At 41.2% G+C, this 60,948-nt stretch overlaps 2 protein-coding genes across 2 annotated transcripts; one reads left to right on the top strand and one right to left on the bottom strand.

Annotated features, from left to right (window-relative positions):
• Positions 1-250: 250 nt before the first annotated feature.
• LOC306959932 (hyaluronidase PH-20-like) lies at positions 251-11,797 on the top strand (the record flags this gene model as incomplete). Its single annotated transcript, XM_079552187.1, has 8 exons — positions 251-263; positions 810-913; positions 2,427-2,593; positions 4,747-4,915; positions 4,987-5,205; positions 7,054-7,212; positions 9,167-9,256; positions 11,372-11,797. The coding sequence occupies 8 exons, from the start codon at positions 251-253 to the stop codon at positions 11,795-11,797; spliced, it is 1,347 nt and encodes a 448-aa protein (XP_079408313.1).
• A 6,957-nt stretch (positions 11,798-18,754) lies between these two features.
• On the bottom strand, positions 18,755-20,349 carry tmem229a (transmembrane protein 229A). Its single transcript, XM_079551617.1, has 2 exons — positions 19,879-20,349; positions 18,755-19,665 (listed from the first exon to the last, which is right to left on the bottom strand). Exons 1-2 carry the CDS (start codon positions 20,272-20,274, stop codon positions 18,991-18,993), a joined length of 1,071 nt encoding a protein of 356 aa, XP_079407743.1. The 5' UTR covers positions 20,275-20,349; the 3' UTR covers positions 18,755-18,990.
• Positions 20,350-60,948: the final 40,599 nt, after the last annotated feature.

The raw sequence follows: 60,948 nt of genomic DNA, 5'->3' as shown, positions 1-60,948 counted from the left end.
TTTATCCCAGGTGGAGACAGGTGCCCGTGAACAGTCTCCCCATGTCAGCCTCCTTGGTGCACGCTGCCTAACCTCACACCCAAGTGTTCCTCTTCACTTGGCTCCAAGACAAACTTGGCTTAGCGTCACAAACTTTTTTTTTTCTCCCAAACTAATATCGCGAGCAGTGTTTTCCTGCAGCACCACTGTATCTTGTCCTCTTTAAGACACTGGATCTCATGTGTTCAGCAGTGCATTTGACTTCCCAGTAATGGCATGTAAAGGTAAGTTTGTTCATTGTTTTATTATAATATAAAAGAGGATATTTTGCTTGTTTACTCAACTGTAGATGTGATTCTGTTTGTGTTTGTCTTAGGGAGCAGGTGAAAGGATGGTTCAAGTATCGCATAATCGAGGCTGCCCAATTATTAACGCATCTTTCCCACCTTCCTCTTTGTCTTTATACACGTCCCTAACTTTGTATTTCTTCCCTGTGCTTGCATTGACGGCTCTGAAATCTCCCCAAAGCATGTCCCCACAACGGGTCAACCTCTCTTCCTCGGTTCTTCCTCAATTTCCATTTACTTTTAAGAAACTCCCAGCTTTTTCAGAATTTACAAACCACGATCCTCATTCATACCCGGCTTTTCCCGTGCCCTCTTTCAATGAAATCGTCCCAGGAGATTCCAAAGCTTTAAAACATGTACACACATCCGCTTCATCTTCATCTCCCTCTAATAAGCTTAAATCACCAATTTCGGCATCATATTATAGTTATTTTCCCCAGCAAGCCTCACGTCCCCCCCGCACTAAAAGCCCTCTGTTTGAAGACCAGCCTTTCATTGTCACCTGGAACATCCCAGATCTGGTTTGCAGAAGGCACAACATCCTACTGGACACATCGCCGTTTAGAGGAGTGGCTACCCCAGCTAAGGTAAGAAGAACAAAGGCAATAAGGCATTTAAAAACAAGAACAATTTAAGAACAATTAAACTTGTGCCATTGAACAAAATCAGCAGGGTTAATACTGTGATTTCCCCATTGCACATCATTGTTTTCGATGGACAAATCTATTTCAATTAAAGTATGCATTATGTGGTATGATAATAAATTATTCCACTACAATAACTTAAAGTGTATGACAGGTTTTAATGCTTTTGAAAACATGACTTGTTTATATGGATAACATCAGTTGCCAAAACGTTATTATTATTTATTTGAATTTTTAAGACAGGAAGTGATACAGACGGCATCTCGTCATAGAAGGGGGCGTGGCTTCACCAAGGGGGAAAATAGAATCTTCCGCCATTTTCTGGTGGAATATGAACTTATTCAGGGTTAGGGTTGGTTTAAAATGCCATACAAATAAAGTCAAGTGTAAATCGGGCCCATATGGATATTTTCTCACAGCAGATTGTTCAGTAGAAGTGAAAAAACAGCAGTCATAGCAGGCGCTAGCTGGCGTTAGCATTAGCACGATGCTAACATGTAGGATCATTTGTTAAAGTAGTTTTTGAATAATTAGAGAACGTTTTGTTTTTTGTTTTTTCAAAATTGTTTTCCCCCTTAACTGTTTTCAAACATAACCATATAAGGGCCATTCCAGAGATGCCGTCTGTATCTACACAATCGCCCTTATATGAAAACAGTTAAGAGAAAAATCTAAACTTTCTCTAGTTATTCAAAAACTACTTAAACAAACGCTGAATTATGAATATAGTTTTCTACTAAATAAAAAAATAGACCTGGAGAGGAGCAAAGTGGTTCAACAGCCCATAAATACATAAAAAACATAGAATGATGCTTCATGTTAGCATCATGCTAAAGCTAACACTAGCTAGCGCTGGCTATGACTGCCGTTTTTTCACTTCTACTGAACAATCTGCTGTGAATTAACAACCATATGGACCCAACTTGACTTTATTTGTATGTGATAAGTAAGTTCATATTGCACCAGAAAATGGATAAAATGAGTGAAAAAATTAGGCTAGTGAAAAAAAAAATCTGTTTTCCCCTTCGATGAGGCCACGCCCCCTTCTATGACACAATGCCGTCTGTATAGAAGAAGGTAACATTCCATAAAGTGTACACACAAACAAACAAAACAAACTCATTCATTTCCCATTGATTTAACATGGTCGGCACGGCAACAGTTTAAAATGGTTTACCTTCTTCTATGTCACTTCCTGTCAGTGTCCAATAAGGAAGTGACACCATGAACATCACAAAAATGGTCAAACTGAAGAAAACTGGATACAAATCTTCAGCAAAATCTTAAATATAATTGCGTTACCTATGCTTTAGCAAAACATGTGCCACATGCACTTCAATAGTTGTAGTTTATGGCAAAGTCTCCAGTCACCCATTTCACAAGAGACAAAAGCAGATGAATAAATGTTACCGAGACAATAATACAAATTGTAATACTGTTTCTGCTTTGGCTGTAGGTCCCCGGTCAGTTCCTGTCTCTGTTTTACAGGGACAGATTGGGCCTTTATCCTCATGTGGATGTAAACAAAGGACAACAGCACAATGGAGGCATTCCTCAAAGGGGGGACCTCAAAGCCAGCATGAAGAAAGCCCAAGCAGACATCAGCTACTACATCCCTTCAAAGTAACTAGATTTAATCAATCAACGCTTTATTGTCATTGCCATTTAAACAACACAATGTTGGAGGATACAACAGTACATGGTTGTATGATTGCATTCATGTAATCTTAAAGGGACATAGGGCCTCATTTCCTAGTGCTCCAGAGTGTTGCTGATTTCTGGAGGTATATATTTTTTATTTATTTCATGCAGTTCTTATATTTGAAGAGTTTAGTGGTGCTAGGCTAGTGCTAGGCTAGTGCATGTCTATGGTAACTAGTAGCTTGCATTAAAACCCTCTTCAAAATCATGGGGTCGTCCTCCAAACGTTGCCATATCTGATTTGTAGAAAGCTCCTTTGTGAATTCCACGTGTAGTAATGGCGGCCGCAAACTACTGTAGATCCGGTAACCAAGCAGATCACTCCGCCGCTGCGTAGCTACAACCAGGAAGCTGATGCTGCTCAAATATAAGTTCTTTTAAATGCAAAATGGTTATATCTCAAAAACGATTCAGTCAACACAGACATGTATATCAGTAGTCTGGTGTTATAAGTGATTTGCCTCAAGTGCACTGTGCTTGGGTCAGACTGTTTTTAATGCAGGCTACTAGTTACCATAGACATGCACTAGCCTAGCACTAGCCTAGCACCACTAAACTCTTCAAATTTAAGGACTGCATAAATTAAAAATACATATATCTCCAGATATCAACAACACTCTGGAAAACTAGGAAATGAGGCCCTTTGTCAAAAATCCTGAAATATTCCTTTAATAACACAGGAAGTCCATCTTTGTTATAATTTCACCTAAGAAAACACTGTACTGGGCTCTGTTTTATACAGCAGTGGTTCCCAACCTTTTTTTTTTTATTTTCTCGCGTACCCCTTGCGTACTTCATTCATCTGCCAAACTCAATGTTATTGTTTTTTTTTATCTGTATAGTGTGTTTTTACTTTTTTTTAAACCTCTTAACCCTCGCCTGAACTGAGTACATTTTCTCCAGTTTGGCATTACTCAAATCTAAAAGCTTCTTGAACAGAGCGTCAAAAATAACGATAAAAACAAGAATAAAACATGGAAGACACAACACAGCGATGGAAGTGCTTCACATTTAATGAACATGTTGACTGCATTTACAAGAAAGCACAGTGAAGGCTTTTCCTGCTGCGTCAGCTGAGAGGTCTTGAAGTCAGTGACCACATCTTAACAAGGGTTTATAAGAGCTTAATTGAGAGTGCTCTGATATTAGTCTCTCGGTTTGGCCATTAACTGTCAAGAACAAAGCTAAACTTGGCAGAGTTGTTAAACAGGGCAGTAAAACCAAACAAACCAATTTGTCTGAGCATTATGCAAGATCACAGATGACAATAGTCGTCCACTGCCCCATCACTTCGAGCTCCTTCCATCACGGCAGATTTACAGACTTCCTTTTGCCTAGAAAATACAGAAAGTCTTTTTTGCCCTTTGCCATGAGCTGAATAAGTTATCGCCTAATGTCGCTCAGTCTGTTCCGTTTCCTTTTTCTTTCGATGAGGTTAATCTGCTACTGCTGTGTCTATGATCAGATTTTATATTGTACTTATTATGTATTTTATTATATTTGCTGCGGGCAAATGTACCTGAATGTGTGAGCGTGAAAGTTTCTGCCATCACATCATGGTAGACAATAAAGTTTTTATATTCTATTAAAAATGTCTAAAAAAAAAAGGCAATAAAGGAGCAACAAAAATGTGACGAAAATGCAATGACAAAGCCACAATAAATGAGGTGAAAAAGAATGTGAAAAAAGTGACAATGCGGCAACGCAAGGAAAAGGATACGTTTAGATCAGTTTTATGGGTCTTAGCTTTCAAATGAGACGCTACACTGGCCTATAGGCTGTAATCTCCAGTCAAGAAGCTTTTAGATTTGGGTAAAGCTGAACTGAAGAAAATTTTGTGTAAGCTATCAGTCATCAAGGTGTGTGCCACATTTGGTCTCATCTTGGAAGCAGCGAAATATGCTCACCCCAAACAAACAACCCGGACTAGATGACTGCTTTGTGATCTTTTTTTCTTTATTGCCTAAGAAACGGGGAGAAAAAATAGTCATAAATTAGATGCTGGACTACTAATCTATCATTTAAGTAAGTATTAAGTAAGTATTGTTTATTTGCTACTTTCTTTGTACATTCAGGGAAACAAAAGGCCTGGCTGTGATCGACTGGGAGTCATGGCGCCCCCTGTGGGAGAGAAACTGGGGAACCAAGAAAATTTACCAGACTTTATCTTTGGCTCACGTACTGAAGACAAACCACTACCTGACGCAGCGACAGGCCACTGACAAAGCAAAGCATCAATTTCAGGCACGGCAGGTTTATCTACGAGTTTCAGGTTCGCCCCCAACAGACGCTTTAATATATTTCGTCTCCAGCAGGTGGCAGCCAAGAGTTGGATGTCAGAGATGTTGGCCATGGGGAAAGCAATGAGGCCCAATTACTTGTGGGGATTCTATCTGTTTCCAAACTGCTACAACTATAACTGGCATGACTCACAGTTCACAGGGACATGCTCTGAGGAGGTCAGGAGGCAGAATGATCAGCTGCAGTGGCTGTGGGACTCCAGCACGGCCCTGTTTCCTTCTGTCTATCTGCAGGTAACACACACACACATACGATCTTGTACTTCTATCTTAGTGACGACACTCATAGACATAATGTATTACCCAACCCTGAACCATAAGCCCAAACCCCAAACCTAACCTTAATCCTTACCCTAACCCTCATCTTAACCCAATTCTAATCCGAAAACCATATCTTGACCCTCAAACAGTCCTTCAAATAAGTGAGAATGTCCTTACTTTACAAAAATGTCCTCACTCTGTTGGTTAAAAACTCAAACTGATCCTCACAATGTCGTAAGTACAAGAACACACACACACCCACACACACAATCTTGTACTTCTATCTTAGTGAGGACACTCATAGGCAAATGTATTACCCAGACGCTAACCCTAAGGTTAGAGCCCCGAACCTTAACCCTAACCTTGACCCTAGCCCTAAACCTAACCTAAACCCAATTCTAACTCTATGTGTGTTCTTGTAATTACGATATTGTGAGGACCAAACACACACACAATCATAATAGTCGTTTCCCCTTAGAGTAACTTACATTTGCATATTACATTTGCATTGAAAATGTGTACACTAATACACACCAGCTATTTCTAATGCTGGGCGTCTAGACTATGATCACTAGCCATAATTTTACATACAGTATATTTCTATTTTTGTTAAAAAGGAACCCCTGGGTCATAATAATTAACAATTCTAACACTAATATCATATCTTGACCCTCAAGTCCTTCAAATAAGTGAGAATCGCCCAAAATGTCCTCACTTTACAAAAATGTCCTCTGTTGGTTAAAAACTCAAACTGATCCTCACAATGTCATAAGTACAAGAACACACACACACACAGAATCTTGTACTTCTATCTTAGTGAGGACACTCATAGGCATAATGTATTACCGACCCTAACCCTAAGGTTAGAGCCCCGAACCTTAACCCTAACCTTGACCCAAGCCTTAAACCTAACCTACACCCAATTCTAACCCTAACCCTAAAACCACATCGTGACCCTCAAACAGTCCTTCAAATAAGTGAGGACCACCCAAAATGTCCTCACTTTACAAAAATGTCCTCATTCTGTTGGTTAAAAACGCAAACGGGTCCTCACAAAGAAGTAAGTACGAGGACACACATACACACACACACACACACACACACAATCTTGTACTGCTATCTTAGTGAGGACACTCATAGACATAATGTATTACCCAGACCCTAACCCTGAACCCTAAACCCCTAGTCCTAATCCTATCCTCAACCCTAATCTTAACCCAATTCTAACCCTAACCCTAAAACCCCATCTTGACCCTCAAACAGCGCTTCAAATAAGTGAGCACCATCCAAAATGTCCCCACTTTACAAAAATGTTCTCACTCTGTTAGTGAAAAACTCAAACTGTGTGTGTTCTTGTAATTACGATATTGTGAGGACCAAACACACACACAATCATAATAGTTGTTTCCCCTTAGAGCAACTTACATTTGCATATTACATTTGCATTGAAAATGTGTACACTAATACACACCAGCTATTTCGAATGCTGGCCGTCTAGACTATGATCACTAGCCATAATTTTACATACAGTATATACCTATTTTTATTAAAAAGGAACCCCGCGGTCATGATAATTAACAATGATTATGCCAAAACGCACTTGGTTAAGGCGGGGCTTAAGATGTTGATGCTCCTGTAGTCCTTTCTCAGTCATATTTGATTATTTTTAACCATTTGCTCAAATAATATCACTTATAACCTGACTAAATACATGTGTGCATTACATTCATACAACATAATACACTCCTTGAGGCCTAAAATCTTTTTGATCTCCAATACGTTTTCCATATTCAGTGTTTATTTTCCCCTCCCACCCCTCAGTCATCCCTGGCGGACAGCCCTAAAGCGGCCCTGATGGTGAGGGGTCGTGTGCTGGAGGCGCTCAGAGTGTCTGCCCCGTCCCGCGATGGCCCAGCTGCACCTGTGTTTGCGTACACCCGCCCCGTCTACGTGGACCAGAGCAGACGCTTCCTCAGTCAGGTAAATGAGGCCAAAGCTATTTAAATGCTGATTTGCTTGTGCGTCATGGCCACAGGCGTTCATCTGATATGTGCCACATGGACTGGCTCTATATCATGAAACAGACTGACATTATCTACTGTACAAATACATCTGATGCTTCCATTTTGAATTGAAATACTGGAATAGACTTTTGTGTGGAGGCCCAGTGCATCTCAAAGAATGAATTAGTCATAGACCCCACTCTTGAGTGATTGGATGGGTCTCTCTTTCTGCCCCGGGGCCTAAATTTTGGAGGAGTTTGGTTTCTCGGTGAAACAACAGCTCGCTCTGGGTCACCTTAGAGTGTAATGGTTATCCGCTCTTCTCACCTCACTCAGGTTCAGAATCACCTACTTTTTAAGGGAGACAATGAATGAGTTTTATTCGTTTATTTGAGCAGCAAACAAAAATGCTCTCCTTTTCCTGTGAAAACATACACGTATGTTTTAACAGGAAAAGGAGAGCATTTGCGCACTCAAAAGGAGTAGGTTGAAGTTCACAGAACTTATGTAAAACCTACCCCTGACTTATCAAACATGAAGCTGCAGTTTGAAGAAGATCTTTATTTATATAGCACCTTTCACAGACGTAGTCACAAAGCGCTTTACATGAGACAATTGTACATTCATTCCATACTCGGTGGTGGGAAACTACGTTTGTAGCTTCAGTTTCCCCTGGGGGTGACTGACAGAAGCGCTGTCGCGACTGCACACGTCTGCACCAACAGTCCCTCTGACCACCTCCATACATTCACTCACACACAACATTCATCCTGGCCTATTGTGCATGTTTTTAGTGGTAGGGGAAACCGGAGTACCCGGAGGAAACCTACGCAGACACAGGGAGAACATGCAAACTCCACACAGAAAGGCCCCGTCCTGGTGGGAAACGAACCCTGGACCTTCTAGCTGTGAAGCGAGAGCACTAACCGCTGTGCTACCGTGCTGCAGTTTGTGATATTTTCACTTTACAAAAGTTGTTTACAGTTTAACTTTTCTTCTACCATAGATACAGACGGCATCTCGTCATAGAAGGGGGCGTAGCTTCACCGAGGGGGAAAATAGAATCTTTTGGGAAACACAATTTTCACTCTTTATAGCCATTTTCTGGTGGAATTTGAACTTATTTATCACATACAAATAAAGTCAAGTGTAAATCGGGCCCATATGGATATTTTCTCAAAGCAGATTGTTCTGTAGAAGTGAAAAAACGGCAGTAGTAGCTAGCGCTAGCTAACCGAATATAGTTTTCTACTAAATAAAGATACAAAGACATGAAGAGGAGCAAAGTGGTTCAACAGACCATAAATACATAAATAACGGAGAATGCTAACATGATGCTACATGTTAGCATCTGGCTAATGCTAACGGTTAGCTGGTCTGGGTGAATACTCGATTCTGATTGGCTGGAAGGTTTCCATTAAAAGTGACTATGTACACCTTGTTTTTTCCATAGTAAAGATAAACAACTGAGCTGGAACTACTTTCATGTAAAACTCAACAAAAAAATATCAAACAGGCCCCAATGCACAGTTTCAGTTGGCGGGACCATGGTATCAGAATAACTGGACTCCGCGGAAGCAACCGTCCTCCGTCCAGTTATTTCTGATAATGGACACCTCATCGTTCATTATCCCTTACACAGGCACCGGTAAACTCTTGACACCAGGTACAAATAGATGGAGGATCTATTTGTACTCTTTTATGAACGTACAAATTTTATATTTAGGAAAGTTGAAGGGAATACAAAAACATTTACCAAGCATTTTCTCAGCCCTTTGGTAGGTTTGTAATACCACCTGTTTTATCGTTTATGATCGAGCAGATGATACAAATAGAAAAAGTGTGTGGCTTTCTTCTCCCTCATTCATGTTGATCTGCATCCTCCAGGGCAGTGTGTTTACATACAGACAGTCCTATACATTTGCCCACAGGGGGATTTGGTGCGGACCATCGGAGAGAGCGCCTCCGTCGGGGCGTCCGGGGCAGTCCTGTGGGGGGCCAGCGCGGACTACAGCGACCAGGTAACCGAGCACCGCGCAAACCCCCCGTGGAGCGATGCGACATGTGACGCGGGTCACACTCATTAGGGATGATACAGAGTCTGTCAGTGGCTTACAAAGGCTCAGAGCCGGGGATTATGTTTGCTGCTACAGGCCTGCATTAGTTAAGCAGACGAGATGAGCGTGTTGATAGGGACTTTCACAAACGGCTTACGGAGATAGAAGTGAGTGATAAAGCAGCATCATGCTCACAATAAGACTACATTTATTTTACACAGTGGTGGAAGAAGTACTCGATACTTAAGTAGAAGTACAGATACAAGATCAACATGTGCTTAAGTAAAAGTAAATGTATCTGTATTTTTTTTACTTAAAGCTGCAGCATGCAACTTTTAAAAGTGAAAAAAAAATAACGGTAATACTCTATAATAATGGTACATGAGCTCATGCATGACTTCATGATGCATTCATGCATTACTAAATCATGACTTCTCAAACATGATCACATATACGAGCGATTGCAATGTCGTCACGTTCTTTGGCTTGGTAGGCATTTTACGTTTTCATATTTGATAAAAAGTTTATTAAAATCCTATGATCAAAACAATGCCCATAAACGGGCCATTTTATAAAACCAAGTTAGAGGCCTGGATGCATCAGCTGTTACCTACCATTCACCAAAACATCCGGCGAAAATTGCGGATGTTTTGGTTCATGGAGGACTTCATCCCTGAATTAAACATCTAAATACTTTAATGAATGTTTAATGAATGTTCATGAATGTTCACTTTAATGAAAGAAAATGTGCCGTGCTGCACTCATAAAGCCACTGAGTCACTACAAGGTCAAATATACACAAATATTGACATTTTTATTTTTTGTTTGCTTCAAAAGTTGCATAGTACTAAAGTAAAAGTACAATTGCAATACAAAAGTGAAAAAACAACAACAAAACGTGACAAAACACAACAAAGCACGACGAAAACGCTACAAAAACATGACGAAAACGCAAATATACCCCGTAAAAGAACGACAATGTGACAAAATGTAACAAAAACTAGACGAAAGCGAAATGCGATAAAAATGCGACACAAAAGTAAAAAAAAAAAAAAAAGCAACAAAAACAGAAAGAAAAAAAACATGACAAAAACGTGACAAAAAAAAGTTCCGAAAATGTGACAAAAATGCGGCGACAACGTGAAAGAAAAGTTTGTGGTCAGACCACCTTCTCTCTGCCCGAGCCTGGTCGGTACTTGGATGGGAAACCTTTTGGGAACACCAGGAAGCCTGGGTGAATGTAGTGAGCAAGTGAGTGGTTGGTGGTGGTCGGACGGGCAGATGGCGCAGAGTCGTTGCCTCGCTTCCATCACTCTACCCCAGGGCAGCTGTGGCTATAATAGTAGCTTACCAACACCAAGTATGGAGTGAATGAATAATGCCTATTAAAGCGTCTTTGAGTGTCCAAAAAAACGCTATATAAAACCAATATATAACCATATATTATTATTATTGTTAAAAGTTACTATCATTGTTGTAGGTCTTCGCTTTAAAATGAGGTGTTACACTGTCGCTCTCCAGACAAGCTTTTAGATTTGGGTAAATGCTGGGTTGCAGGTGACATCACATCATTCTAAAGGCCTATACTATTAAATAGAGGAAAAATTGTTTTTGAGGAAATTTTTGGTCTTGTACACAGAGATCATGGACCCAGTGACTGATATTAATGATATTTTTTAAATTCATATATTTTCTTTTTAGCTACGACTTGTGAAGTGTAATGCTGTTAATAGGAAAAACTGGCTCCTGCCCCCGTTGGGTCCAATGACATCATCATATTCTAGAACCTGCAGCCCAGCAATACCGAACTGGAGAAAATTAGCTTGGTTCAGGTGGGGGTTAAGAGCCATTGTCACTATACCAAAAACTTATCAATATGACATCCCTCACAGAACTGTATACAAGTAACACAAATCAGAAAATCTCTAGGATGTAACTCTTAGGTTTAGAAATGCACTGTGCAGCTTTAGTCTTTGAGCTTACGCTGATGACTCTATTGACAGAACCGGAGTGAAATGAACACAAGGTGCCACCGACATCTCAACATTGCCATTCCTTTTCCCTCTGTTAAACTTTTAGGCGTCTTGTGGGGCCCTCTCTGCCTACCTCAAATCCACTCTCAACCCGTACATCACCAACGTCACCACGGCGGCCCAGATGTGCAGCCTCTTCCTCTGTCGAGGGAATGGACGCTGCGTGCGCAAAAACTACAACTCCCAGCTGTACCTCCACCTCAGCCCGGACTCGTTCAGGATCCTGCGTCTCCAAACGGGATACATTGCGCTGGGGAAACCGACTTTGTCAGATCTGAAGGCTCTCAGCAGGGGCTTTACCTGCCAGTGTTATGAAGGCTTGAACTGCACGCCCAGGAACTGCAAGGAAATGGCCAAGGCTTTGATGTTCCATTTGAAGCCGCACAACAAGTCTCGCACTTTGAAGGAGAATGTAGTAGATGAAAGATTGAGCTCGGCGAAGGGCAGTCTGAAGAAGCAGTTGGAAGTATAAGTCATTGTTTCTCAAACTGTGGCACGGGTACCTCTGAGCCACTACATGAGTTTACCCAGGTCAAAGGTTATCACAATAAATAAAGCATTTGGAAGATTATCTAATGCGTTGTAAGCTGGTACTGATATATATATATATATATATATATATATATATATATATATATATATATATATATATATATATTATATATTTATATATATTATATATATTTTTTTATATATGTTAGGGGTGGACCAAATCGTATCGCATATCATTATCGCGATATAATTTTTTTATATTGTTGTAATTTTTATATCGTTTTGGACACGTGTACTTTATGTTATGCTCAGCTCCATCAGAGCAGCATAGATACAGACGGCATCTCGAATCTTTTGGGAAGCACAATTTTTCACTCTTTTTAGTCATTTTCTGGTGGAATATGAACTTATTTATCACACATAGAAAAAGTCAAGTCTAAATCGGGTCCAAATGGATACTTTTTCACAGCAGATTGTTCAGTAGAAGCGAAAAAACGGCAGTCATAGCTAGCGGTAGCGAGTGTTAGCATTAGCACGATGCTAACATGAAGCATCATGTTAGCATTCACCGTTATTTATGTATTTATGGTATCTGTTGAACCACTTCTCCTCTCCATGTCTTTGTATCTTTATTTAGTAGAAAACTATGTTCATGTTTCAGCATTTGTTTTTGAATAATTAGAGAAAGTTTACATTGTTTTCCCCCTTAACTGTTTCAAACATGACCACATATCTATTGCTGAGTTGCAGGTTCTAGAATATGATGATGTCATCGGACCCAGCGGGGGCGGGAGCCAGTTTTTCCCATTAACAGCATTACACGTTCACCAGTCGTAGCTAAAAAGAAAATGTATGAATTAAAAAATATATCATTGATATCAGTCACTGGGTCCATGATCTATCTGTGCAAGACCAACAATTTCCTCAAAAACAGAATAACTTTTCCTCTATATAATAGTATAGGCCTTTAGAATGCTGTGATGTCACCTGCAACCCAGCAATAAACACTGACTGTAGAACACGGTAAAAGGTGCTTAAAAAGTAAAATAAAATGAAAGATGTAAACTGCTTGAGTAGATCATATTTGTGAGGAAACTAGTATGAAAAAAAATCAGTGAATTAGTCTTCCCAATAAGGCGTAAGGCTGGGATTTTGAAGTAATTTGTCCACTGTCAATTATGGTGATTTTTTTTTCTTTTTTACATCGTGATGTAGATTTTATTTTATTTTTCCGCTTTTTTTATTTTTTATTAACCTGCTTACAGTGTCTCCAGTGTTCAAAAATAACAGCACCAAAAAACTACTTCTGTGATGACTAACTTGTGTGAATTGCCTTGACTCATCCTACCAATACTTCCCACTGTGAAGTTACAGCAACATTTAATTACAAATGAGAACTGTGAGCATGTTTGTGCGGCTCTCACTGTCTTTTTTTTTTTTTTTCAGTGTCCAAACATAACAGTGCGTAATGTTATACAGCAAAGTACACACAGTTTCCATGGTATTGCACTGCACGTATTGCTTCACATGACTTTTTATGAAGGTGCTAATATGAGTTTATGGTTCTTGCAGATAGCGAGGCAAAGGTCACACAATGGGTGTCGCGCACATGAGCATTACCTGTTTGTTTTAAAAGTGGCATCCAAGCAATTACCTCACAACAAATACATAACACATATATATATATTTACATAACAAGACAATGCAACAGTATATAAATGTACACTATGTGAAACCCCCATTGGTTGAGTGTCTGTTGAATCATATTGCAATAAGGAAGCAAAAGGTAATAGCTGAGTTCAACCTGCTGCAGTCAGTCACAGTGTTTGTTTTACAGATAACCTGCCGTTATTTATGACTTTTTACTGCTCTAACAAAGTCTACGATCCATGAAGAAAGATGGTGGTAGAATTTATGTCGTTTGTGGCAAATAATGTAGACATAAATCACAAAACAATACCCATTTATCGGTGTACTATTGCATATAATTATAACAGCCATGACTGTGCTTTGTTTTACTTTGTTTTCAAGTCATCCTTTTTGCCTATTTTGTTTTTGTTTTTCAAAATTTAATTACATTTTTTTTTAAGTCTATTCTTGTTTGTCATGTTTGTGATGCATTTTTTTCCGAGAGGCTCTTGGATCCGGGTGATGCCGTGCTGGGGGCGGTTGTGGTCGGTCCTGTGGGGTTAGGTTTGCTTGAAGAATAAACCATATGTGGATAAACAATGCCTATTTGTATCTGGATTCTTCCCCTGATGGAGGGAATAAATAAGATAATAGTTATTTTGAAGAGGTAGTTCTATTATTTTAATTTTATCAACTTTTTTTTTGTATTATAATTTGTTTTTCTTTTTTTTTCTTTTTTTTTTAAAAACTTATTATTACTTTATTTATGTATTTATTTGATCTTTTTTGTTAACCTTTCTCTGTTTTATGTATATTAATGGATTTATTTACTCGACTACTTATTATTTTTTTGTCTTTGTGGTTCTGCATGTTTTTTTTTTGTTTTCTCATTGTTAGTTTTGATTGTTTACAACTTTTGGAAACATTTTAGGTTGATATGGGTATGGATGTGCGCCTGTGAATGTGTGTGTGTGTGTGTGTGTGCATTGTATTTGTGTTACTGTTTTTCCCCTGCCCCCCTTCCCCCTTTTGTTTTTTGGAAATCCACTCTAAAAAGAAAAAATAATGTAAGAAGAAAAGTTAAATAAAAATTTGAGTCTCAAAACAATTCAAGTCATGCCCTTGTACGCTCAGATCAAGTTAGCGCACACAGGAGTCTGGAGTTTGGTTCCAGCTTTGGTCCAGGAAATGCAAATGAACGGTCCGTATCTGCCAACGCAAAATCAACATCCACACGTTCAAATGGAAAACAGTGCAAATGTCGCTCCCGCATTATTTCACTTTGTTGCCAAACTCGATTCAGCCCCTCCCAAAGCAAAGCAGCAACTATTTTAATATGATGGTAGTAAAGCACCATGGTACACAGCGTTTACTCTACTCCCAGTGTGAGCTACAGCAGTCTGGGGTATAGTGTTGTTGTTCCACACTCCATTAAATGATATCATGAAGCGAATGTGCTCACTGTGAGTCTTATCTTCACTGTGGGTGGTATGTTTTTTTGGTCATGTCCTTTTTTGGGAGGGTATTGTGTTTACAACTGACTCCCCTTAAATTTCTCCCACGGAAGGAAGCAAAGAGAAACCTGAACCTGAAAAGTACAGCCTGATAAGTGTTGAGTACATAAAACAAAAGCCTGAATAACAAAATCTGATTGTTGTGCCGATAAACTCGTCCCCGTGAAGAATTGTGATGCTACAAATATGTTCGGAAAGTTAGGAATGAGTTTGGACCAAAACTAGCATTGTAATTTTGTGGCTTCCTCTATAATTGTTTGTCGTAAAAATACATCAGGGCCTTTTAAGGAACAGGCCACCATTTTTACATACCGAGATCCAGTATGTTCTTTCCTGAGCTTAGACGAGTTGATGCGTACCTGTCTGCTCTTTGTGTGTGCCCTCAGTCACGCAGAAAGACCAAAGATGTTGTTAGCATTTGGCCTCTCCCAGCATATTCCTATAGCTCCAGGTATGGATCAACTCGTCTAAGCTCAGGTAAGAACATATCTCAATGTGGAAAAAACGGTGGCCTGTCCCTTTAAGAATTTCTGTTATTGAACACTTTTAGATTTTACAGTTTTGTGAGTGTTATAGGACATAGTTTGCCTTATTTTTCCAAAAGTACCTAAAATAGCTATTTTACCGAACTACTTTTCCAACAATCTTGCTATGTTTAAAATAATAATAATTATGTCACTGGCTTAAACTTAAAGGTGCACTATGCAACTTTTCAGCGCGTATTTGACCTTCCAGTGACCTAGTGGCTGCTTGGGTGGTTAGCTTAGCGCCTTTACTTAGCATCTCTGTGGCCCCTCAAACGCTCCATGATCAGTTGTTTTAGGACTTCTGGTAGATTTACACAGCTCATTGGGCCGTCTCCATGGCTACGTATACATTTAATACTAAAAAACATACCAGAAATGCTAAAAAACGTGAAATAAAATTAATCCTGAAGCACCATAGGGGCCACCAGGATGGAAAGTAAAGTCACTAATATCATTTTTTTTTTTTTACATAAAAGTTGCATTGTGCACCTTTAACCACTTTGTTAGCTTTGGAAAAATAACGACCAAAGCTCAACTTTATGGGTTTTGAGGTTTCGAAGGTGACAAAATGTGAATATTTTGTGAAGTTTATTTTGTTCTCCACTATGTCTCTATTTGGATAGTTCGGCGATGCACTCTCGACCAAGTTCCTGGCTCTGATCATAGAGAAAGGTGCCAAAGTGTTGCACTTTATAAGTCTCCCAAAGTTAAGCATCTCATCATATAAGGGGGCGTGGCCTCGCCGAGGGGGGAAATAGAATCTTTTGGAAAACACAATTTTTCACTCTTTTTAGCCATTTTCTGGTGGAAAATGAACTTATTTATCCCATACAAATAAAGTCAAGTCTAAATCGGGTCCATATGGATGTTAAGTTACAGCAGATTGTTCAGTAGAAGTGAAAAAAACCGCAGTCATAGCAAGCGCTATCTAGCATTAGCATTAGCACGATGCTAACATGTAGCATCACGTTAGCATTCTCCGTTTTTTTTAATGTATTTATGGGCTGTTGAACCACTTTGCTCCTCTCCATGTCTTCGTATCTTTATTTAGTAGAAAACCATTCATAATTCTGCATTTTTTAAAGTCGTTTTTGAATAATTAGATTTTTCCTTAACTTCCCTTAACTGTTTTCAAACATGACCATATATGGGCGATCCCAGAGATGCCGTCTGTATCTAATAGTCCGTCTGTTTGAATAGTAAAACTGTCGGGCATGTTTTGTTGACTTCAGACGAGAACAGAACAGAAATCTCCACTTTTTTTTAATTTTATTTTGAAGGGTATTAAAAACATTGAGATGCCAAGTGCCACATTATCATCAATGCTCTTTTCTCTCTGTGCCCCACATTTCACAAAAATAAAAACAAGCATATAACAATTCTGTCCAAGAATGTGGTTGAAATCCGGAGCAGGTGAAATCCACTCGTCTGGCGGCAGCACTGGCGGAGTTTAGTAGAAAAGAAGCCGGACAGAGTCAGCTTACAGGGGAAGGCACTCTGCGTTCATCAAAGATTCACAGTACGACCAAGTAACACTGCCCACCGCCGCTACAGTAAGTCCTATATATTAGAGTGGTCATCATTCTGACAAAACTATACATGAGACATTAACAATCCCATAACATCATAACAGTCTTTCTCTCAATAAGGACAAGACAAAGGAGGTGTGGGCTTTTACGCTAAAAGAGTCTTAGACCAGGCTCTCCTGATAGTCACCAGTGCTGCTGTGGAAATAGTGACCAGCACCAAGTTCCTGGGTGTGCACATCACCTACAGAACCTATCCTGGTCCACAAACACTGAACAATCAAAGAAACAGGTTTGAGTAATATTATTAACAGTACTTTTTTTTATAGTACAAATTTGGACTTGACTAACAACGAAATCAGTAACAGAAATATAAGTTGTAGAAAGCAGGGGAAAGAAAAGTTAATTAAGGCATTTAGAGTAACAATATCAAGTTACAATATGTCTAAGTATTGAAAAGTTAAGGGAGAGATGTGCAAATAACTCACAGTGCGTTAAAGCTAGGTGGCAGTACTAGTTAACTCTTGTTTGGGGAAAAGGTGGCGTTCACGATTTAGAATGTGAGGATGTCATAATGTCAGGTGGAGGGCAGGGGCCAATACAAGGCTATGGGAGAAATACAGTTTTTGTAAGAAATCTCCAAAACAAAAAGTGACAAATGTTTTTCCTCATCAGTATTTGGCAGTGATTGGATTCACAAACCTGACATGTCTGAGAGTCCAACATCATGCTCATGTTTTCAAATATTGTCGCCACTTTTGGACGCCTTTCAGAGAAAATAATTGGACATTAGTTCATATGTGCTGACGGAGGAGACCATGAACTTTGAGACAGTTTTTGTTTCATGTGGATTCTTCCAGTGATGACTGAGATATTAACCAAAAAAAGACAAACAAAATCTGCTGTTTGCCAGTTACCACAGTTATAGTCAGAATATTCAGCTGCTCCACCTCAGTTTTAAACTATAGATACAGACGGCATCTCGTCATAGAAGAGGGCGTGGCCTCACCGAGGGGGAAAACAGAATCTTCACTCTTTTTAGCCATTTTCTGGCAAAATATAAACTTATTTATCACATACAAATAAAGTCAAGTCTAAATCGGGTCCATATGGATGTTCACTCACGGTAGTGGTAGCTAGTGCTAGCTAGCGTTAGCATTAGCACGATGCTAACATGAAGCATCATGTTAGCATTTTCCGTTATTTATGTATTTATGGGCTGTTGAACCACTTTGCTCCTCACCATGTCTTTGTATCTTTATTTAGTAGAAAACTATGACTAACTAATGACCATATATGGAAGATTCTCTGGAATCGCCCATATATGGTCATTTTTGAAAACAGTTAAGGGGGAAAACAATTTGGAGAAAAATTTTCTCAAATTATTCAAAAACAACTTTAACAAACACTGAATTATGAATATAGTTTTCTACTAAGTAAAGACACAAAGACATGGAGAGGAGCAAAGTGGTTCAACAGCCCATAAATACATAAATAACATGTCAACATTGTGCTAATGCTAGCGCTATGACGAGATGCCGTCTGTATCTATAGGCTCTTTAGGATGTTGTGATGTCACGTGAACGCTTCCTATTGAAATGATTGAATTGAATCACAAATTCTACTCAAACTGTAATTGATTGAATGTATTGCGAACCTATAGAAAATCTAATGTCAAAAAGTGTCACAGTAAAACAACATAAAAAGTCTGGAATTCATTCAATCAATAAAACTACTTTTAGCTACGTATATGTGTACAATCCCTAAATCCTTTCAATTGTAAACAATGGATCGAAGTTATTAAGAAAACACTTTGAACTGCATAAAGGGCAGTGTCACGTTTTATAAAATGATATGTACTTCATCTTGACTTTTCCACAGTGAAATGAGTCCTGGTGTCAGTGCAGGGTCTGCATCTAAATTAATATAGATTCAAAACACTTCATCATGCTGGGTTACTTTTTCAAAAACATGGAGTTAGATTAGTTTCTTGCTGAACTGCGTCTGTCCGTTCAGCTCTTGGGCCACTGCTCCGTTACAGCTCTCTTTGGTGCACTTGATCCGGAGCAGCACGTTGGTCAGGACGTCCTGGTACAGGCTGAGGCACACCCATCCGGGCAGGTACAGCAGTGTCACCAGACCCATGAAGTGCAGGGGGTAGTGTGAGTAGTCCCAGGAACAGGCACCAAACTGTCTGAGGAGCAGCCCCCAGCTCAGCTCCCACGTGTAGGCCACGCAGATGTACAGGGGCAGCCTCTTCAAGGTGCCCCAGCCCCGGGTGAAGTGGAGGTGAAGGTATAGCTTCTCCACCAGAAAACTACAGCTGCCGTACATGAGGAAGGACCAGAGCGAGGTGTGTCCACTCAGACTGCTGTCCGCCTTCTCCACCAGGTTAAACATAGACGTGAACACAACCTCGTCCACCAAACCGTGCATCCCAAAGAACAAGAATCGGAGGAACCCGGGCAGATGACCTTCGGGCACAGCGTGGACATGAGAGGGCTCATACTGCAGCTGGGACAGTCCTCTGTGGAACACATGCACAAAGTACAGGGCCAGGAGGTAGTGCAGCAGCAGCTGAGAAAGGGATAGTCCTCCGTGGAACATGTGAAGGGTCAGGCGGGGGCCAGGCACCTCTCCAGAGGAGCTCCACTAGGGACCAGACAAAAGACAAAAAAGGCCTATTAACAACCTTGACTTGTGCCTCCTAGTTACCTGTAGTAGCTAACAGGTTGAACAATTATTTTTCCAAAAAAAAACGCATTTCACGTGGGCCAGGCTTGTGTTTCTGGCTTATTAACAGTATAATAATTCAGAGTGAGCACTGCGGCCATAGCCACAGGTCAGTTTTGTTTATTGTCTTACCGTTAGAGCTTGAACACTCCCGATGAGGATCTGCAGTCCAATGTACACAGAGGGGTAGATAACCAGGTGGAAAAGCCTAGGCCGGCTTCGGAAGCTGTTTCTCTGGGCATAAAGCTTCTCCAGAGCCAAGTGGCACAGCGAGTGCGCAATGCCCAGATACAGCGAAGAGAACCCCAGTAGCTTTGGGTCATAGGCTCTAAAGAGCCCCTGAAGCGCGGACAGCAGGACGTCCAGGGTGACACCGTGCATCCCGTAGAAATACAGCCGCATCCAGCGCGGGAGGTCCCGCAGAGCCTGAGCTGCGAACCCCGGCACCGGGAGCGAGCACGTTTGGAGAGGCATCACCGCTGCTCTGGACCGGACAGACACAGCGCCTCTCCGCCGACTGGACCCCATCTCCCTTTACCACTGTGTTGTTGTGGAGGCTTGTGCGGCCGCGCAGGAGCAGAGCTGCGGCTCCAGCATCTCGGATACCGCTACTGCGGTGAGGCGTTCAGGGGACTGCGGGGAAATGCAATTTACGCTCTGTGCACCTCACCACAAGCCATGGCCAGCCACACTCGTGTGTCAGACACATGTATATTATCACCTGCGCACCTGGGTGTGGGGGGTGTGGGGGGCGGGGGGGAGAACTACGGTCACATAGTCATCCTTTCAAAGAAAAAAACTGCCCTATCTGGTCTGTTGATGAAGACTTTCCCAGATTCCGTGAAGGTCTCCACTGCTGCACTGTGCGCTCGTGCAAGAGGAAGAAAAAGACATTCAAATTTTAATTGGACTCACATTCCTCTCTGCGTGTTTTACGTAGAGACAATGCCTTCATGCTCTGATAGGCTCGGGCTCTGAGCTTCAATTTGAGATTTTCGTCAAGAACCTTTACAGTGGCTCAAACGGCGCTGTCTATTTGGGTGAAATGAGAAAAGGCTTAAACGAAACAGCGCCAGAGGGCGCTAGTGCCCTATTTCTGTTTTACTGGCAGCCTTCGGTAAATAGGTTGCCTCAATTGAAATCCTCTTCACTTGAACAATCAATAACCAATGAAAATTTATAGCCTCACGAGCCACTAAGAAATCAATAGACACGAGGAAAACCAGAACATTTATTACTATTATGTTTTAATCATTCTTACAGCCTACAAGCTAACATTAAGTCTTGCAGATGTAGTTGGTAATGTTTCTCCATCAGCCTGTAGTGGTCACCTTTCTGCAGCAGCACAGGTCTGCACTTTAATGAAGCACAGAGTCTCCTCCTCCAATAAAGAAAACTGCATCCAGAGAGATTAGGCTATGTGTGAAAAGAGAAGTCAACACCAGGGCTACAGGGCTTTAGGAAATTGGATCAATAAAAATGGCTCTATCCAGTTAAATCACAGGTAAACATTTGTAATATTTTACAAAAACATTTAGCAAAACATAGGTGTAAAACACATGTGTGACAGTGTTGGGATATGCACAAAAGCTCATTATAGGATAAGGCAACGATTCTAACCAAATGAAGTTGGTTCAGCCTCAAAACAACCAGTGAATATTTTTGATGATTGTGTGCATTTAACTATTATCACTGCCCTATTTAGTGTGTTGAACAGTATTTTTTACAAAGTGATGCTTGAGTCTATGCCACAGCGGGTAGGCCATGTTAATGATGCCATATAAGGCCTACTCAGTGACAGCACTTGATACAGATACGAACTATACAGAATAAAACTACTCACAATAATCCCAGGGAGCACAGTGAACCAACCTCTCAACCACTAGATGGCAGTGGTGCTGTTTTTTTTTTTACTATGTGGGCTGGCCCTCCAGTCTTACAAATGCCCTCCATTCAGAAACATGGCTGTAATATAATTTTCCATGGCCTGAATTTAATTATTTAAATGCCCTGTGTTACTGTTATCTGTGTGATGCTGAGGCCGAGCGCAGGGGTGGTTTTGAGGTTCGCCACAGAACTAGGAACAACAAAAAAATGCTTCCATTCACAATCAGTGTTTGCACAGAAATAAAATATTCTTTATTTACTTGATCAGAATATTCTCCAATACAGTTACAGCTCATGAGTGTCAGTGGAAGGATTTTAAAATGGTCAAATTGGATGCTTTATAATTCATCTGTTAGCCATAATTTCCACGGGTCCGGCCCCATTAGGCCTCCATTTTCTCCGAACAGCTTTACAATAACACTGTCTAGGGATTGACTGATTTGATCCTTGCGTGTGCGCACTTGAAAAAGCCATCCCCTGAAAATGTAATTTCAGAAGCCATTTCCTCCAATTTGCGCCATTATTGAATGGACTGCTGGCCCCATGCTCTCAATGTCCCGTATCATGTAAAGACTGACAAGGGGTGACGTGTTCTTGTGTCTGCTGGTCAATGCTTTGGGTGAGGGCTATCGAGTCACCACGTTTGCCGTGTCTAAAAATATACATTCTGTTTTCGGATGCAGCCGGGGACGTGGTTACATGAAATGCTGCAGAAGTTTAGGAGAGAGGGATACAGGGAGAAACCCACGACCTTGTTGCTCTGATGAAAACCCGCCTAACTGCTTGGCCGCTACACTGTTAATGTTTAATTATCATAACCCTCCAGGCATAAAGAGCCAAGTGGAGACAAGATTAAGGTGTTTTGTTCCCAAAAGCAGATCTGTAGTATTCCCGGGAGCTCAGGCTCAGGCCTCATTAGGAATTCTGCCCCACACTCAGGATGCTCCAGGGGTTTAGAGGGTCATCCAGCAACACATGCCCCCGATTCAACCTGCTGCAGCTAGCCAAAGTGCCTAATGACTATGGAGTGTGATATCCAACTATGTAGATCTCTTCCTGATGCAATATAACTTATAAAACAAACTGATAACACAGCTTATTTTACTCTAATGTTAGACTTGGGCCATCACTAAAATGTGAGTAAAAGGTGTAGCCCTCCCTCCCCTCTGCTCTCCCCTTTGAGCTCAAAGTCCCAGTGGATCTTCTTCTATAATTAATCCATGCTTTCCCCCCCCCTCTATCTCTGTCTCCCTCTCCTCCCTCGCTCACGTATCCTCTCTCCTCTCATGTTTCATCTCATCTTCTCTGTGCTTTTTCACACTAACCTCTGATGTGACCTTCCTTTTAACCTTGTCATCTTCAATAACCTTTGCAGCACCACCCCTGCCACTGCATAACGCCTAATACGCTCACACTCCTCACCTCACCTATAGGGGATGTCGGCGGTCCAAGAAGCCACGGTATATCCGTATTTTCATCAGCCAACTTCAGGGCAGCTCCGACAATAGTCTGGGGAGTGAATGAATAATGGAATAGGCCTTTTCCACACAGCGCAGTTCAATCCTCCATCAATGAGCCCCGGACTGTACTCGGTAGGCCGCTTGTAATATTTGTTGTGATATATTGTGTAGTGGTGGGAAACATGATAGGCCGACAGAACACACCCCTGCAAAACACACAATATTGAAGGTGTTAGAGAATCAACAATGGTGTTCGAGAGGATGGATGAAGAATAGGCAGCTGTCTGGATGTCTCATACAGGAGATGTTTATTTACCATCGGTGCAGGACCCGGAGACATGAACTCGAGACATTGCGCTGGTCCTACCATTCAAGTCTGTCTATGCTTCCACAGAAAAGGGATAAATACCTCAATATCTCAGAGCGTCAGACTGACACGCAAGCAAAACATTCAGTGGCTGAGAGTGGGCGCCACTGAAGCACCACAGTCAAGACTATGATAGAGATAGTACGACTTTACAGCTTGACCCAGTATGAAAAAAAAAAGTGATTTAATATTATCCTCTAACAGAAGGCAGCTAAAATAAAGTCTGTGGGTACTGCCTTTTTATGTACTTTATGAAATTACTCTGAATAGCCAAGCCAAAAACAAGAGTAAAGTGGCCGCTCAAAGACTTCTGTGAAGGTAAGCTATTGTGGCCAGTGTTGTGAAAGATAAGATAAGATAAGATAAGATAAGATAAGATAAGATAAGATAAGATAAGATAAGATAAGATAAGATAAGATAAGATAAGATAAGATAAGATAAGATAAGATAAGATAAGATAAGATAAGATAAGATAAGATAAGATAAGATAAGATAAGATAATCCTTTATTGATCTCACAATGGAGAAATTCACTTGTTACACTGTTACAATCGGCATGTCAATAAGATCACTCAGGGTGTGCAGTTAAATAGTAGAAAAAAAGAGGTATCTGATGTACAATAAGTAAAAGCCAATATCGTACGGGGCGGAATTATAACAATAAGGCAATAAATAAAAATAGGATAAAAATTATAGCAGATAATAAAAAGTAGCATATCGAGGTGCAAAGTTTACAGTCCTACTGCAGGTTATCAATAATATACATGATTGATAAAGAGATTATTGCACGTAGTTTTGCACGTATAGTAACTAAGGAATTTAACATTTTACTTACTCAAAATACTGGAATATATTAGTCATTACATTTCAACTTGAGTTACAAGTTCATTTAAATGTATGAATGAAAAAAAGCCAAACTCCCCCCAAATAACGGACACTGGTGTATAAGATCGGTGGTTACGTGTAGCGAACGTCATCAAAACAAAACAGGGAACATTTGGAAAAGAGAAAGAAAATCTTTGACTTCAGTTTTGCTCGGTGGCATTATTACAGAGTATGGAGTGAATGTACAATTGTTTCATGGAAAGCGCTTTGTGAATATAAATAAAGATGTTCTTCTACTATTTTCGGTTTATATTTTGCCAAAAGTACGTAGTGTAACTCAGCTACTTTTTGAAACAGTAATATGTAATACAAACATACTACATTTTAATAGCTGTAACTACTAATACAGAATATATTACAGTTTTAAAGTAACTTGCCCAACACTGATTGTGGCTAATGCTAATGCTAATGCCTCTTACAACAGTGCTGCGAAACATTACACTGATGATATGATTGTTTCAGAAGGCTGTGTTCTCGCTCCTCTGGCAAAGCAGAGGCCAGCAGTTCATCCACGCGATGCTGAGCAGCCCCACGGCAGAAAGACAGTCCCAAAACGGGACCTGGTCGGCTCTGGTCCGACAGCATGGCATAAGTGTATAAAACTAAGATATAATCATTATACCATGTGGGTGGAGGCTATGAAAAAACAGGTGTAAGTGTTGAGAAGTTTGACACGTGCTATAAAAAATCTATATTTTGGTTTGTATGTAGTTTTGACACATTAAAGGGGCTGAATGCAAGTTATCCATTTTATACTCACTACTGCCACCTCAGGTCATACGTGTAACTGCAGCTTCTATATTAAGCTCGTGCATGACGGCACTTCGGACCCGAATTAACCATCACCTTTTTGAGTGACAGTGCAGGATTTTAGAGGCAGTTGTGGTGAACAGGTCGGGGCTCATTCTGCACAATAGGACATGGCTGGAACATGAAGGGGAGGAAAATACATAATTGTAACATTTTTAAACTCTGTATAGTCCCTTTAAGCCTAGAATGATACCAGTCCGACCTCTTTAGTCTGACCAATCACCTGGCTCCTCCACACACATGTATTCTCTCCTAAACTTCTATAGCTATATTTTTTTCTCTCAATCCCATTGACGTTTGCTTGGCCCAATCCTTTAAATCCAATCCGATCTTTTGTGCACAGTCAAAACGTCTTCTTCCCATTGTGAACTGCAAGTGTGGGGTGATGTGATGGTGAGCATTGAGCAAGTGAGAAGAGCATGAAAGAACTTTTATATGTGATTTCAAAGAGTGATCAGAAACTCTACTTAATATTAAAAGCGTACTGTACAAGTTCAAGCTTTTCAAAGCGCTAAACTATGCATTATTTACACTAGTTGTAAGCTACACTGAACAAAAATGTGAACGCCACACCATCGTTTCGCTTCCATTTTCCATGTGCTGAACTCAAAGACATGAAACATTATCGATTTACATAGACTCTCTCAAATATTGTTCACAAATCTGTCTAAATCTGTGTTCGCGAGCACTTCTCCTTTGCCGAGATAATTAATCCATCCCGACCATGTCCGGAAGAATGCTCACCCTGCAAGAACTGGGATGTTTTCAGCTTTCAGGAATTGTACAGATTCTTGCAACACGGGGGGGGGGAATTATCATCCTGCAACATGAGGTGACGGACGGATGAACAACAGGCCTCAGGATCACGGTTTCTCTGTGCATTCAAAAGACCATCAATAACATGCACCTCTGTTCATTGTCCATACGCCTGCCTATATCATAACCCCCCGGTCACCACGGGCCACTCCATTCACAACGTTGATATCAGCTGCTTACCCACACATGCTGTCCGCCACCTGCCTTGAACAGTGGAAATTGGGATTAATCTTTGAAGAGAACACCTCTCCAACGTGCCAGACGCAATCGAATGTGAGCGATTGCCCCCTCAGGTCGGTTACAACCACTAACTGCAGTCAGGTGGAGGCCCCGATGAGCACGGTGAGACTGACAGTTAGTGCAGAAGTACTTTGGTTATTCGATGCACGGGCAGCAGCTCTGGTGGTGGACATGCCAGCTGTCAGCACGCCAACTGCACGCTCCCTCAAAACACTTGACATGTCTGGCATTGTGCTGTGTGTAATACCAAACAGTCAGAGTGGCCTTTTATTGTGGCCAGCCGAAAGCACACCTGTGGATGTGCAAAGGAGACATGCTTTTACACTGCAGAAAGTAATTAACTAGATTAGTATAAACATCTCAATTTGAGCATAATAATCCACATTTTAGTTGTTTTGACTAGTTAAGTTGTTCTTGGGCATTTGTTCTAGATCAGGGGTGTCAAACTCATTTTGGGTCGCGGGCCGAAATTCAGCTCCCATGGCGGGTCGCGGGCCACATATAATAGAGAAAATGTTTCCAATAAATGAATAATAATAAGCTGTGATTTGATCAAAGCCCCAACTTGACTGTAGCTTCATCAATGACAGCAGCTTACACTTGTATTGCACTTTACAAGCCTGTGTCACAAGTTCCTGAAAGTGCAGTCGTCATTATTAGTTAATTTATTTTCTTCGGTCATTATGAACATTTAAATCACATGTCACATGTTTTCCAAAGATCTTAGACATTTTACAATAAGAAAACACATACATTAAGAATTTAATCTAAATTCACTTTATTCATTCACTTGGTGGTGGTAAACTTTTATTGAAGCCACAGCCGCCCTGGGGCAGACTGTCCATTTACCACATGGCTATATAATGTGTTGTTCATATCCTGAGCTCTTATTATGTCAGTGCCCTCTGCTGGACACGTGTGGAACTCTATCCTTTTTTTTTTAATTTAATGCCCCCTAGTGGCTAGAATGAGCATTCTGGTTATTCTTTAAAAATTCATAACTCCGCACAGGAATGGGCTAGAGGCTTACTTTTTTTTGACATACTCTGGAATTTATGCTCTACAGGGCAGGGGCCGGATTAAATCATCTCGCGGGCCGGATTAGGCCCGCGGGCCGTATGTTTGACACCCCTGTTCTAGATTATTTCGTTTCAATACATTTTGTTCTTATTTCAGGTAATTTTCTTTGCCAATGGGGTAAGAAAATTGGTCTTATCTCATTGGCAATTTTACTTTCTTCTTAGAACCAGTCTGAACTGTCCTCAAACAAGCAAAGTAAACTGGGTCTGATCAGGAAAAATGTCTAAATTAGCGAAAATATTTCCTCAATTCAAGTCATTTAAGACAGGGGTGTCCAAACTTTATTCATGGGGGGCCGCATACAGAAGCGTACATGGGGTGAAGGGCCACAGGTCTTTGGTTCGTGCCGTGAAACCTTTGACTTGCAGAGGTTTTAACCTCTTTACCCCCATTTGAACCGAGTACATTTTCGACCCAAATCTAAAATCATCTTGGAAAAAAATGTCAAAATAGCAACAAAAATGAGGTGAAAAAAAAGGATGAAAACACACAGAAAAAGCGATGGAGACAACGCAAGGAAAAAGATCCATTTAGATTAGTTTTGTTGGCCTTAGCTTTCAAATGAGGAGTTACACTGGCCCATTGGCTTATGGACCTTATGGATTTGGGTAATGCTGGAGAAAATGCACTCGGTTAAGGCGGGGCTTAAGAGGTTAATTGTGCCCCACACCTTTATCTAAGCTTTGAACCTTCATGCCAGCTGTCTCACAATAACATTTTAGTTGTTTGGTTAGAATTGTATAGAGGACCATCTCTGATGATATGTACCGATTCAGCAAGAAGGCTGAGGGCCACCAAAAATTGGTCTGAGGGCCACATTTGGCCGCCGGGCCGCACTTTGGACCACCCTGATTTAAGACAAAGCTTGCTATTTACTTTTTGTAGTGTATGTCTTTAAAGCTACCCCAAGCTATTCACTTTATTCTGCCCCGCCACCTTTCGCCTCTTTTTGCTTTGTCTCGGCACTTCTGTTGTATTGACACTTTCGGTCGAGCGTGAAGCCCGTTCATTTTAACGGAGAACGAGGGAAAATATTCTCAGCTCAAATCTGATGTTTAGTCGATTGATCTGTGTAAAATGTCCAATGTTCATTTGCACCAACAAGTCAACACTGCACCGTTTCTCTGCGCGGCCCAAGAACAGCTTTGTTTTCGTGGAGTAACTGATTTTATTCTGACTTCTCCAGTCCCATGTTAAAGCAGAACTAAGTAACGTGTTTACCTTAATAAATCCTTTTTGTAGTCCCTGTGGGGGTAATACAAGTGTTTATGGGATGATTGGAGGGTCTTTCATCTGCCCCTGGTGTATCTGGCCAAAAAAACATGTTTGCAACTTGACTCCCACCGGACCGGAGCCACCAATACACACTAATAGAATCACGAAGAAGAAGCTAACATGCTAACGGGCAAAGCTAACTGCGGGCTAACGTCACTTTAAACAGTATTTACAGCCAAGTTTGAGTGAAAAAGGAAATATTTCCATTGTGTAATTGGATGTACAATATCCCTCTCTCCCTTCGCCTTTTCTGTCAGCGTAGTATTTACTCTCCAAGACAATTAACAAGTAAAAAAAAAATCGTAGTTGCGCTTATGGCCTCTAGGGGCAAGAGTTACTTAGTACTGCTTTAACTGATAAGAGAAAAGGGGCGGGCCCAATTCATGGCGGTGCCCAAGGACCTCCGGAATAAGGAGATTGTTGGGAGTAAGGTGAATAAGCCCCCCCACTCACTCACGCTGCCCCTATGATGCGTTCAAAGACGGAAGGGGGATATCAATAATCTAATAAAATGTGTAGCAAAGCAAACACTTTGAAACTTATATTTATTTGCTGAACTGCAAGTCTGTTTTTTTTAGCATTTAGAACATTATTGTTCCATTTAGAACTAAATTTACAGTGCAGAGCTTTTAATTCCCGCTTGAGCCCTTGAACGCCTCATATTTCCCTATTATCATATTTCACACCTCACACGTGCAATGTGGATTTCAAGGCATTGTTTTGTATTATTTTACCACCATGTTCTGATGAAGTAGTGGTTTTCAATCCGTTGTCTGAACCTTTTATGAAATGTTTTTATATTTTGGTATTTCCCTTCCTGTCAAACCAGTCTCAGCACTTGAGTCTTGAGAAACTGGTTTAGCCGATGTGGAAATACAGTGAATTGAACTGTGTCTCACTGTAACAAGATGAAGACATACAAAGGCTGACAGAGGAAGACAGATCTCTGTCGCTTTGAAAATGAAAATATCCAAGAGAAAAACAACATTTTAAGTCCTAATGAGGTCCCTTGGCAGTAGCCCACACAGGTGCCTGAATATAATGTAGTCAAGGGAGTTTCTCTTCATCTTGATTGGCTTTGTATTCGGGAAAGGGTGTCAAGTTTGCAAAGTTGAAAAGGTCAGGATGTGCTGCAGATAGAAACCGAAAGTTAGACAAACTGTATTTACAGAAATAAGGGAAAGTTAATAAAAAATTGAAAAATAAAACAGATTAATTGTTAAAATGAAAGAGTAACATTCAGGGCTTGGATGGAGGAGATGGATGCAAATCAGTTTGTCACCAGATGTTTTGTCAAAGCTTTCTTTAAAACTAAAGATCGCACTTTAAATGACATGCCCGGCAGTGGCTGAGAACTAAAGCTAAGGCATTCAGAACGAAGCACAAGCAGTAGATAAACAAAGGAGAAATAATAGCTTTGAGCGAGAGGCTTGAAGTATAATACAGAATAAAGCTGAAAGTGTTGAGGAGTGGGGCTGTACAGAAAAACACAGTGTTTATAAACTATGAGTTCAAAGCAAAACATGGCACTGGAGAAAGTATATGGGTATTAAAGCTTTGAATTTCCTTTCAGCTCACTGATCTTTGTGAAAGTGTGAAGGCCGGTGTTTCCTGTCATAATCCACTCCTGCAGGGAATAGTTCATAAACTCACATTAAAGAAAGAGTTTTAAATGTGTTTTTCAATAACAGGTGGTGGACAATAATCACTGAACACAACACTGGAGGATTCTTCGATATTGTAAAGGTTAATTTGTCTTGAAGCTAATGGCTAACGATCATTTGATGGATAAAAATAGTGGCGCAATCTGAAGACATTATTTTAGCATTTAACTTTGAGATAAGAATCCTTGGATAAAAAAAACGTCAATATTTGTATATTTCTGCGTGCATAGTCATCTCAATGCATTATAATCTTAAAGGAATATTTCAGGATTTTTGACATAGGGCCTCATTTCCTTGTTATCCAGAGTGTTGTTGATTTCTGGAGATTTTTTTTTCTTCTATTTCATGCAGTTCTTATACTTGAAGAGTTTAGTGGTGCTAGGCTAGTGCTAGGCTAGTGCATGTCTATGGTAACTAGTAGCCTGCCTTAAAAACAGTCTGACCCAGGCACAGTGCACCTGAGGCAAATCACTTATAACACCAGACTATCCATATAAATGTGTGTGTTGACTGAATAATGTTTGAAATACAACCATTTTGCATTTAAAAGAACTTATATTTGAGCAGCATCAGCTTCCTGGTTGTAGCTACGCAGCGGCGGAGTGATCTGCTAGGTTACCGGATCTACAGTAGTTTGTTTACCTGCGGCCGGCGTTACTACATGTAGAAGTCACAAAGGAGCTTTCTACAAATCAGATATGGCAACGTTTGGAGGACGACCCCATGATTTTGAAGAGGTTCTTAATGCAGGCTACTAGTTACTATAGACATGCGCTAGCCTAGCACTAGCCTAGCACCACTAAACTCTTCAAACATAAGGACAATGAAATGAGGGCCTTTGTCAAAAATCCTGAAATATCCTTTTAATGTGTAAACTTGTCCCCGTCTTATTGCGAGTTACGATCTAACACTAACATTGAAACAAGAGAACCACTTAAATGATACACCTATGCATGGAAATAAGAGAAATCCACACTCTTATTGCAAGTTTTGTGAATGTGAATCTCTGTTAATATTGTATTAAATTAAGTGAAGCACAGAAGCTATAATTGAGGAAAACTTTAATATTTAATTTCACCCCGTCACATCACAGGCATCTGCATGTAATAATGGCAGCCATATCTCAGTCTAGTACTAGGCTCTGCAGATTATTAGAGCAAAGAGACGGAAATAGCTGAGTCCTTATTCTTTTTAAATATTCCCCCTTCTGCTAATCTGCTGAATACACATACATTCAAATTAACTGGGAATGACTATTTTGCACTGGTTGATAACATTGATAATGCGCAGCAAAGTTTGTAAAAGCCAAGGGAATCTTATTTGTAAAGTCAATCAAAGACCTCCGTAAGGGACATGGAACCTACAACAGCTGCACTGCTCACCCTCATGCTACAGATGTTTCGTTTGTGCAGAAATAAAGATGTTATTTTCTCACAGTTGTCGTCAGTTGCATTTGATGTTTGTGCACATTTCAGATGAAACCAGTGATGATGAGCAGGTGTGACACATGTGGAAGCATCACACACGTCCATGAATAAGTGATTAAAGCGTTTGAATGTTGAAAACAAAAAAGGGGCTTCTCATGGGTGGCATTAAACTTTCATCCGGCTCCATTACAAAAGCTTTTACACTGCGGACCGAGAGAATCAGGGAAATGGCTCAACGCAGTGTTTGGGAATAGAAGCTGAATATGGACTTCTCTGTCTCATGGATGTCTGTGTACGTACAGGATGTTTATTTAAAACTCTCAATCAACAACCTCGAATGGGTTTGCATGTTCCTCCAGTGTTTCTGCATCTCTTAGACCACCACAATGGTTATAATTATATGAGAGAGAATTTTTGTACTTACAGTAGGTTAATATCTTCAAGTTTCAACCCTGCACCTACTGTTTGGAGTGGTTACCTTTTTTTCCGGTACATTAATGATACATGGTTTTTGATACTAAAATATTTGTCATCTAGAACCAATAGATTAATAATGTTAATTTATTCCTTTTCATTTTCCTTCCATTTAATTTCTTTTGCATTTGTATCATTTGTTTGAGGTGAAACAGAGAAACTTCCTTTAACGACAAAATTTGTTGTTATTTTCCCCCCAATTTTTTTTTCATTTTTTCCCCCATACATTTACCATATTTTCCCCCAATTTTTCTTTGTGTTTTTTCCCCCAATTTTTTTTTTTTTCCCCCCAAATGTTTTCACTTTTCTTATTTATTTATTTATTTATTTGTTTTTTTCACCTTATCTTTTTATCTTTTTTTTTGTCTTCTTTTTAATTGATGACCAACAGCATCAAAACTTGAATATAAAGACTTTTTTCTTTTCGGTGCCTGCTTTTGGTCCCATTTTTTCGATAATAGAAGATCTTTATTTATATAGCGCCTTTCACAGACATGGCTTTACATGAGACAATTGTACATTCACTCCTTACTCGGTGGTGGTAAAGTACGTTTGTAGCTTCAGTTTCCCCTGGGGGAGACTGACAGAAGCGTCGTCGCGACTGCACACGTCTGCGCCAACAGACCCTCTGACCACCTCCATACATTCACTCACACACATCATTCATCCTATTGTACATGTTTTTAGTGGTAGGGGAAACCGGAGTACCCGGAGGAAACCTACACAGACACAGGGAGAACATGCACATGCCACACAGAAAGGCCCCGTCCAGGGGAATCGGACCTTATAGCTGTGAAGCGAGAGCGCGAACAGCTCATATACCAGTAGTACTTCAACATTTTTTTTTCGATACCAGACTGTTATCATTATGCACAGATCAGCTGTCTGCAAACTGAATCTTATACTGTAAAATCGCTGCAGTTACCTGTCAGGAATAGTGGGTACCTTGCAGCACCCATGGGATCTCTCTCCAGATCAAGTAGTACCGAGCTGGAGGATTACCTTTGTGTGCATTTATTCAGTTGCTGGGGACGAGGGAATCTCTCCAATGCACAAGAAGATCATAAGTCCAACAGCATTTAATATAACCATGTTGCTAAAAGTGTCAAAGAAAACAGACTGGAAAAGGGGAATCTGGGCAGTTCTGATTTTTTAAAGAAAACAAACTACACCCAACTTTATCCCCAACAGTTGTTTAAATCATGACAGATAATCCACCCCCATCAATTTCTCCATATCTATAATCAGCAGAACTGAATTTGGTTCTCTGCTCTTATCAATCTTCCTGGCAGCTCACTTCTCCTACAGGTCGCCCCATGCAACACTGAGGATGGGTCAAATGCAGAGAACTAATTTCTCTACCGAGATTTCTCTACAGAGATTAATACAGTATAACTTAGCCTAACTTAACTTTTGATGACATCAGCATCAGACGTGTGCAGTGGACTGTAGACTATTGGAGTCGACCGTCTTCTCAGAAAGGACACAAATCCCATTATTGATGCTGGAGTCCAGATGGTGCGTCGTCTTTCAGCTTTTTATTTCTGTTCTCTGCACAATCTTATTCAATTAGCAGCACCTTGATTTATTATCATTGTTAAAATGTACTGGTGAAGCTCGGAAAATTAGAATATCGTTCAAAAGTTGATTTATTTCTGTAACTGAAACTATATGATACAGACTCATTACATGCAAAGTGAGATGTGTCAAGCCTTTATTTGTTATAATTTTGATGATTATAGCTTACAGTCCATTTTCAAAACATTCACATTTTCTGATTTTTAATTTGGGGTTTTTACAAGCTGAGCCATAATGATCAAATTATAGCAAATAAAGGCTACATGTCTCACTTTGCATGTAATGAGTATTTCATATTTTAGTGAGTTTCATCTGTATCTGCTCTTTTCTATCTAGGTAAAAACAAAAGCATTTTATTCAGAATTTGCATATTTTGATAACATTAGTCTTCTCAGAAAGAACACAAATCCCATTATTGATACGGGAGTCCAGATGGTGCATCCTCTTTCAGCTTTTTATTTATGTTCTCTGCACAATCTTATTCAATTAGCAGCACCTTGATGTATTATCTTTGTTAAAGCGCATACAGTAACCTGCATTGGGAGGTGTGAACTGGCCTGTACCTTATATTGACCCTTTGTGGGAGGGGTGAAACACTACGCTCTGGTCGATCGACACCTGGGCTGATATTGACGCAGCCTGTGCCCAATCGAGGACATCACGAGACCTTTAAATCACGACAGATGATCACTCAGCGGCAGGCGAAAGGTGGACAACACTCCTGAGTTCAGAGGAGAGGATCAGAGATGGCACAGAGTTGGAAAAAGGTGCAGGATTCTTTAAATATAATGAGCACAATAAAGTAAAGTGACCAATGCCATTTTGAAGCTCTGGCAAGGACTGTTAGCTCCACAGTCTTCATCCAGATGGACTCCTGTCAGCCCTTGCATAGTCTGTCCATCAATGGGAGGGGATCTCTCCTTCAATATTGTCATCCTCGGGTTATCCTCATATTGGATTTTTCAAACGTCTTTGCCGTGAAGTAGGGTCAGCTCAACCGTTTGATCAAATTAGCAATACTTGAAAAGTGCTGGGAGGCGACTGTTGTTTGAGGTACTGGACCAATAAATAATAAATAATGGATGGATGGAATGTTTGATTAATCTGCCTTTGCATTCTGTTTGTGTCCGTGTGGGTTTCCCAAGGGATAGAGACTCCTATGAACCTAGCTCAACATCTGAAGAAGGGTTATTGCATTGAAGTGATGGGTCAAATGCATATTTCCCAATGGGCCTGATCAACTGTATTATCATCATTAGTTTGAAAAAATGAGCAGAGAAATTCAGTTTTGCCAATTATACAGGTGAAACTTGGAAAATTAGACCATTAAATAATTACCTGAAATTGAATAGTCCTTCACAGATAACAAACTTTATGAATATTCATTTACATGGCCAAAGAAAAAAGGATACAGTGGGAAATGTATGTGAACGCTTTGAAATTTCTCACATATCTGCCTAAACTGGTCATAAAATGTGGTCTGATCTTCATCAAAACCATAAGAATGAGTAAACGGTGTCTGCTTGAACAAATACCACCCAAACATTTACATTTTCTCATGTTTTTGTTGGCCACTTTGGTTTGCGAAAGAGCACTTGGATACTTCATAGCACTTCTGGCAAAATATTCTATGGACTGATGAACTCAAAGTTGAATAGTTTGGGAGGAAAACACAATGTCGTGTGAAGGAAAAATGGAACAAGCACATAAATATCAAAACCCTGTCCTCACTGTGAAGTCTGGAGCAGGAGAATCATGGTGTGGGGCTGTTTTGTTGCCTCAGGGCCTGGACAATGTGCTATCATCAATGGAAAAAAATGAGTTTATTAAGATATTTTTCAGAAAAACTTGAGACAATTACAACAGCGTGGAATAAGTAAGTGAACCCTTGTATCCTGATCCTTCTTTTGTGCTTTGAATCTTGGACCATTCCTCTTTACAAAACTGCTGCAGTTCAGTGAGATTCCTGGGTTCACTTACTTCTTCCTCCCTGTCCTGTCGATGTTTACATGTTGTGGCCATTAAAAATATAATAAAATGTAGATGTTTGGGTGGTATTAATTGAAGCAGACACTGTTTATTAATTCATTATGCTTTTGATGAAGGTCAGACCACATTTTCTGACCAATTTAGGCAGAAATGTGAGAAAAGTGTTCACATACATTTCCCTCCCACTGTAGATGGACATGTGCAGATAGGCCTATCCCTATAACCGAGGTTGAATGTGTTAAGGTCACAGAGACTGCATTAGTAGGCAGTGGAAGGCAGCGACACAGGAGGTCAGTGTCTGCTATCCATGACTAATTCTGGGGCTTGGCAAACACACTCAAACATGCATCCAGTGTTTAAAGAGCTGCTGAACCAAAGCTCCTCACTGGCCCTTGACTAACAAGGAAATGTGCTGGATATCTGACCAGCATTAAGTTATAAAGGCTTTCTTGGAGAAGACCTGGAATATGATCCGTTCTGTCAGAAGAAGGTGATGGATTAGGGGCTGCAGTGAGGACTATGTGAAAATAATTGACCTGTGACTTTTTCCTGGACTGTCCAAACACAAACAATTCACTTTGAAGAACCCAATAGAATGTGCGACAATTAAGCACTTTAAATGTATGTACAAAAACCTTGTTCAAGAACACGATAAGAATTGAAAGTGTCAGGGCTGCAGTTGCTCTCGCCTCTTGTTTGCTTTTCCATGTGACCATACTTGTTACCTTCCACACTCCTACTCAAATAAATATCATGTTAAATACACAGAACACAATACTAGGGCAAGCAAGAGGTAACCGGTGCTCGAGTGGGACCACCACCCTGGTACCAGGTCGCCAAAAATATTTCTCTTTTAATGCACAGACCAGGACACTCAAAGGCACTCCTCGAAATGTACAACGAAGAATAGGTTGAGCAGGAGGTGGGCTGGTGCTCGAAGGGCGCCCCCTTCTGGCATGTAGTGTCCGTCCATGCACAGGCATATATAAATATGGCAATGATGGTACTATATGGGGCAGTATCAGATGGCAGAAATAACCTAGTACAATTGGATGCTAGACAGTTTTGAATGGGGCATAAAGGACTACATTTTTAGGCATTATTGTGTTTCTTTTTTTTTGTCTAACAACTTGGAACTTGGAATTGCTCAAATAAACTAAACTATTTATATTTATTGATGATAACGTGGCGGAAAGTGAGTTGTGAATACTTATACCCGGAGGATATGCTCATGGAGGTGGGAGGTTTTATCTCAGAGCTATAAAAACATCAATTTAAACGACTAAATAAATCCAATCAAGTCAGCCCAATTACTTTTTATGCAGGCTCATTTAAATGTTTTTTTTTTTTTTCAATTTTGTGATAGTCATATAATCACCAAAGCTCTCAGAACCGGTTTATACTTTCAGTCTATGACCAAGACCTCAGCCACTGACAAGAGCTCAGAGAACACGGAAGCAAAACAAAAGATCCGACATCTTTATGCAGCAGACAATGCCCAACAATGTATTTACTAAACTCACAAAGATATCAGAACATATGTCAGTGCTTCTCGCCATTTGTAAACCACGATAGATGGAGCACAAAGTGAATTAACACCCTTTCCCCTCCCGCTGGCATCGCCACAAACATTTATAAACTCACGTCAACTCCTGCAAAAATATCCATCAAATCCACTCGTGTCGAGCATTTGTTCCAGTTTTAGAGGAGACAGAACAACAAGTTTGTGCCATCAATCACTTTGTCGGCCAATCAACGTCACTGTTGCTCCAGTCGTGCTCTTTCTCACTTCCTAAAAGATGAACCTGCACAGAGACGAGCGCTGGATCTGAGGAACAAAGCTTTTGTTTGAGCCATAATAGAATAATTACCCCGGTTACTTAGAGAGTAAAGGGAATGACGTTCTAACAGAGGAAATAGTAATTAATTTGATTACTCATTAATGGAAAATCCAACACAAATGGTGTTATTCATATATGTTTCTATTGATGTTCCTATTTATTAGAGATCGACAAAATCAGCATTTCAAGACCAATGCCGATTTTTGGGGATTTTCTATTGCCCGATGCCGATGTGATAGTTTGAGTGTTTTGGTGGAGTAGTTCTCCAACCGTCCACTGGGGGCGCTGGACTTTACTATAAAAACGCAGTTCCTCAGTGCTCTTCCTCTTCCTCTAGCCTTTGCACTTCCTGCTTTGGTCCTACTGGGAGCGGTGCTTTACGAGAGCAGGTAAAATATTGGCAAGCTTTAATTCATTCTAAACAAGTTGATTCTACTGTGTATTAGGTGTGTGTGGCCCCAACTGTCCAGTGTTGTCCTGAGCTTTTGCCCTTTACACGGACGTAGGAAGCGATATGTTGTCCATGTCACCTGATGCAGCACTAGGTTAGAATTCAGGCTTTAACTAAACTATTTTTCCACTAGATTCTGCATTCTTTGAAGCCGTTCCCGGTAGGCCCACCACGGCTGCCTTGCATCATCTCATTATCAGTGTTTAGTTTTCATGTTCATGTGTTGTGTGCAGCTCAAATGGACTGATTTTCTTTTGTAACTGAACACATTACATTGTCAAAGCCAAATTCGAAAGAACCCTTTTTAATGAAAAAAGAAAAAAAGAAAAAAGTAATATAAACTAAAAAAATATAGAAACAAACAAAATATTTCGGTCCATATGGATGTTTATTCACAGCAGATTGTTCAGTAGAAGTGTAAAAACGGCCGTCGTAGCTGGAGCTAGCTAGCGTTAGCATTAGCACGATGCTAACATGATGCTACAAGTTAGCATCGTCTTCAAAACTTTTGTTTCGGCCGATATTTTTTTGGCAGATTATTTCACATTTCTGGTCTATAATCCTGTAAAACATAAATACTATGATATGTTTTTACCTGAGCTTCGACGAGTTGATACGTACCTGTCTGGTCTTTGTGCCCGTGAAAGAGCGTGGTAGCTTCAAACTTCACCCGGTTTGGGGCTATAGGAATACATTGGGAGGGGCCAAATGCTAACAACATCTTTGGTCGTTTTGCGTGACACACAAAGACCAGACAAATACGCATCAACTCATCTGAGTTCAGGTAAGAACATATCTCAGTATGGGAAACTGGTGAACTATTCCTTTAAGGTGATTAAATCATAGTTTCTGTCCCAGCCTTGATTAGTTTCTGTCAATACTGTTGCTATCGCGATCGAAATGCAATTGTGGAGGTTAAAACTAACTCAGCAATTGAATTCTCTGGGTTCTGTGGTTCAAAATGACATGCAGGTTTATATTTAACAAAGTTGTAGTTCCCCTGAGGCCTAGGGAGTTGTGGGAAGACTCGTTTTAAAGGGGTGCGTACCTATGAAAAACAGGTGCTCTTCAAAGATCAGGTATCAAACTTGATGACCACAGGAAAAAGAGGATCTGAGGCACTCTGACTCACAATTTAAAAGTCATTTATTTGTCCTTGTTATTGGTACATCAACCAATAAAAGTCATGAGAGTGAGAGTTTAAACCCCACTGCACAAAACGGTAAGTCTCTTTCACTTTCGGCCCTGGAGCTAGCGGTGTGTGAGATCCTTCTAATACGTCATAGGAAAATAACGGCAAAGCAAGAAGCGATGGATGACAGGACGAGACATGAGAGAAGCAAGGCAGCAGGAGACGACAAGGAAGGAAGATTTTAGGAGTGCCAGAGTATTTGGATTCAGCAAATCCCACTGAGGATGATTCACACACATGCAGAGTCAGAACCACACACAAAAAAAGCCTAATCCATATCAAACTGTCAACACAAAGCAGCCTATGAAAACTCTAAACATGGGACGAGAAAATTCTACTGCATGCGACATCTACAGAGGTGCTTGGCCTGACACGACCTTTAAAGCCACATTGCAGGATATTCCAGGCTAAGCTACACAATGTATTTCAGCATAACATGGTTCAATAGATACAGACGGCATCTCGTCATAGAAGGGGGTGTGGCCTCGCCGAGGGGGAAAATAGAATCTTTTAGGAAACACAGTTTTTCACTCTTTTTAGCCATTTTCTGATGGATATGAACTTGTTTATCACATACAAATAAAGTCAAGTCTAAATCGGGTCCATATGAATATTTATTCACAGCAGATATTTCAGTAGAAGCGAAAATATATATGCTTGTGCCTCACAGGTCGAAGGGTCCCGGGTTCGATTCCCACCTGGGAGGGGCCTTTCTGTGTGGAGTTTGCATGTTCTCCCCGTGTCTGCATAGGTTAGTGGTAGGTTATAAAAAAACATGTGCAATAGGTTAATCCTCCAGCCAGGTGTTTCTGACCACCAGCCTGGCTCCACATCATGGAGATAGGTCCCCGAGCGCCGGCCCTTGCTGGCAGCTCACTGCTCCTACAGGTCGCCCCATGTGATACTGAGGATGGGTCAAATGCAGAGAACTAATTTCTCTACATTAATTAATGCAGGATAACTTAACTTAACTTAAAAACGGCAGTCGTAGCAAGCGCTAACTAGCGTTAGTATTAGCACGATGCTAACATGTAGCATTATGTTAGCATTTTCTTTTCTTTTTTTTTATGTATCTATTGGCTGTTGAACCACTTTGCTCTTCTCCATGTCTTTTTATCTTTATTTAGTGGAAAACTATATTCATAATTCAGCATTTGTTAAAGTAGTTTTTGAATAAATAGAGAAAGTTTAGAATTTTCTCCAAATTGTTTTCCCCCTTGACTGTTTTCAAACATGACCAATATATGGGTGATTCCAGAGATGCCGTCTGTATCTATGGCATATGGAAATTAAAAGTAGGCGAAGCGAAGAAGCGGGAGCAGCGGGATGTATTTTCAGTTGATTTTATATGAAAATAGATGGTCAGACATCAGCTCTGTGACGGCGGAGTGAAGTGGCCGCATTGTTCCAACACAGTAGGTGCTGTGGTTGAAATATGGCTGGAAATAGTGGTTCTTGTAAACCTTTGGTGATGATGTCGTGCAGTTTTGCATGGTCTCATGGCGTTCGCTGTTGCCTTTGCTTTGTTGTTTGTTACATTGCTGTTGTCCGTGTGTTAAGTTTTCGTTCGGTAACTCCAGATTTCGTTCTCCCATGTGTCTAAAATCGGTCTTAAAATTCAAACATGTTTGACGAGTCGAGTCTTGATTGATAGTCTAACTCCGAGATACTTGCAACTCTCTTTCTTTCAACACAAATGGTAACTCCCAGTTTAAGCAAGGAAGACTTGAACAAAGCAGACAACTTTCATTATTCAGTAAAACGCATTTCTATTTCCCCAACAGAAAGGCATTTCCTCCTCTGCTAACACTGTAGATTGCTTTTTTGTTCTACAAAGCACACTTGCAGCTGTTGTGAAGGTTCAAAAAGGATAATAGTATAGTGTGCCTTTCCACAGAGAAAGTGGCCAATCTAACATGGTTTCAAAGAAGAAAATAAAAGGGGAAATGACAAAGCCAAAACTTTCAGAGAATAAAAGATAAACGTTGGACATCACTGTCTTTTATTAAAGTGAGAGTCTGTAAGTTTTTCAAGATGGAGTGAAATCCAAAAGTAAACAATCAAATTCCCCCCCTCTTAACCAGAAAGCCCTTAAGTTTGCAGAGTGAAGAGAACAGTAACAGAATTTTCAAAAGTAGATGATCAAGCTCCTCCCCCTCCCTCCTGATTGGACTTGACAGGCCGGTTCACAGGAAAAGCTCGTCTCATTGGTCAACTTGGGAGGATACTAGACTCTGATTAGTTGCTGAGATCCAGAAAAGCCTTACAAAAAATTAAAAATATATATTATCTCTTACTTTACATCAAAATGCAAGACCAGGTGCACATTTTCAGTTCAGTTCAGTAAACTTTTTATCCCACATGGGGCAATTCCTTTAGAGCAGAAAACATAAAGTATAAAACAGCCACACAAACCACACACAACCAAGCAAGTGGAGCTCACACATTTTATAACAGTTGTATAACATGTAGACTTCCAGACTATCACTTTAAACATTTTGACATAACCCCCCAGGCTTGAACATAATACATAACTTATTTATCCCATTGTTTGTCTCAGTTGTCAATCATCACTGCAGTTTTTATGAAAAAATAGTCATATGTAATAATAATAATCATGCATTGGTTTTATATAGCGCTTCTCTGGACACTCAAAGTAAATAGTAAAATGGTCTCAGCTTTTCCACCTACATTAGGCACTCAAAGCGCTTTACAGCAAGGATCCACTCACCCATTCATACTCTCATTCATACACCAATGTACGCAGACACTGGGGGCAATGTGGGTGAAGTGTCTTGCCCAAGGACACAACAACAGTGTGCACTTTCAGGAGGTCGCTTCACATTGCACTATTCGTTCACTCCATACTCAGTGGTGGTAAACTACTATTGTAGCCACAGCTGCCCTGGGGTAGACTGACGGAAGCGAGGCAGCCAGTCCGCGCCATCGGCCCCTCCGACCACCACCAACCACTCACTCACTCACGCACGCATGGCCACATATGTGCTGGTTTGTTGAGAATTGACGAGGTGTCGCCTCTCATTCAAGAGACATCTTCAGTTTCTCCGCTTGTTAGAGAATAAACAATGGTGTCCAAGAGGATAGATTCAAAATGGATGTCTTTTGCAGGACAAGTTTATTTACCATCGGTGCAGGACCCGGAGACATAAACTTTAGATATATCGCTAGGGCTACCATTCAAGTCTGTCTCAGGCCCTGTCCATACGAAGTCAAGCTGAGGACCAAACGCAAAGATATTTTATTAATCCAGTGTATCGTCCATACGAGCCCAGCGTTTTGGGCGTCTGTAAACAAACATTTTCCAAACTAGGTCCCAGAGTGGAAAGATCTCAAAATGCCGTTTACGCGGCGCCGTTGTTATGTCGTCTCTGCAACTTTTACTAAAACGATGACGTCACAGCACCAGACTGGTGTTGATCCATAATCTACTGACCTTATAATGAGTTTTACTCATGGATCTACGATGGTTTTACTCCGCTCCTCTTTGCTCCACTGCAGCGAGCCACAGGTGACAAGTAGAAAAACACGGCCGAGTCAGTCTGTATTTTTGGACTGACAGTAAAAGTCCGGTCACTGACAGGTTTTTCTGCTTTAGTCCTGCTACATCTCAAGAATAAACTCGCCTCTTCATCTCTTCTGTAGATCGTAAATCCTTTAATCAGTTTCATTTTCACTGTTTACATTCCACAAAAGTTTACTGCACCTGCCCCTCTACATCTTGTTCTATTATCTGTGTTAGCGTCACAGCGCCTCACACAGGCCTGGAAGATGAATTGCGCCGTTTTCACAGACCTTGAGTCGACCCATGTGGACGCACACATTTACTGAATTGGCTTCGTGCTTGCAAAGAAAATTTCTGAAAACATAAGCGTTTTGTCTTCATGTGGATATAGCCTCAGAGTGTCATACTGATAAGCAACCAAACATTCAGTGGCTGAGAGTGGGCGCCTGAGCACCACAGTCAAGGCTATGACAGAGATAGCACGACTTTACAGCTTGACCCAGTATGATAAAAAACGATTTAATTCTATCCTCTAACACCGCTGGTCTGGTCCTCACGTAGAGAGTTGTTCCACTGCATCTTGTTGTTCCCCTAAACCTTGGTTTCTCGAACTCACCCCAGGAAGAACAGACCATTCAGGTGGAAAGTGTCTCCGAGCCACAGGAAAGTGCAGAGCAGTGGAACCACATGGAGTGAAGAAGGCACTTGGAGGACAAGCTAAACCTTTCCAATTCAAAACATCTCAGAACCGGGGGCTTTCGAAAACTATATTTTCCGTCGTCAAACACCATTTCGGCCTCCTCTATGCCGACCCTCAAAATTCACCTCTGCTCATGCACATGGTGTTCTCTGTCTCTTCTTTTGCTGTTGTTGTTGCCACTGACTTTTCGCTGATTTTCTCCCTCTACAGCACCTCCACCCACTGTATCCTGCTGTCTCCCTTCTCACCACACACACACACACACACGCTTGTAACGGCTGAGGCTCTTTTCCAGTGAAATACCAGAAGACGGCGGTGGTTAATGCCAACAGTTAGGCTCAAGCAGCGTTTTAAATTGAGAAGTGTGAATGTGTGCACGCATTTAAATGATCCCTGGGTGCGCTCGTGTGTTTGTGAGTGCGCGCGGCAGCGTGGGTTAAGTGCTAAACTGTACGGGAGCCAATGTTAAAATCTCTCGGCGTATATAATGCGCAGAAGGGAGAGGAAAGTACATTTATTAATATGCGTTTTAGGGATGTTCAGCTCGAGTGGTAGACTCTGCGTGTCATCCATGGGTCACTCAGGGTTGTTGGGTGTGTCTAAGGCTGCGTCTGAAACCATCAAATTGTAGCCTCTAAGCACTAACACTAGCAACTAACTCCTTAACCTTTCATGGGGTCGACTGTTGGATCTCTATGCAGTTAGTGAACTAGAGAACTAGAGAACCGCCCTACCTCACCGAGCTCCTGCAACAACACCAACCCACCCGCCGCCTCCGCTCAGCTGACTCCAACCGCCTCACTCCCATCACCAGCACTAACCGCCGGACCTTGGGGGACCGAGCCTTCGCCATCGCTGCCCCCACTCTCTGGAACTCACTCCCACAGCCTATTAGAAACTCTGACTCACTACCAACCTTCAAATCAGTGCTCAAAACCCACCTGTTCAAACTAGCTTTTTCCTAAACCCCCCTTTTTGTTTTGTTTGATCCCCCATGTAAAGCATCTTTGAGTGTCCAAAAAAGCGCTATACAAGTCTGATGTATTATTAGAGCTTCAGCAACATTTTGAACAGTCCGTCCTTAAACAGGGGAAAGGGAAGTGACATCACCAACAGCTGTTTTTCTTCTTCTTTAAAGTTATTGGTGGTGTGCAGGCCAAACAAAAGCGCATGCGCCCCCTACTGTACAGTGTCCAAACAAAGATATTTAAGGAGAAAAAAAAATCCAAATGAGCCATACATTTCCCTTTAATGTTGTTTTATTTCAACAGCTGTTTCATAAAGCTACAGTAGCAAATTAGCCACGTGGCTTAAGTTTCTACTAAATGAAAACAAAAGCATTGAATCCATTTTCTCTTTAACGCTGACATGTGACTGAGCCGTGGTGACAACAATATGTATTTTGTCACTTTTATAAAGTTTGGCTTGTGCAGAATCTTATTTTTTTTAAATCTTTATTATTATTTTTATTATTAAATGTGCTCCTGTCAATCAACAGTGGTGGCGCATAAATCACTCGAGGGTGGGGGCGAGGGGGGTGGGGGGATTTGGTGCAGTGGCTTATGGGATGGCACATAGCTCCTAATCACCGTTTAGTTCGCACCAGAGGTCCCTATGCTAAAGTGGCTATGATAGTTAGCATTGAGGCTCCTTTTCCTAACTACTTCCTAACTGACAGCCCAATTCGGAAGCATCTTGTCATGGCGGACGCTGACGCACATCCGGTTTGGCGTAAGACCTTTTACCAATCTGCTCGTTTCGGACGCAGCATAAGTATAAGGGAACAAGGGAATCGCTGACACTTGAAATTCCCATAGAGTGAAGCGATATAACAGTGCATGTTGTGTATGTATGTAATAATATAGCTGTTGGTTGCTCAATGTTGAATTTCTGAAAAGATGAAATGATTGTGTGCTGATGTAAGACTTGTAAGACGCAGCCTATATCCAGTGATGTTGTTCCCAATCACTTCTGCTGGGGTATAATCAGATTGGGGTGGAAAGGCCTTCACACAACATCATCTGTGACGCTCCAGAGGACAGTCCATTGGGGGTAATATGCAACAAAGTCAGTGGCCACTGCTTCTCCACGAGACTAATAACATTTCTTACGAAAAATACTGCCTAGAGTCGCCTCTGAATCCCTTATTTCACTCATTACGTGCAATGCATCGCTTCATTAAACCCTTTAAGTCTGCTGCTCAGTAAATAAGACTGCTTCTCTTTGTGGGGGATTGGTGCAGGCAGCTGTGGGAGGCAGTGGTCCGTGCTTACATGTGTGTTTGTCTCTGTGTGGGGCTATTTGGGACGCAGAATTAATGACCGAATTATAATTCAGCTCAGGCGCTCAGACAAGAGGCCCATATAGTCTTGAACGTCATGTGACTGAACATACAGACTTGATGTAGCCTTGTGCCAGGATGTCCAGGGTTGTTTTCTTTGTATTTCACAAATTCTTTAAAATGTCACAGATTTTTCTTTTACTGAATCATACATTGCTGACTGTACTAATGAGCTTGTAATCTGACTGAGGTCTTCTAAAAACTGGTGATGGGCACAACATCACAAGCGAACAAAACCGTTCCAATATTTTGCAGGGCCTGGTTCCACAGAGGAAGCATTATGTTTGAAGTTTATGCAGTTTTTTGCAACAGCAAGCAAACCGGCAATTATAGAGCACATTTTTACACTATTCTTGCTTCATTTGCCTTCCATGATCTTCAGTGCAGAGTAAAGGTTTATCATGAACACTTATTTTCATCTGTTGGCTACGGTAACAGAATATCTATCCACACATGCCATATTTTACGGACTACAAGTCGCTCCGGAGTATAAGACACACTAGCCACAAATTGCCTAATGAGGAAAAAAAACAACATTCTGAATAGGCATATGGTTTGCTAAGGTAACACATGGATGGTTAGCTACATGATCAGGTCAGTTAGGTGAAGCTCTAACCCACAGCCTGAAGTAAAGCTGCCCTAAGGAAACTCTGCTGTGGGAAGTACGGTACACTGAGCGCAATCCTCTTCTTCTTAATGCAGATGTTGTCTTATTATGATACAATATTTCTTTATCGGTATTTTTTTAAATTTATTTATTTGATAGGGACAATGCATATTGATGAACAGTTGCACATGAGCACTGTAAATATGCCAGATTATAGCAGGGATGCTAGTTTCCATCTGTAGTCCCTAGGCAGGCAGCACATACACAATTTACATTTTACAATTAACAAAATGTGACAACAATAAATGCAGTAACAACTAAAAGTGTTCACAGGCCTGGTTTTCCTTTAGCCACAGTTTAAAACGTGCTTTAAAAGTGGCCAGAGTTGGAGTCTCTCTGACTGTAAAAGGCACCAAGTACTGGAATAGTTTTCCTTTATCAGAGTGCACAGTCTGTCCAAAGGAGGTTCTCCTGTGTGGAACCTCACAGTCTCCTCGAGCTGATGCCCTGGTGCCCATCCCACTAACAGACTTTGGTTTGGTGAAATCCTGCAATATAGGTGGAGCAAGTCCATGCAATACTTTATATACAAGGCAACCATATTTAAAAGTAATGAAGTTATCAAAATTGAGTAAATGATGCTTCTCTAAAACAGTGCAGTGGTGAAAGGAGAACGGTTTCTTCCAAGATTTTTAGGGCTTTTTTAAAAAGAGACTCTATTGGTTTGAGGGTTCTGTTCTTTACTATCCACATGGTGTCTCCTGTCCCACTCCCCATGTGCCTGTCTAGATTGAATGGAGGAACCCGGCTGAATGGAGGAACCCTGCCTACAGGGATTGGATTTCTGCGATCATGGCCCGTCTGCTCAGGGACTCCCATCCGCCCTGGGTCTCTATTGCCTGTCCGTCCATGGGAGTGGATCTCTCCTTCTGAGGTTCTCCCCAAGGTTTCTCTTTTCTCTCCCTGGGTTTTTAACTTTTTCCTTGCCGTGCTGGAGAGTCTGCGCCGCTCGTCGCCGCCTGCTGCCCACGCTTATTTGGACATTGTGTTTGCCTGGATACTTAATTCGCCTGAACTTTACATTGTCTTATTTACTGCTCTGTTTTATTGCCTTAATGTTCAGTGCAGCCCTGTGAGGAAACTCCTGTTGTGATATTGGGCTATACAAAACAATTGATTGATGGATTGAAGAAGCATAAACAACGAATAAAATAGGTGTCTGGTATGTTAACATCACAAACAGTTCAGATGACTACAGCTAAAGAACATACCAAACTCTCGATCTCACTCCAAATCACAAAATCCATTGACATCTTCATCCTCGGTGTCACTTCTGAACAATCACCACGGCAACGACCTGTGCACGGAGGTGTACCTGCACCGTTGACAAGCCTCTCCCGGAAACACGTTTTTCAAGTTCTCATTTGCGATCTCGTTCCTCTGGCTGTGGCCATCGAGCTTTTAGCCCGTAATGAGATTTTTTTTTTTTTCGTCAGTCCCTCGCAAGTTTCTCGCTCACTCCAAACTGTCTTTCTGCTGCTCGATTAGCCTGCAGCGCCCTCTAGCGGCACATGAAACTAGCCTATATATTCTCCAGTCTCTTGGCCGCGCTACAATAAGCAAAACAAAGACATTCAGCTCAGTTTTATTATTGGAAAGCCTCTTGAGATGACAAGTCTTGTTTGCAAGGGGGACCAAAACATACAACAAAACAAACAATACAACACAAAAAACATAATAAACATAATACAGAGAAACAGAACACTAAGGACAAACACTAAACACAGGACATTCTTGCTCACACAAACATCTCCCTTTCCCAGACATCTAAAAATAGAACATGTTCACGATATTGTGCTACAAACTTTTCAACTAAAAACAAATTATGCATCTCTGGCTTATCCTCACCACTGCAATGTTTACTTTCTTGCAACACTAAAGAAGTAACAGGAAACAAATAGTCATGTCTAGTCTGTTCGTCGCCACATAACTACAGCGCCCCACAACAAAAGAAAAAGCAATTATTTCAGAGAAATGTGTCTGTGTTGATCTTTGAGCTGCGCGTGTGTGTGCGCCTGCATTGATGAGCCCGAAGTGCGAGTGAGTGTGAATACTGTATGTGCTGCAGAGGAGGGGGTCACAGGCCGAGCCTCTTAACTTCACAGTTCAGTTTTGGATTTGCATAATCCTGCCGCTAATTTCCACAGGGGGCACCCATCTGACGCGCCTCGACAGGTGACGAGGGCGAGACAGCTATCCCATGATCCTCCGCTCCTCCAGCCGAGCGGAGCAGCAAACGTGGAACAAGCAATGACAAGAAGTGGAAGCAGTAAAGGCTTTGAAACAACAGCACTTTGGGTGAACCTGTTGAAAATGTGCTATTTAATTTATCTATTCAATATTTTAAAGCTATAAGACATATTAACTGAACATCATTTTAGCAATTTTAAAATGGATTGAAACTGTCAATGTTAGTTTACTTTCTGGGATGAGTTAGCAGAGAGAAACACAAGTTTCCACTCATTTTAGCCATTTTCTGGAGGAATATGAACACATTAATAAAGTCAAGTGTAAATCGGGCCCACATGGATATTTTCTCACAGCAGATTGTTCAGTAGAAGCTAAAAAACGGCAGTTGTAGCTAGCGCTAGCTAACCGTTAGCATTAGCTCGATGCTAACATGAAGCGTCAAGTTAGCATTCTTCGTTATTTATGTATTTATGGGCTGTTGAAGCACTTTGCTCCTCCCCATGTCTTTGCATCTTTATTTAGTAGAAAACTATATTCATAATTCAGCATTTGTTGAAGTAGTTTTTGAATAATTAAAGAAAGGTTACATCTTTCTCCAAATTGTTTTCCCCCTGAACTGTTTTCAAACATGACCATATATGGACGATTCCAGAGATGTCGTACATTTTGCATTACGTTTACAACCAATCAATCAATCCTTTGAAAATCTGTGAAAAAAATTGTAAAATGTAACAATTTTGTTAACTCTGAGTCATGTTAGCTTTTATGTTGTAAAAACTTTGTTGCAATTGTTATGCATTTTGCTTTTCACTCATCAGTTTTGTTTAGCCAGTGCAGTTTGATATCTTTGAACCGTGGTCTTTACATGCTATATATATGCAATAGGACATGTTTAATTTGTACATTCATCACGTTTGTTGCATCATATGTGTTTTGATGCTGAAAACATTCATATAATTTATAAATATTTTAAATATTTAAAAAATATTTTAAATATTTTATAGCTTGTGTATCATGTGGAAACGCACACCAAAGGTACAACAGAGGCTAGACTGTTTGATTTCTCTGATTTTCCACGATGGCCCCTCGAGATTGAGCAAAACCATTTCGTTTTCAAAATGCAAAGCATCCCTCCAACATTTCGGACGTCTTTTCAATTTCTCTGTCAATCTGTCAACGCCTCCCACTGAGATCGAGGCAGCCCCCGCAGCCTGAGACGACGTCTATACAGTCTATGCTACAAAAAGTCAGACGAGAAGCAAAAATCAATCAATCTTGCCTCACAGCAAGAAACTAAGGTCCAGGGTTCAATTCCCACCCGGGCGGGGCCTTTCTGTGTGGAGTTTGCATGTTCTCCCCGTGTCTGAGTAGGTTTCCTCTGAGTACTCTGGTTTTTCCGACCACTAAAACATGTACAACAGATTCCCCTAAAATAGATTTGTAATCTCAGTGGGACTTTACAGGTGAAATTAAGTAAGCAAAGCAAGTAAATCAAAATAAAATAAAAACATGAATTAGGTAGAAATAAGTAACTTGTTTACCTTAATAAATCCTTTCCGTAGTTCCTCTGGGGGTAATACAAGTGTTTATGGGATGATTGGAGGGTCTTTCATCTCCCCACGGTGTCTCTGGCCAGAAAACCACAATTGCAACTTCGCTGCCTCCAGGTCGGAGCCACCAATACACACTATTGGAATCACGAAAAAGCTGGCAAAGCTAACTGCGGGCTAACGCCACTTTAGCCATATTTACAGCCAAGTTTGAGTGAAATTGTATAATTGGATGTACAATATCCCTCTCTCCCTTTGTCTTTTAATTAATGAGTAAAAAACGCAACATGCTACGACACCTGCAGTGGCGTTTATGACCTCTAGGGGCATGAGTTCCTGTTCTAAACTTGTTTATGAGTAGTTTGGACTAGCTCTTTTTAGATATTGGGTTTTCTTCAGGTGCTCTAGTTTCAGAATCAACCTAAAGTAAACAATATTTCTGACCCTACTCTTGATACTTGCTTAAAGGTGCACTGTACAACTTTTTATGGGAAACAGCAAACTTGATATTTGTGCGAAATTGACAACGCTCCAGGATCACTTGTTTTGTAGGCTTTCCGGTGAGAGGGTCCGTCAGCAGGGAAAACTTTCCAAACAATGAATCCTGGAGCGAGACCACTGTGATGGAATGTATATAAAATGGGTTCCAAGGCTAAATAAAAGGAGTAGTTTCAAATGTAAAAAAACAAACAAAAACAAAACTACATGGGTTAGAGGCGACTGTGCTGTTGTCGACTGACCCAGTGACATATTTCCGATACCATCTGTCTGCGGGACCTACAAAACAAGAGGGTCCCTAAAGAGTGTGAGTCTAAGTCCACTAAATGTTTACTCAACCATTCTCCGCCTCATTCTGAATAATTCAGTCCCACAAACGCAAGGACTATTTGCACGTCCCGGCGGTACTGTGCATGTGCGAGTCAATCCACACGCGGCTAATTTGTATCAGACATTTAAATAAATAAGTAAAAATAAAATAATAAGTCACGTTGCTCATTTGCAGAGGATTTCCCCGTCGCGGCTCAGCGCTGCCGCTTTGACCCCCATTTGCGTATTTCGGGAGCCGTTTCATCTTCTCATCCCGTCTCCATCGCTGTCACTCCACGCCGTGAGTAATTAATGAGCGCTCTGAATATACGGTGGGACAGTTTTGGGAGGAGGAATAAAGTGAAGATCGCAAAAGGTTGAGAAGTTTGTGTAAGGGATAATGCACGACGAGGTGTCCGTTATCAGAAATAACTGGACGACGTGGAGGCGTTCGCGTCGGACGGTTGCTTCCGCGGAGTCCAGTTATTCTGATAATGGACACCTCATTATGTGCATTATGGTAAATGGTAAATGGTAAATTTACCATGTGCATTATCCCGGTTATACCATGGTCCCGCCAACTGAAACTGTTAATTGGGGCCTGTTTGCTTATTTTTTTGTGTTATTTTACTTTTTAATCAGTTTTACCTAAAAGTAGTTCCAGCTCGAGTATTTATCGTTACTATGGAAACAGCTGCAGTGGAGTGATATAGAACGTGATTTAACTGTTGCTGGGCTAGGTGTACATAATCACTTTAAAGGACACCTTCCAGCAAATCAGAATTGAGTATTCACCCTGACCATAGATACAGACAACATCTCTGGAATCGCTGAATGATTGGTTATGTTTGAAAACAGTTAAGGGGGAAACAATTTGGAGAAAAATCTAAACTTTCTGTAATTATTCAAAAACTACTTTAACAAATGCTGAATTATGAATATAGTTTTCTACTAAAGAAAGATAAAAAGACATGGAGAGGAGCAAAGTGGTTCAACAGCCCATAAATACATAAAAAACGGAGAATGCTAACTTGATGCTTCATGTTAGCATCGGGCTAATGCTAACGGCTAGCTAGCGCTAGCTACAACTGCCGTTTTATCACTTCTACTGAACAATGTGCTGTGAGAAAATATCCATATGGGCCTGATTTAATCAATCAATCAATCAAACTTTATTTATAAAGCGCTTTTCATACCGAAAGGTATCACAAAGTGCTTTACAGATTACAACATTTAAAACAATGCGCCTGGGACAACCTCCCATATATATACATTTTGTATATTAGGATTAAATAAATAGATTAGTCAGTTAAAGGCTAAGCTAAAAAGGTGGGTCTTGAGCCTGCTCTTAAAAACATGAACGTTCTCTGCAGCCCTGAGCTCCTCCTCAGGTCGTTCCAGAGGCGAGGGCCGTAATATTGGAAAGACGCCTCGCCACAAGTATTTTTGTTGACTTTAGGAATAACTAGGAGGCCCCTGCCGGAGGAGCGAAGGGGCCGTGAAGGTTCGTGAGGTAAAAGCAGTTCTGAAAGATAAGAAGGACCAAGACCATTATGATATTTAACTAGAAATGCAATGGCTGCGCCATTGCGATTGACTGCGGAAATGCGGGAAGCGAATGCAGAAATTGCATAATCAAATTTGCATAAACTGGTAAAATGCATAAAATGTCATGAGAACCGCTGGTCTAGGTGATGGAGTGGAATGTTCTCTGTTGTTTAGGTGATGGAGTGGAACGTTCTCTGTTGTTTAGGTGATGGAGTGGAACGTTCTCTGTTGTTTAGGTGATGGAGTGGAATGTTCTTTGTTGTTAAAGTGATGGAGTGGAACGTTCTCTGTTGTTTAAGTGATGGAGTGGAACGTTCTCTGTTTAGTTGATGGAGTGAAACGTTCTCTGTTGTTAAAATGATGGAGTGGAACGTTCTCTGTTTAGGTGATGGAGTGGAACGTTCTCTGTTGTTAAAGTGATGGAGTGGAACGTTCTCTGTTGTTAAAGTGATGGAGTGGAACGTTCTCTGTTGTTAAAGTGATGGAGTGGAACGTTCTCTGTTGTTTAGGTGATGGAGTGGAACGTTCTCTGTTGTTAAAGTGATAGAGTGGAACGTTCTCTGTTTAGGTGATGGAGTGGAACGTTCTCTGTTGTTAAAATGATGGAGTGGAATGTTCTTTGTTGTTAAAGTGATGGAGTGGAACGTTCTCTGTTGTTAAAGTGATGGAGATGTCATGTTGCATAAACTGTATAAACTGCATAAAGTGGTAAAATGCATGAATGGGTTAATTTACATAAATTATGTAAATTACATAAACGCTTTAAAATGCATAAACTGGTTAAATCCCATAAAGTGGTTACTTTGTATAAATTATTAATGTTGCATAAACTTTTTAAATTCCATAAACTGGTCAAACTGTTGAAATGGCCTCAGTGCTTGATTGGCAGAAGCTGCACAAATGGCTGAAAAGCCTGGAGTCTCCCCATTGGCTGGATTCCCCCATACACACTAATGCAAAAATTTCAAACTCCCGTATAAAAAAACTGGAAAACTGCAGAAGGCCAAGGCTGCGCCATTGCGATTGACTGCGGAAATGCGGGAAGCGAATGCAGAAATTGCATAAACTCTTCAAATTGCATAATCAAATTTGCATAAACTGGTAAAATGCATAAAATGTCATGTTGCATAAACTATATAAACTGCATAAAGTGGTAAAATGCATGAATAGGTTAATTTGCATAAATTATGTAAATTGCATAAAGTCTTTAAAATTCATAAATCCTAAATGTCATAAACTCTTAAGTTGCATAAACGCTTTAAAATGAATTAACTGGTTAAATCCCATAAAGTGGTTACTTTGCATAAATTGTTAATATTGCATAAACTTTTCAAACTGGTCAAACTGTTGAAATGGCCTCAGTGCTTGATTGGCAGAAGCTGCACAAATGGCTGAAAGTCCTGGAGTCTCCCCATTGGCTGGATTCCCCCCATACACACCAATGCAAAAATTTCAAACTCCCGTATAAAAAACTGGAAAACTGCAGAAGGCCAATTTGATCTCAAAACCCACAAGTTGCAGAAGCTGAACATGCACAAAGTGCAGAAATTGCAAAAAATGCAGAAAAAAGTGCAGAAAAGCATGGATTTGCAGCAGCCCCATTATAAGTCAATGGGAAAAATCTCCGACAATTTGGCCGATTGCGGAAAAACCGTAAGTTGCAGAAGTCCCAAAAGTAATAGCACCCTTCTCCTCAACATGCGGAACATTTTGATGCAAAACTTGCATAAATTGCACAAAGCATGAAAGTGCTGAAAGCTCTAGAAAATCAGGAAAAAGATGGAAGAGGAATAATAATAAAGAACATGAAAACCAATAATTGACTGCGGAAGAATTCCGCAGTCAATCAATAAAGAACATGAAAACCAATAATTGACTGCGGAAGAATTCCGCAGTCAATCAAAAACCATTAAAAGAACTTTAAAATTGATCCTGAAACACACGGGGAGCCAATGCAGCGATTCTAAAACCGGTGTAATGTGGTCCCGCCTCCTGGTCTTTGTCAGGACACGAGCTGCCGAATTTTGTAAAAGTTGTAACTTGTAAACTTGTAATTTACACCTTACTTTATTTATGTGTGATGAATGAGTTCATATTCCACCAGAAAATGTCTTAAAAGAGTGAAATATTGTGTTTCTCTAAAGATTCTATTTTCCCCCTCAGCGAAGCCACGCCCCCTTCTATGACGAGATGCCGCCTGTATCTATGGCAGGGGTTCTCAAGCTGGGGGTCGCGAGACAGATTTGGGTGGTCACCAGAGCATATAGATAAAAAATGTACATTATTATTATGGTATTGTAGCATACATGCTAATTTACCAGGGTGCCATTATTTGTTCTAAATTTGACAATTTTTATTTTAGCCATTGTTGTTTCTTTGCTTTTTATGAATAGTATAGGTCAATGGTCTGACCCAGGTGGGGGTCACGATCCTAATGAACTGCTATAATGGGGGTCGCGGCTCATAAAGGTTGAGAACCGCTGGTCTAGGTGATGGAGTGGAATGTTCTCTGTTGTTTAGGTGATGGAGTGGAACGTTCTCTGTTGTTTAGGTGATGGAGTGGAACGTTCTCTGTTGTTTAGGTGATGGAGTGGAATGTTCTTTGTTGTTAAAGTGATGGAGTGGAACGTTCTCTGTTGTTTAAGTGATGGAGTGGAACGTTCTTTGTTGTTAAGGTGATGGAGTGGAACGTTCTCTGTTTAGTTGATGGAGTGAAACGTTCTCTGTTGTTAAAATGATGGAGTGGAACGTTCTCTGTTTAGGTGATCGAGTGGAACGTTCTCTGTTGTTAAAGTGATGGAGTGGAACGTTCTCTGTTGTTAAAGTGATGGAGTGGAACGTTCTCTGTTGTTAAAATGATGGAGTGGAACGTTCTCTGTTTAGGTGATGGAGTGGAACGTTCTCTGTTGTTAAAGTGATGGAGTGGAACGTTCTCTGTTGTTTAGGTGATGGAGTGGAACGTTCTCTGTTGTTAAAGTGATAGAGTGGAACGTTCTCTGTTTAGGTGATGGAGTGGAACGTTCTCTGTTGTTAAAATGATGGAGTGGAATGTTCTTTGTTGTTAAAGTGATGGAGTGGAACGTTCTCTGTTGTTAAAGTGATGGAGTGGAACGTTCTCTGTTGTTAAAATGATGGAGTGGAATGTTCTTTGTTGTTAAAGTGATGGAGTGGAACGTTCTCTGTTGTTAAGGTGATGGAGTGGAACGTTCTCTGTTTAAAAGTGATGGAGTGGAATGTTCTCTGTTGTTAAAGTGACGGAGTGGAACATTCTCTGTTGTTAAAATGATGGAGTGGAACGTTCTCTGTTGTTAAAGTGACGGAGTGGAACGTTCTCTGTTGTTAAAATGATGGAGTGGAATGTTCTTTGTTGTTAAAGTGATGGAGTGGAACGTTCTCTGTTGTTAAAGTGATGGAGTGGAATGTTCTTTGATGTTTAGGTGATGGAGTGGAACGTTCTCTGTTGTTAAAGTGATGGAGTGGAACGTTCTCTGTTGTTAAAGTGACGGAGTGGAACGTTCTCTGTTGTTAAAATGATGGAGTGGAATGTTCTTTGTTGTTAAAGTGATGGAGTGGAACGTTCTCTGTTGTTAAAGTGATGGAGTGGAACGTTCTCTGTTGTTAAGAAGAAGAAGATCTTTATTTATATAGCGCCTTTCACAGACATATAGTCACAAAGCGCTTTACATGAGACAATTGAACATTCACTCCATACTCGGTGGTGGTAAGCTACGGTTGTAGCTTCAGTTTCCCCTGGGGGAGACTGACAGAAGCGCTTTCGCGACTACACACGTCTGCACCACCATACAATCAGGCACATCATTCATCCTGGCCTATTGTGCATGTTTTTAGTGGTAGGGGAAACCGGAGTACCCGGAGGAAACCTACGCAGACACGGGGAGAACATGCAAACTCCACACAGAAAGGCCCCGTCCCTCGTGGGAATCGAACCCGGACCTTCTAGCTGTGAAGCGAGAGCACTAACCGCTGCGCTACCGTGCCGCCGTTAAAGTGATGGAGTGGAATGTTCTCTGTTGTTAAAGTGATGGAGTGGAACGTTCTCTGTTGTTAAAATGATGGAGTGGAATGTTCTTTGTTGTTAAAGTGATGGAGTGGAACATTCTCTGTTTAAAAGTGATGGAGTGGAACGTTCTTTGTTGTTTAGGTGATGGAGTGGAACGTTCTCTGTTGTTAAAATGATGGAGTGGAATGTTCTTTGTTGTTAAAGTGATGGAGTGGAACATTCTCTGTTGTTAAAGTGATGGAGTGGAACGTTCTTTGTTGTTTAGGTGATGGAGTGGAACGTTCTCTGTTGTTTAGGTGATGGAGTGGAATGTTAAAGTGATGGAGTGGAACGTTCTCTTTTGTCAAGGTGATGGAGTGGAATTTGTTTTGTTGTTTCGTTGATGGAGTGGAACGTTCTCTGTTGTTTAGGTGATGGAGTGGAACGTTCTTTGTTGTTAAAGTGATGGAGTGGAACGTTCTCTGTTGTTAAAGTGATGGAGTGGAACGTTCTCTGTTGTTAAGGTGATGGAGTGGAACGTTCTCTGTTGTTAAAGTGATGGAGTGGAACGTTCTCTGTTTAGGTGATGGATTGGAATGTTCTCTGTTGTTTAAGATAAGATAAACCTTTATTGATCTCACAAAGGAGAAATTCACTTGTTACAGTCGGCGTTACTTCACAGTCTTATTGTACAGTCTGACAGCAGTGGGGATGAAGGCTTTGCGGTAGCGCTCCGTCCTGCACTGAGGGTGTCTCAGTCTGCCACTGAGAGAGCTGCTCAGCTCTTCTACAGTCCCGTGCAGTGGGTGTGAGGTGTTGTCCATGATGGAGGTGAGCTTGGCTAACACCCTCCTGTCACTCACCTCCTCCACAGAGTCCAGGGGGCAGCCCAGGACGGAGCTGGCCCTCCTGACCAGCTTGTTCAGTCTGTTCTTGTCCCGCTCTGTGCTGCCCGGGGCCCAGCACACGGCAACGTAGTGGAGAGCAGAGGTTACCACAGAGTCATAAAAAGTCCTGAGCAGAGGCCTGCTCACTCCGTACGACCTCAGTCTCCTCAGAAGGTGGAGACGACTTTGGCCCTTCTTGTACAGGGAGTTGGTGTTGTGGGACCAGTCCAGTTTATTGTTGAGGTGAACACCCAGGTACTTGAAACTGTCCACCTCCTCAATGTCCTCCCCCTGGATGTTCAGCGGTGTGTGCGGTAGTGGCTTCTTCGTGAAGTCGATCACCATCTCCTTCGTCTTACTGATGTTCAAGCACAGGTGGTTGCGCTCACACCAGTCCACAAAGTCTATGATGACTGACCGGTACTCCAGGTCGTTCCCCTTAGACACACAGCCCACAATGGCGGAGTCGTCGGAGAACTTCTGGAGATGACGACTGTCCGTGTTGTATGTGAAGTCCGTTGTGTAGATGGTGAAGAGAAACGGTGAGAGGACGGTGCCCTGAGGGGCCCTGGTGCTGCAGACGACCACCTCAGACTCACAGCTTCGCAGCCGCACATACTGTGGTCGGTCCGTGAGGTAGTCGATGGTCCATGCAGTGAGATGTTCATCCACTCCCGCGTCCTCCAGCTTCCCCCGCAGCAGCGCCGGCCTGATGGTGTTGAAGGCACTGGAGAAGTCAAAGAACATGACCCTCACAGCGTTCCCGGCGTGCTCCAGGTACGTGAGCGCCCGCTCCGACAGGTAGATGACAGCGTCCTCTACTCCGATGTTGGGTCTGTAGGCAAACTGCAGCGGGTCGAGGGTGGGGCTCACCACAGAGCGGAGGTGGGTGAGGATGAGCCGCTCCATCGTCTTCATCAGGTGGGAGGTCAGGGCGACTGGTCTGTAGTGGGCTGGTTCCCTGGCGTGCGCTGTTTTAGGAACCGGGATCAGACAGGAGGTCTTCCACAGGACGGGGACCTTCTCCAGTCTGAGGCTCAGGTTGTAGATGCGGCAGAGGACCTCGGAGAGCTGGTCTGCGCAGGTCCTCAGCAGGTGATGGAGTGGAATTTGTTTTTGTTGTTTTGTTGATGGAGTGGAACGTTCTCTGTTGTTTAGGTGATGGAGTGGAACGTTCTCTGTTGTTAAAGTGATGGAGTGGAACGTTCTCTGTTGTTAAGGTGATGGAGTGGAACGTTCTCTGTTGTTAAAGTGATGGAGTGGAACGTTCTCTGTTGTTAAGGTGATGGAGTGGAACGTTCTCTGTTGTTAAGGTGATGGAGTGGAACGTGCTCTGTTGTTAAGGTGATGGAGTGGAATGTTCTCTGTTGTTAAAGTGATGGAGTGGAACGTTCTTTGTTGTTAAAGTGATGGAGTGGAACATTCTCTGTTGTTAAAGTGATGGAGTGGAACGTTCTTTGTTGTTAAAGTGATGGAGTGGAACGTTCTTTGTTGTTAAAATGATGGAGTGGAACGTTCTCTGTTGTTAAAATGATGGAGTGGAATGTTCTTTGTTGTTAAAGTGATGGAGTGGAACATTCTCTGTTGTTAAAGTGATGGAGTGGAACGTACTTTGTTGTTTAGGTGATGGAGTGGAACGTTCTCTGTTGTTTAGGTGATGGAGTGGAATGTTAAAGTGATGGAGTGGAACGCTCTCTTTTGTCAAGGTGATGGAGTGGAATTTGTTTTGTTGTTTCGTTGATGGAGTGGAACGTTCTCTGTTGTTAAGGTGATGGAGTGGAACGTTCTTTGTTGTTAAAGTGATGGAGTGGAACGTTCTTTGTTGTTAAAATGATGGAGTGGAATGTTCTTTGTTGTTTAAGTGATGGAGTGGAACATTCTCTGTTGTTAAAGTGATGGAGTGGAACGTTCTCTGTTGTTTAGGTGATGGAGTTGAACGTTCCCTGTTGTTAAGGTGATGGAGTTGAACGTTCTCTGTTGTTAGGGTGATGGAGTGGAACGTTCTCTGTTGTTAAGGTGATGGAGTGGAACGTTCTCTGTTGTTAAGGTGATGGAGTGGAATGTTCTCTGTTGTTAAAGTGATGGAGTGGAACGTTCTCTGTTGTTAAAGTGATGGAGTGGAACGTTCTTTGTTGTTAAAATGATGGAGTGGAATGTTCTTTGTTGTTTAAGTGATGGAGTGGAACATTCTCTGTTGTTAAAGTGATGGAGTGGAACGTTCTCTGTTGTTAAAGTGATGGAGTGGAACGTTCTTTGTTGTTAAAATGATGGACTGGAATGTTCTTTGTTGTTTAAGTGATGGAGTGGAACATTCTCTGTTGTTAAAGTGATGGAGTGGAACGTTCTTTGTTGTTAAAATGATGGAGTGGAATGTTCTTTGTTGTTAAAGTGATGGAGTGGAACATTCTCTGTTGTTAAAGTGATGGAGTGGATTGTTCTTTGTTGTTAAAATGATGGAGTGGAATGTTCTTTGTTGTTTAAGTGATGGAGTGGAACATTCTCTGTTGTTAAAGTGATGGAGTGGAACGTTCTCTGTTGTTAAAGTGATGGAGTGGAACGTTCTTTGTTGTTAAAATGATGGAGTGGAATGTTCTTTGTTGTTTAAGTGATGGAGTGGAACATTCTCTGTTGTTAAAGTGATGGAGTGGAACGTTCTCTGTTGTTAAGGTGATGGAGTTGAACGTTCCCTGTTGTTAAGGTGATGGAGTGGAACGTTCTCTGTTGTTAAGGTGATGGAGTGGAACGTTCTCTGTTGTTAAGGTTATGGAGTGGAACGTTCTCTGTTGTTAAGGTGATGGAGTGGGATGTTCTTTGTTGTTAAAGTGATGGAGTGGAACGTTCTCTGTTGTTAAAGTGATGGAGTGGAACGTTCTCTGTTGTTAAAGTGATGGAGTGGAACGTTCTTTGTTGTTTAGGTGATGGAGTGGAACGTTCTCTGTTGTTAAAGTGATGGAGTGGAACGTTCTCTGTTGTTAAGGTGATGGAGTGGAACGTTCTCTGTTGTTAAGGTGATGGAGTGGAACGTTCTTTGTTGTTAAAGTGATGGAGTGGAACGTTCTCTGTTATTAAAGTGATGGAGTGGAACGTTCTCTGTTTAGGTGATGGATTGGAACGTTCTCCGTTGTTAGGGTGATGGAGTGAACGTTCTTTGTGGTTAAAGTGATGGAGTTGAACGTTCTTTGTTGTTAAAGTGATGGAGTGGAACGTTCTCTGTTTAGGTGATGGATTGGAATGTTCTCTGTCATTAAAGTGATGGAGTGGAACGTTCTTTGTTGTTAAAGTGATGGATTTCAATGTTCTCTGTTGTTTAGGTGATGGAGTGGAACGTTCTCTGTTGTTTAGGTGATGGAGTGGAACGTTCTCTGTTGTTAAAGTGATGGAGTGGAACGTTCTCTGTTGTTTAGGTGATGGGGTGGAACGTTCTCTGTTGTTTAGGTGATGGAGTGGAATGTTCTCTGTTGTTAAAGTGATGGATTTCAATGTTCTCTGTTGTAAAGGTGATGGAGTGGAACGTTCTCTGTTGTTAAAGTGATGGAGTGGAACGTTCTCTGTTG

This window comes from Gobius niger, assembly GCF_951799975.1.
Source record: "Gobius niger genome assembly, chromosome: 2".
NCBI lineage: Eukaryota > Metazoa > Chordata > Actinopteri > Gobiiformes > Gobiidae > Gobius > Gobius niger.
The sequence above is the reverse complement of the archived record's forward strand: the minus strand, read 5'-3'. Positions and strand labels throughout refer to the sequence as shown.

Excerpts from the sequence above, each read along its gene's own strand:
- tmem229a (XM_079551617.1), bottom strand. The coding sequence starts at position 20,274 with ATGGGGTCCAGTCGGCGGAGAGGCGCTGTGTCTGTCCGGTCCAGAGCA. Across the intron at positions 19,666-19,878 it reads GGAGTGTTCAAGCTCTAACG|TGGAGCTCCTCTGGAGAGGT; the intron begins GTAAGACAATAA and ends TCTGGTCCCTAG.